Source organism: Solanum lycopersicum, chromosome 5 (genome assembly GCF_036512215.1).
Source record: "Solanum lycopersicum chromosome 5, SLM_r2.1".
NCBI lineage: Eukaryota > Viridiplantae > Streptophyta > Magnoliopsida > Solanales > Solanaceae > Solanum > Solanum lycopersicum.
Window position 1 is genome coordinate 45,506,236 of NC_090804.1, and position 72,089 is coordinate 45,578,324.

The 72,089-nt window shown below is 37.8% G+C and overlaps 2 protein-coding genes and 1 long non-coding RNA gene across 4 annotated transcripts in view; 1 reads left to right on the plus strand and 2 right to left on the minus strand.

The window, feature by feature from the left end:
* The window catches only part of LOC138348837 (uncharacterized), a 3,756-nt gene extending 2,108 nt beyond the window's left edge, over positions 1-1,648 (minus strand). Inside the window, exons 1-5 of the mRNA XM_069298420.1 lie at positions 1,475-1,648; positions 1,079-1,315; positions 912-1,000; positions 721-755; positions 467-639 (exon numbers count right to left, since the gene is read on the minus strand). Coding sequence (XP_069154521.1) covers positions 467-639; positions 721-755; positions 912-1,000; positions 1,079-1,315; positions 1,475-1,648 — 708 coding nt within the window. The remainder of the gene's footprint in view (positions 1-466; positions 640-720; positions 756-911; positions 1,001-1,078; positions 1,316-1,474) is intronic.
* A 20,425-nt stretch (positions 1,649-22,073) lies between these two features.
* LOC138348838 (uncharacterized) lies at positions 22,074-23,105 on the plus strand. The gene is made up of 2 exons (XM_069298421.1): positions 22,074-22,345; positions 22,511-23,105. Exons 1-2 carry the CDS (start codon positions 22,074-22,076, stop codon positions 23,103-23,105), a joined length of 867 nt encoding a protein of 288 aa, XP_069154522.1.
* A 23,132-nt stretch (positions 23,106-46,237) lies between these two features.
* Positions 46,238-55,576, minus strand: LOC112941500 (uncharacterized). Of its 2 annotated transcripts, XR_011221340.1 has the most exons (4): positions 48,177-55,576; positions 47,825-47,906; positions 47,203-47,563; positions 46,238-47,023 (listed from the first exon to the last, which is right to left on the minus strand). It is a non-coding gene; the product is annotated as an uncharacterized lncRNA (long non-coding RNA). The 2 variants fall into 2 exon arrangements; XR_011221339.1 differs by lacking the exon at positions 47,825-47,906 and having other exon boundaries at positions 46,239-47,023.
* Positions 55,577-72,089: the final 16,513 nt, after the last annotated feature.

Sequence of the window (72,089 nt, forward strand, 5' to 3'; positions counted from 1 at the left end):
CAATCCTGGGGATGGAATACTTATTTTTGATTGTGACCTTGTTCAACTGTCTATAGTCAATGCACATTCTAAGAGAACCATCTTTCTTTTTTACGAAAAATACTGGTGCACCCAATGGTGAAATACTAGGTCTGATGAAACCCTTAGATGTCATATTTCTGGCCTTAAGGTAGAAAATAAATCGACCCATAGAAGCTAGGCTACTACCATTCCATTCTAAGATTGGTTCGTCTAAAAACTGAAAACGAACAATCCTAGTTCTACAATAGACTGAGGCATAACATGACTGTAACAAATCCATTCCTAGAATGACATCGAAGTCTATAATTTCCAACTCTACTAAATCTGCTGAGGTGACTTTCTGAGAGACTATGATAGGGCAATTTTTGTATACACGTCTAGCTATAACTGGGTCACCGACTGGAGTAGAGATTGAGAAGGGTTATGAGAGAGTTTCCGGACTTACACTGAATTGGAATGCTATATAAGGAGTTATAAAAGAAAGATTATCCCCTGGATCTAACAATGCATAAACATCAAGATCAAATACTCGTAACGTACCAGTGACTACATCAGGAGAACCTTCCTGATCCTGGAGAGTCTGAAGAGCATAAAGTCTGTTCTGGCACTGACCGCCACCTGTACCAGATGAGTTACCCTGTTGAGTTGGGAGACTTGCTGGTGCTACTTAATTTGTAGACCGAGCTCTACCATTACAACCTCCTTGAACCTGTCTAGAAGGACTGTCCCTCAACCTGTGACAAGAGTAACCACATCCAAAACATCCTTCTTTTCCTGAAAGACACACACCCAGATGGTTCTTACCACACTTAGGGCAAGTGGGGTAAGTGTTGGTGCCTGAAACACTTCCCTTAGACTTAGAGTCTAGTGCTCTACCCTTCTACTCATACCTATTCTTGGAGGATGGAACAATAGCTGATGAAGGGGCTGGAGCTGAAAACTTCTGCTGACCCTGTGAGCGATTTCCACTACCCGATTTCTGCTAAGAATAGTCATAGTTCCAAGTCCTAGCCTTCTTGTTTTCCTTAGCCTGTTCCCTAAGCTTATCACCCTCAACCTGGTGAGCATGAGTCGTAAGCCTAGAGATGTTCATATCTCCCAACAACATAGCATTTCTGCACTCTGTCTTCACCAAATCTGATACTCCATACAAGAACTTATTCATCTGAGCCCTGGAGTCAGCAACCATGTGAGGAGCATACCTGGAGAGTTGGTTAAACTTCAGCCCATACTCTTGGACTGTCATGTTTCCCCGCCTCAAGTTCATGAATTCTTGGGCCTTTGCTTCTCTCAACTATATTGGTAAAAACCTGTCGAGAAAAGTATCACTGAAGCACTCCCAAGTAATAGGAGCTGCATTTGCACCCCTATTCTCCTTCCACTAAGTGTACCAAATATGAGCCACCTATTTCAGTTGGTATGATGCCAACTCAACCCGATAATTCCCAGTAACCTGCATCTGCTCAAAGATCTTCTTGATTTTGTCCAAGAAATTCTGAGGATCTTTATTAGTCTGCAATCCTAATAACTCAGGCGGATTCATCCTAACAAAGTCATGGACCCTTGCTGCTGCTGATCTACCATTTTCTTTCATAAGATCATGAACCCAATTGTTCTGGTGGGTCATACTCTAAGCCAACATCTGTATGGCATTACTGAACTCAGCATTGGAGACTTCTTGATCAGAGATTAGAGGAGCTGCGTTCTCATTCCTGGCATTCGCATTCCTAGCATTAGCTCTACGAGGAGGCATGATCTGAAACATAGAAGGTCAAGTTAGAATGTAATAATATCATACCTTACGCACGAAGAGTAACAAGAAAGTGAAGTTTTTCCTAAAACACTTTATAGACTCCCTAAGATTAGATGTGGTGCACTTCGCACCCATGACAAGGGCTCTACTTAGTGCGGCTTTTTTATACATCTTAGGAATCTTGAACCTATTGCTCTAATACCAAGTTTTTTCATGCCTCGAGCTACCCCCGAGACACGGACATGGAATCTAGGACCACAAGTGATCCCAAGCTAACTTGTTGGCATGATCATGATAATACTAAAGATAATAAACTGTTGCGAAAGCTAAATCATACTTAAAATGAAAAGATGGGGAATACCCATATTCTATAACTGAGATATTTGAGAAAAATGAGTTTAATATGAAAGAAATATTAACTCAACACTAAGCTGATTCTAGCTATGTCCTAAAATAGCCTCTAAACTAGACTAGAAATACAGGGACAAGCCCCAGCTAAATCTAGCAAAAACTGAAACTAAATTACAAAAGATTGAAATGAAACTCATGACTGTTGTCCTCGGAGAATGAGGACTCACCACTGAATCTACTGAACCGGAGATCGGGAAGTCGATCTATGCGTGACCTGGATGCTGAGAACCTAAACCTACATCACGAAGATGTAGCGCACGTATGCGTCAGTACTTGAAAGGTACTGAGCATGTAGGAAAGAGTAAAGCTGAAATAAAACATAATTGAACAAGCACAAAACACAAGTATAATAATCTGAACATGATGTGCTGATTTCTGAGCTAACTGGATGCAATGACCAATTTATAAATATTGAAACTTAATATTGAATATACTGAATATTTAATATACTGAGAAATGGTCAATGTAGAGAGTCTGACTGAACTGTACTAATGATAGATAAAAAAATCACATGAGCTAAATGTGGAGTCCAATGTATACGCCCCATCGAGAGGACCCAATATACCCTGCCAAAGCTATAAAGGCATTCTGGCGTGATCACTAAATTGATTGCCCACAGAGGGGACTTATAACCTACTTGTCTAGTAGTTCTGGGACTATTGGGTACGCTAAACACTAGTCCAACTCGGTATTATGGTACTCCCATTGAATTCTGTAAATTAACTGATTATATATGAATTTTTGTAGATACTATATAGGACAAAACTGATCATGCAAACTGAGAATGCAACAATTAATCTGGTAGTTATGCATTTATAACTGAGGCATGTATATATGAAGGTCTTAAATATATGATCTAGCATGTGTAATTCAAGAACTAAAGAAATGAAAATCTAGGGTTCTGAAATTCATGCGATAATCTGAGTAATAACATGATAATATGATTTGTAACATATATTTAATAAATTCAACAAATTATATCAAAGTTCTAGAAGCCCTAGGTTTAATCATGATAAGTGAATCAAGAAATGACTGTAACTTAGGACCCAATGGGCGAAAGGAACCCACTAGTGAAATCCCACATACCTGGTGATGAAATCCACGGAAAAATACTTAAGTTTTGGGGCTGGAACTGCTGGAGCTTGTGGTGTTCTTGAACTAGGGTTCTTAAGCTTTTTTCTCCTCTCTTGCGTCTAATTTTCTAAGTTTTGATTTAATGATTTGACTTGGATATGTTTTAATTATGTTTATAGGCTTAAACTGACTAAAGTCTGCTGATTTAGAGTCAAAACGACGTAATTACGGTTTAAATGGGGTGGGAAAGGTCAAAAAGACCCCTGGGAAGGTTGTTGTTGGGCCTCACGACGGCCAGGGCTGACGGTCCGTTGTGCGCCCGACGCCCCGTCGTTGGGTCCATCATGAGGTCCTGTTCGACATGCCTTTACTAAAATGGGCATAACTATTTACTTGGAGGTCTGATTTTAGAAAGGTCGATGTCTATGTAAATATAATTCAATTATGTATATGTGGGTAGGTCAAATGAGACCTAATTCATTTTGTGCTAAGAGTTATGATCATTTTAAGTTGTCCCAACTGTATTTATCCTTAACTGGCTGCAAGTTTTCCACCTACGGACCCTAGATCCACCTACGAACCATGCTGGTCATCCATAGCTCTTGTCAGAGAGTGGTTTAAGGGAGTCTTGATCGAAAGTCATATACTACGGACCGTCGTTTGACCTACGGACCATGAGTTCGTCCGTCGTCCAAGACTTAACCAATTTTTCTAGGCTAAAATTTTTGGAGTTTCTGATCCCATAGATGGTTGTGCAGGACGGGCCGTGGTTCAAGCTACGATCCTTCGATGCCACCGTTGGTAGCACTTGCAGATTTTTCTGAAAAACTAATTCTTTGGTCTATTTTTGCTATGGGGTGTTACATGAACCACCCCATCTATCCATTACCCGTCATTCGAACCCTTTTGTCTTTCCACTATACCCCCTATTCACTCAACACAACCAAACATAAACCATCATAACATATAACCACTAAGTTCAACATATATTATTCAACACAACCATAATGTTAAATGCAGAAATAGGCATATACAATAACCTCGATATGAAGAGAAATAACGTATTTTCACAATTCTCAATTATCAAAATTATGTCAAGAAGTTGGTTCTCTCATGGAACCTAAACCCACACTGTTAGTGCACCAAAAAGTGGTACCCGATCCAATAGTTATGCCAAAATGTGGCAATCAATCTCATCTTTTATGCTAGAACATGGCAATACAATCCCGGTTGGTTATGCCAAAACGTGGAAATCCGATCTAAGTTAGTTAGGCAAGAACGTCGCAATCCAATCCATTCAACACACTACACACACAATTACAATGTATATTTCACAATCATACTACAAGGGGTGATTTATGACATATAGTTATTCGTTTATACTTATTTACAATTACTGTTATCAATAATGCAATATTCGCATAGATATATGCATCATAATAAGCCAAAACAAAAATATATCACAAATATGAAACAACCATCACCTACAATAGGTTCATCGTCTAAGGATTCTTTATAGGATTTATATCATAAATCGTTTGGTGCATGAAGGTCTACACATAAATCCTACCATTGATAGACATAAATTATGAAATGAGCACAAATTTAAACTACTCAATTCATAAACCTAGTCTACCAGGGCGCCAAGTAGCGCACAGAGTTTTTGGCTTCATTTCTGGTTTTCCGAGCTGTTGACGGTGAATTTAGCCAAAAATCCGTAAGACTTCGTCATCCCCTTGCTAGAAATCTCCTTATCTTTCATTCCCAAGCTTAAAGCAGTTTTTGTATGATTTATAGGGTGTTTTATGACCTAATTAGGTATTTTAGAAAGATGGAGAAGATAGGATTTCTCGTAATTTATGATTTGTCTCGATTATCCGCTATGACGTCAAGTTATCCCGCTCTAGCGTCACCTCTCCAGCGGCATCTTGGCCCGCTATGGCTGGACAGTGGCCCAGAATTTCCCAAAATTTTTGTTTCTACTAATTAACGACGGTTCGGGTCGTTACAATAGATACTAATTTACCCCTTATTTCACACGTACCGATCTTAGGAATATTTATATGCCTAAGTAGCAAATAAGTGCCTATGAATTGATTATGTTTGAGGATGATCTTGAGTTATTAGCTTGATTTTTTGATATAATTGTGATGATGTTGCACTTACACACATGATTAGTGGTTTCAGGAACTCTCGGAGAAATCTGCATTGGAACAAAGAAAGAAGGATCAAAGATAATCTTGAAAATGGCCAAGTATGGAAGCACCTAGGCGAGGCGCGCGACTCCAAGGCCTGCCGAACAGACTGTTAGTCGCGCCATGCCAAGGCCTGACACTCAGAGACACTCTTGAGGCGTGATTGAGGCGCATTGCACTATGAAGTACTTTAGTGTTAGGCGTTGCTAGGCGCACCGACCTAACCCAATTTCAAATTTTCCAAGTTTTAAACATTGACTATGAGTTATAACTTGAGTAGGATTTGTTCTTAACTTTATCTACTATTATAAATAAATCTTATGGACACCATTTTTAGGTTCGACATTTGATAGTGTGAAAGTGCAAGAATCAAGTTTATAATCCTTTTAACTCTTCTATTCTTCGGGTTTTTGCATGAATAATTATCCTTTCTTGATTTCTAAAAGCATGAGTACCTGAATGCCCTAGTTTTGGAGTTGTAGCTACAAATTGATTGTTGAATATGTGAGGCATTATGAATTAATCTTCGGCTGTCAATTCAAATTACTTTTATATTCTTTTTTTGAGTATTTCTTGACTGGCCATCTAGAGATAAATATAGTGATTAATCGTAAAATCAACCTACGGAGAGATTAGATAGACTAGGAAATATAGAGAGATCGGTCCACCCATTAAATTGAGTTGATTAGTGTTCAGGGGTGATGCCCAGACGAACACCTTTCTTGGTTACAAAATAGGATGAAGTATAAATGGTCGCCAGTTGGTCTATTTAATCCCGCTCAATGATGTAATTAGATAACTAACTGGGGTAGGTGACGAAAGATGTGTAACCCGGATCATACTATCAACCCTATTATCTTGTAAATTGATAATTGAAGTTAGTTCTAAGCCAAAAATATGATGCATGATATTCAGTATGTGTTGCAGCCCTTGAATTGCTTTTAAACTTGCTAGGAACATTATATCAAGGTCGTTCACCATTTATGTTTACTTTTATTTAGTGCATAGTAAGTCGTAGTAAACCGTAAACCTTAAAATCTTGAAATAGTTACTTTTAACTTTAGTTGCACAATTAAGTGTTGAATATAAGTTGATCATAAGTCCTTTGGGAACGATAACTCGCTTATTAAAGAATCTTTATTATTTTTGCGACCATGTACACTTACGTGTATACTGGGGAGAAACAGGTTTTTGGCGCCATTATCGGGGACTTTGAAATTGATTTATATTCAATCTTTCTAAAGTCTACAATTAGAATATTTAGGAATTAATTTACTTGATTTTAGCTTTTTTACTGTAACATTTGAATTTTAGTTCTGGCTTGGACCTTGTCGAACCTTACAAAGAACCGGAAAGAGGAAAATGGCTAACCAGGAATGACATGGAGAACTAGGGTTAGACCCTTTGGCATATCATCACAATGATAATCAGGAAAACATATATAATCTAAAAAATTTGAATAACCCAAGAAACCCAAATAATGGAGAACTTGAATAAAAAATGAGTACCCCCTTCAAGTTCCTCTCACCCCAGCAAGACTAGTGCGAGATATGGCAGTCCCACTCTCTGCCAATTTGACATCTACTATCAGGAAACCTCATCAAGAGGTATATTTAAAGTAAAGCGGAATATGGTAAAAATCCTCCATTCTAATGGATAAGTTACAGGTCTCCCCCATGAAGATACTTAAATTCATCTTAGGACTTTCATAGATATCACTGATACATACATTCCAATTGGAGTATTACCGCACTATGTGAGACTAACATTGTTTCCACACTTGTTACTAGGGGTTGCAAGGCGATGGTTAGATTGTGAACCACCAAACTCCATCACTACTTGGGATTGTCTAACAAAGAAATTCTAGAGTCGATTCTTCCCATCCAATAAAACCAACAAGATGAGGGGTGAGATAATAAACTTTGCTTAAAAGCATGAGGAAGACATGTACCAAACATGGGCGTGCTTTAAACAAATGTTGAATGCTTACCCACCACATGCAAACTAATGAGGTACTATCTCACACTTTCTTCGAGGGTTTAAATTATAGTGCGCGTGTTCTTCTAATAGTGCATCAGGTGGAAAGATCCTATGCATAACATGTGAAGCATTTTTCCATTTATTTGATAAACTTTTGGAAGGAATCAAGGTTATGAGGAAGAAATGTCTAGAACCACAACTCAAAAGGTTGCAGGGGTCTTATATGTAGACCAAACTGCTACCATAAATACCAAAATAGATGCAATGCAACATAGCATGAACTTACATTTTAAGTAGTTGGCTCTAAGTCAAGCACCGGAAAATGTGGTACAATAGACAGCAAATTGGTATGGGGTGTGTGGTAGTGGAACCCATGACACTAAGAAACGTAAGGTGAATCCGTATTTTGTGAATTATGTGGGCAATGCGCAAAGGGACCAGGCCAATAAAATTATGCTAATAGTTACAACCCTAGTTGGAGGAACCATCCTAACTTTTCATGGGATGGGAACCAAAACCAAAATCAAGCACAAAGGGAAAATCAATACCATGCCCAAGGGGCTGGGTAATAAAACCAAAATCCAAACCAAAGTTGAAATCCTAGTGTACCAGGGGGGGGGTTGATGACCGATGAAGAGCTTTTCCAAAAGCTCATGACTGAAATGGGGACCAAGTTAAGATCTATAATAGATTAGTGGGATGAGAACATTCGAAACATCCAAATGTCCCTAATGAGTTTATAGAAACAAGTTGTACAAGTGGAAAATTCGTTGGAATTGAGTCCCCAAGGTGGACTGCCAGGTGATACTGAGCGCAACCCAATTACATGCGGTAAGTACTAGAAGTGAGTCACAATTAGAGGAATTACCCAAAGAAGAGAGATGTTAAGGTAAGTACCAAAGAAAAGAAAGTGGAAGAGGTAGTAAAGAGATCCAATGTAGAGGTACCCACTGCTCAGAAGAAGTAACAACCTCCGTTTCCACAAAGTCTAAAGAGGTAGAATGAAGATAAATGCTTCAGTAAGTTTCTCTCTCTACTTAAGCATGTTCCCGTTAATCTATCTTTGGTTGACATTTTTAAAGTATTCCGAAGTATGCTAAATACGTGAAGGACATTGTGGTGAGAAAGTGGAGGCTCACGGATTATGAAACTATAACACTAACTGAGGAGTGAAGCCCATGGATCTAAAATAGACTGCCTAAAAAGTGAAAAGATTCAGGTAGTTTTATTGTGCAAATTACTATTAGGCAAAGTGTTCATGCCCGAGGGTTATGTGATTTGGGGGGCAAGTATAAATTTGATCCGTTTATCTTTGTATCAAAACCTTGAGTTGCATAGTCCAAAAAGAACCATTATTATTCTCTAACTCGTGGAAAAATCAATTACTACGCCAGAGGGGGTGATAGAAGATGTTTTAGTGCAAGTAGGTTTATTGATTTTCCTATATTTTTTGTGGTCTTAGAATTTGCACCCGATTCTGAAATTCTATTTATTTTTGGATGACATTTATTGGCCACGAGTAAGGCATTGATTGATATCGTAGCCGGTAAAATAACCATGAGGGCACATGATAAGGCTGAATTGTTTGATGTTTACCGCTTTTTAAAATTGCCTTCAATGTATGAAAAAATTTATGTTATTACTATGGTTGATCACATAGTAGAATCACATGTAGTTGTTCCTGAAGATATGTTAGAGAAAGTGTTCGTGTTAGGAGGGAGATATTAAAGCTCAAGAGATTAAATCATGCTTAAATCTATCTCTAGCAAACACTTGTAGGATTCAAGTAGAGTCATTAGATCGCGAGTTGGGCCCCTCATAAAAACCATCGACAAAAGAAGCCCCTAAGTTAAAACTAAAAGTTCTAACGGGTCACCTAAGGTATGCTTATTTTGCTAGTAATGAAACGTCGCATATTATATTTTTCACAGAATTCTCTGATTTACAGGTTGATGCGGCATCGAGGACATTGAACCGGAGGATTAAAGCTATTGGATGGTAGATGGCTGATATTCATGGGATTAGTCCAGCATTCTGCATGCAGAAAATTTACATGAAAGAGGAACATAAACTCAAAGCACAACATTAACGCCTTCTAAATTTTGTGATGAAAGAAGTGGTAAGAAAGTAAGTTATGAAGTGGTTAGATACTGGGATTGTGTACCCAATATCGAATAGTAAGTGGGAGAGTCTGTTACTATGTCTTCCCAAGAAACGAGGTGTGATTTTGGTAAGGAACGAAAGAATGAGCTGATTCCCACTAAAGTAGTGATCGGGTGGTGAATTTGTATGGATTACTGGAAACTAAATGATGCTACCCGAAAAGATTAATATCCTGTTCCATTCATTGATCTGATGCTTGAACAAACTGCAGGGCAGGAGTACTCTTGCTTCCTATCTAGGTATTTTGGTTACAACCAGATCTTGATTGCACCCAAGGATCAGGAAAAGACAACATTCATTTGTCCTTATGGCTTATATGCTTTCAGACGCATGCCATTTAGCCTATGCAATGCGCTGGTCACTTTTTAAAGGTTTTTGATGGCCATATTTCATGACATGGTGGAAACTTTGTAGAAGTTTTCATGGATGATTTTTCAATCTTTGAGAAGTTCTTTGAGGTAGGTCTCCGGAATCTCGATAAGGTACTAGCTAGATGTAAAGACACCAACTTAATGCTAAACTTGAGAACTATCACTTTTTGGTTCGATAAAGGATAGTGTTGGGACACAAGGTATCTAAATTTTGTTTGGATGTTGATAAGGCTAAAGTAGAAGTCATTGAGAAACTGCCCCCTCCCATTTCTGTAAAAGGGGTGCATAGTATTCTTGGCCATGCAGGTCTTTACCGGCGATTCATCAAGGATTTTTCCAAGATTGCAAGAAAAATGTGAAGTATTTTGGAGAAGGAGTTGAAGTTTGACTTTAATGCATTGTGTTTGAGAGCTTTTGAGATGTTGAAGAGGAACTTGATTGAGGCTCCCATCTTAATTGCTCCTGATTGGGGATTACCATTTGAACTAATGTGTAATGCAAGCGATGTAGCGGTGGGTTCAGTATTGGGACAGATAAATAACAAAGTGTTCCACTCAATCTATTATGAAAGCAACACCTTGACTCTACATAATCTAATTACACAGTGACTGAGAAGGAGATGCTATCTTTAGTATTCACCTTTGACAAGTTCTGATCATATTTGGTAAGTACAAAAGTGTTTTTTTTACTGACCATGCAATTATTAGGTATCTATTTAATAAGTATGCTAAAACAAGGTTTATTCGATGTATATTTCTTCTCCAAGAATTTGATCTTGAGATTAAAGATAGGAAAGGAACTGAGAATCAAATCACCGATCACTTATCCACTATGGAGGATTTTACACATTTGAATGAGGGTGAGAAAATCTGGGAAGATTTTTTCGATGAACAATTAATGGCATTAAACGTCTCTAGAGTGTCATGGTATGCATACATTGTTAACTTGCTTGTAAGTAGTGATTATCCTTCGGATGCAACCACCCAACAAAAGAATAAGCTTAATCATGATGTCAAGTTCTATATCTAGAATGAACCATTCATGTTCAAGCATGTTGTAGACCGGTTAGTGAGCAGGTGCATTACAGGGGCTGAGGTTCACAAAGTTCTTAAGATTTGTCATGCTAGACAATATGGAGTTCACCATGGAGGGGAGCGCACTGCTCATAAGTCATAAGGTACTACAATCTTGTTTCATTTTGCCCTCATTGTTTAAAGATTCTATAGCTTTTGTGAAGGGCTGTGATAGGTGCCATAGATTTGGTACCATTTCAAGAAGGCATGAGATGCCCCTAAATAATATTTTGGAGGTGGAAATCTTTGATATATGGGGTATTGACTTGATGAGTCCATTTCCACCATCTAATGGAAACCTATACATACTTATGGAAGTAGATTATGTGAGAAAATGCGTCGAGGCGGTCGCTCTTCCATCTAAAACCTATACATACTTATGGAAGTAGATTATGTGAGAAAATGCATCGATGCGGTCGCTCTTCCATCTAAAGACTCAAGGGTGGTGATAAAGTTCATCAAGAAGCACATCTTCACTTATTTTGGCACTTAAAGGGCAATTAAAAGTGTTGGAGGTAAGAATTTCATTAACCATCTTGTTAAGAACCTTATTATTAATAATGATATTCGCCATAAGGTTGCTACAACTTATCACCCTTAAATGAATGACCAAGTGGAGGTGTAAAATAAAGAGGTTAAGTAGATTATGCAGAAAATGGTGAATGCAAAAAAAAAGACTTGTCTGAGAAGTTAGATGATGCAGTGTGGCCTTATAGGACTGCGTACAAGACACTTATTATCCCTACCACATCGTGTTTGGAAAAGAATATCACCTTCCGACATAATTGAGCAGCAAGCTTTATGGGCATTACGAAGTTAAACTTCGACCTGAAGCTAGACGGTGAAAATAGAGTGAATCGGCTGTATGAATTTGAAGAGTTTAGGATCCTATCCTATGATATTGACAAAATATATAAACAAAAGACAAAGAGGTGGCATGACAAACAAATAGTGGCCCGTACCTTCAATTTGGGTGATAAGGTATTACTCTTTAACTCCAGATTAAGGTTATTCCCCGAAAAACTCAAATATAAATGGCATGGTCCATTCGAAGTAGTGAGTATTACATAACATGGTGCAGTTAACTTCAAGGTGAAATTGGCCCTAAATTTATCGCCATGCGCAAAGGGTGAAGCTTTATTTCGTGAAGCGGATCGAGATCAGAAAGCTTTAGATATAAGTAGTGAATGATCTAAGCTACATCTTGCCGTAACATTAAATCAAGCGCTACTTGAGAGGCAATCCATGCATAAAGTGTAATAGATAGGCGGTTTTGCTTTAGTTTTGAATTTCAGTTATTAGCATAGTTTCAATTCTTAAATTATTGGTTAGTTTTAGCTACTTAGAATTTTTCATTATTTGTAACTTAGTGTGTAATCGTAAAAAAAAATTGAACCAGGCGCACTAGCATGCTTGCCGCGCCTGGCCGAAAACCTTTGAGAAAGTTTCAGTTGCGATAAAGGCGTGTTACCCTGCCATCGCGCCTAATGCTTGCAGATTCACACTATGGGGCATGCCATTCCAAGACCTAAAAGACAGAGCACTCTTTTGGATGCGATAGAGGCGCGCCATCTCACCATTTCCCCAACCTCAGATTTTTCTAAATTCCAGATTTCACCCGTGTCTTCCTGACCCATTCCAAATAAACCCCCCCAAATCCCCAATTTTCTCCTATACCCACGTTTTCATTCCCCAATTCTCTCCCTACTCTTCTTCTCCCCTCAAACTCCCACTACCTTCATTAAAATACAATATTAACCTCCAAAAACGTTTATGCTCCCATCACCTGCTATAAATCCACCACTTCACTTTCTTTCATTCTCCATCATCACAACTGTCCAAACCGACCCCTCCTCCAATTATTTTTATTTTTTCTCTAGTTTTGTCTTCTTAAAAGGTTTCAATGGCTCCCAAAGTGAAGAATGTGATGGGTTCAAAGAGAAGTCGAAAGGGTGAAACTTTTGGATCCTCTAGTTGCTGGGAATAGACACAAAAATTTTGCAAACAAATGGTGGAAAGGTATGGTTGGGAATAGTTCAAATGATATGTAGCAAAATACAGGAGTGATGAATTTGTGAATAAGGTATGGTTACATTCCCAGTTTTTTTCTATTTATCGAACTATAAATGCACTAGGATTGGAATTTATGTTTTATAGTATAGGATATTGCAATTTTTGTGCTTGAATTTTATGCTAATTGGTTCACTAAAAAAAAGTATTAGACTGTGCATGTGTGGGGAAAATATGTTAAGTTTTCTGCCTGAATGCTTAATTAGGTATTGATGACCCCTAATTGTGATCCTGATATATTTAATGACTTGAAGGATAAACCTCCTGACAAGGATATCCGACATATTTTGTGTGGGATTGACTCGAATACTTAGTGGGAAAGTAATAAGGATACTGGGAGGCAAATACCCTCCATTTTACTAATTTTAATCAGGTGGCTAGAGTGTAGTTGAAAATAGTATGTATCGTGTTACTTCATGCTAAACATTTGACTGATATAGCTCGGGACAGGGTGGTTATAGTCTATGTTGATGAAAGGGATGCCCATTATGTTAGGGCTGTTTTGAGACAGAATATGATGAAAAGTAGGAATAATATGAGGTGGAGGTTCTATTGTGGGGGACTAATTACCCATTTTCTGAAGGTTCATGAGATTGAGAAGGAAGAGGTGAACATGACTGTTACTAGGCACCTGGATCTGACGGGTAAGTTGGTTGATGTAACTCGCAGGAAGGCTTTAGACACATCTCATCGGCCTGTCTTTTCGACCCCAGACAAGCAAGTTTGCGATGAAAGCGTCATGGCCAGTATGTTTGGTATGGCTGAGTTGCAGTTTCGAATTGAAGGTCGCCATGTCAAAAATGATAAAATATAGACCTTTACAGAGCGTTTTCCTTTGATTGACAATGTTGTATTTCTGTGCAAGACCGACCCTACTTTTTCGGAATGTTTGGATGATGATGAGCCTACCACTAATGAAGCAATGGATGGTGAATAATAAGATGATAGTGTAGATAAGGCGAATGCCTTAATGGTGTTCGACTGTGGTAAAATGAGGTCTAGAGGCCCCAGGGAGTATTCCTACCTCTTACTTTGTTTTACTTGTGCACAGATAACAATGCTTGTCTTTAAAGTGTGGGGTGGGGTATTCTCCATGTATATAGTTTTTTTGCTGTTTTATTGAGGTTATTTGTTAGTTCCTTTTATATTTTTTCTTTTGGGTTCCTCAAAGTTTATTTTTACTGAGGATTGTCCCTTTGAATCGTATAGGATTAGTTTATTACTTTGTTGCGTCTTAGAGTCGTCTTAGGGGTGATAGTTCCCAATGATGGATGGATGATAACCGTCTTAAGGGAAAATTAGTCACATGGAGGAGTAGGATTGCATAACCAACCTTGGTCTTTTGCCCGAGTGAATTAGCCAAACTTCATGGGTAGTTATACTTGCCAGAATGCAATAACTTGTTGACCTTATCATTAATTTGTGTTTTTAAGTTTGACTCAAAACAAAAAAAATAAAAAAAAGAGAAAAAAAATAATGGGCTTAATTGAGTAGTGATACCGCAATGCAACTTGTATGATCATGTCGGTTGAAACCTCCTTATATGTGTCATAATGCCATGTGCGGTGAGAATTTATTGGTTCTTTCTTAAGTTGATGTCTAGAACTTTCCTTGGGTGTGTTGAATGAGTAGCTTGTATAACTAAGAGAATCTGTTTGAGACGTTTTTTCAAATAGCCAATTCTTGACTCTACAATAAAACCTCTATGAATTAATATAGGTCGGACCATGAAATTTTGTTATTTTATAGAGATATTATTTAATCAATAAAATAATATTTTATTAATTTATAGAACAGTTTATGATTTGATGAAGTTTAATTTTGATTATCTCAAATGCATGTATCTTACTAATTTATGTATCATATTTATCGATTTCACATAAAAAAATTATCATACATAAAATATATCGAATACATCAAAATCATTGTATCTTATTAATTTCAACATTGTTATGCTGTGATAATAAAAGCTTTCAAGATGTATTATCGAATATAATTTATTGTAGGATATTAGAAGGCTATGGAGTGGGAGAAAATGATCCAACAAATATCAATGTTTTGGATGTTTTCAATTATGCAATTCCTATTTGAACAACAAATGTTCAACAAGATACAATAATAATTGTTTCGATACTGTAAAAATCATTTCGGAGATGCAATCTCAGAGAATCTGAATGAACCTACTTGTGAAAATTTCATTCATGATCTTGAGGTCATGATTGATGATCTCGATTACCATAGTAAAATGAATGTCAATAACATGTTGAATTATCCAAGTGAAAGTGATACTTGTTCAGAGGTCTACAATTCAGACAAAATTTTAGATACCATCGAAAAAAACAATGCTGATGATAAAGTTGAATATGTATTGTACCTTTGGAACCAGATACACATAAGGAAACACTTATCGCATCTAAAACTCTTCATAATTTTATGGTGCAGTTCGTAAAGACAACACCAAAGCTCTTGAAAGCAATAAGAAAAGTTAGAGATGAGCTTCAACTATATTTAAATTTTAAGAAAAACTATAACACAATATTATCATATTTCACCAAATTGTCTTAGATATATTTGTACTTTAAAGAATTATTAATTTATGATATTAATGAGACCATATATTTATATAGGGGTCTTCTGAAAATATATTATCTTATAAAAAGTGGTGACTTTTTCCATTGGCCCAAGTTGGGACCAGAGAAATATATTATTTTAGAGAGATTATTAATTTATCGAGTACTAATTTATAGAGGTTTTACTGTTTGTATAACTACCATGAAATTTACTCCTCATAAAGCCCCATTGAGACTTTATCCTTGTTCATTTGGTAAATGATATACCGTGGTTTCATTGTATTTTTAATGTTTTTCCCTTATGTTTAGTGTGTGTCCAAAAGCCTTTTTGTATTGATTTTAATTTAAGTTTCTCTTTATTTGTAGGAAATATGTCTAAAGATGAACGCAAAAGATTTTGAGCAAGAAATGCAGAAAAGTTACCACCTACAGGGCTTGTGACGATCCGTCGAGCTTGTGACGGTCTGTAGGTGGCATCGTAGTGAAGCTGTTGAAGGAAGATGGGGAAGTCTGACCTAAGTGTGGGATCACGAAGTTCATGACGGACCGTCATAGCCACGACGGTCCGTCCTACTAGTTCATCATGATGATCAGAGATTAGTCCCACTACCCAAATTCCAAAAAATTTAAGTGTTATGGAACGGAGACCCTCGACGGACTGTCGTTCTTGGAATGGTCCTTCATACTTGTGCGTCGAGGGTAATGAAGAAAGCAGTAGAAGGATTTGTAAAGTATAGATGACGGAGGCCATGACGGAACCATCGTGACCATAGAGGCCCGTCACGAGGTCCGCCGACTCGGACGTGTTTTGACAAATTTTCAGCAATTAGAGTCCTTTTTTATTAGGTTATTATTTTTTTACAAATAGTTGGATAAACCTCGTTTTTGGGGTTAGACTCTTTGTTAGTAGACTCTTTGTTATTAGACTTTGTGATTGTTATAATTTTGGAGAATCTTTAGTCCTTGATTAATTTTAGTAATTGATACACTTTTTCTTGAATTGTTTGTTGGTGCGTTTGTTGATTAATCAAGTGCTTTTCTGGATTTTATTCTTCCTCATTGAAGTAAGTTCATGAATTCTTATATTACATTTATGAATATTGTGATTATGACTATGGGTAACTAAACTCCATAACTAGGGTTGTGGGAACCATGAGTGAATAATGAGGTAAAATCTAACTAAAATAACAATTCTAGAATAGTGTCTTGCATGTATTGATAATTCTTTCTCTTAGAAGTCTTTTTATAGGATGAACAACGTCAGAACTCGCCTTAATGCTGCTTCCCGGACCAAGGAGGTAGATAATAGGAAAAGAATTATCAACGTACATTTAGTGTATAGTATCTAATAGGCTAGTATTGATTGGTACGAGGTAATAACTTAGTCAAATATCGAATACAATGCTTAATATGAGGTAAAGGAAAGGGTTAGTATAGCAACACACGTAGCCGGACCAAGGTGCGGAGTGAAATTTCTAGATGCAAGAGCAAGGATTTAAGAATCCATAACTTATAACTTTGCATGCAAGATACTAGGAAAGAATTGTTATAGTTAGAATTATCAAGTTAGGAACCTGTGGCGAACACTTAAACCCTAGTTACTTTTATTAATTGATTGAACTCCAATATTTAAATCTGTTAGTTATTTACTTTACTTTAGTTAGTTATTTTCATTCATTTAGAATTAAAAACCCCCCTTTTATTGTCTTTTGTATTCTAAGGAAATAATTGACTAAATAATATTAATAATAGATTAAAGTTAAGTCTGAACTATTTTCGTCGTGGGAACGATCCCAACCTCATTTTTGGGTTCTTTACTTGATACATCCACTTTACTTCTTATTTCAGAAGTAAGTTTGAGCGTATAAAATTTGGTACCCCTGTCGGGTAAAGTATCTTTTAGATTAACTTAAACTTATTACTAAGATTTAGTCAATATTTTCTTAATTTTACCTTTTTATTGTTTTTGATTCTTGCAGAACTATCATCCTTGTAAGCCAAATTACATGGAGAGGAAGAGAACCCTTGTTTCCCTACGATCACGAATTAGAGCGTACACTCCGCAATATGAATTGAAACATGGGTATTAATGATGATGATCCAAACCAAAACATCCCAACTCTAGTTGATGTTCATGGTCAGTTATTACCCGATGATCTGGGTGAAAATGAACAAAGCGGAAAACATCCCACCCCACATCCTCAAGAATACTATAGAGGCTATGATAATATAGCAGGATCTGATGGGACACTTGTCTTGTCCCCTAAACCACAAGGCCACACCTTTGTGGTAACTAGTAGTCTGATGCAAATGCTCACTGCTAGAGGTTTGTTTTAAGGTCTACCTTCTAAGGATCCACATGCCCATATAACTAAGGTAAGGACAGTGTGTAAAAACTGTGTAGGGAGTCCTTATTTAGATTTGGATGTAATAGGGCTAAGAGTCTTTCCTCTCTCACTAACGGGAGAGGCTGCTATTTGGTTCACTGAGCTCCCTTATAACTCAATTTTCACTTGGAACCAACTAAGGGACGTTTCTTAGCACTTTACTAACCAGTCTCCAATAAACTTAACCACAAAGACAGAGTGAACAACTTTTTGGCACTACCAGGAGAGTCAGTTAGTAGTTCTTGGGATAGATTCACCTCATTTTTGAGAAGCTTCCCCAATCACAACATAGATGATGAGTTACTAAAGGAATACTTCTATCGGGGACATATTGATAATAATAAGACGGTCTTGGATACTATAGCGGGTGGTTCTTATGGGGAGTGTGCTTATGCCGAGATTGCCAAAAAGATAAGGAAAATATCCCAGAATAATAAAGCTTGGAGTACTAGGAAATCAGATACTGGGAGAAATACCTTCACAGTGCAATCAACTCACAACCTAGCCACAGATGATATTCGTGAAGAGATGGCTCAAATGAGAAATGAGTTTGGGTTAGTATTAAAACATGTCACTAGGGGTGCCGAAAAGATAAATGTAGTTAACTACTTGTCTAAACCACCACCACCAAATGATGAATGCTATTATCAGAAGTATTCCTATGCAGTAAATGAGCAGACGGGGGGTTTCCGACTAAGTGCCGAAGGTTCTAATAAGAAGAATTGGCGCCAAGGTCAAGGGAACCAAGGGTTGATCTATGGTAACTATAACTGTGAGGGTCATTATGTTAGAGATGGAAAATACAACTCCGACAACAAGTTCAACAGGGCTAACTATGGTAATAGAAATGATAGGAATGTGCCCTATGTTCCTCCTCAAAATTGTGAAGTTACTCCTAGGGATGGTGGAGATAGTATGGCGCGAGTTGAGGATATGTTGCACAAAATGATGAGGAGTTTCGATGCTAGTGATGATCACACTAAAGAGTTGAGGAGTGATTTAGCGGGTATTGGGCAGATTGTCGATACACATGCAATATCGATTAAGCAGCTTGAGTTACAATTGGACCAATTATCTGCAACTGTGAACATACGACGACCGGGAACTCTTCCTAGCAACACTGTCCAAAATCCAAAACATGATGGACATTGTATGGCAATCACTACTCGGGGTGGTAAGCAAACCATTGACCCATCTATGCCGTCTAATGAGAAAAAGATGAAAAAAGATAATGATAAAGTGGTAGAGGGTAGTGGGGAAGCAGAAGATAGCACTGGAAAAGATGCTGAAGTGCCTAAAAAGGTAACTCCCATGCCTAGACCCCCCCTCCCATTTCTTCAAAGATCAGTGAAAAAAACCAAGGATGGTAAATATTTGTGTTCTATAACAATGTTGAAGCAACTTTCTATCAATGTCCCTTTGGTATATGCTTTAGAACAAATGCCCGGTAATGCCATTTTTATGAAAGATCTGGTTACAAAGAAAAAATTGGTCACCTTTGAGGATGATGATAGAATACAACATTGTAGTGCTATTGCTACAAGATCACTGGTACAAAAGAAAGAAGATCCGGGTGCGTTCAGTCTTCCTTGTATAATCGGGTTATTACATTTTGCAAAAGCATTATATGATCTGGGGGAAAGCATAAATCTCATGCCCCTCTCGATTTAGAAAAAGTTGGGTTTGGGTGATCCAAAGCCCATTGTGATGCGGCTACTGATGGCCGATCGAACAGTAAAAAAGCCTATAGGGATACTCCATGTGCTAGTAAAATGGAGTCGTTCATATTTCCAACAGATTTTGATATTCTTGATTGAAAAGTCGATTTTGAAGTACCTATTATTATTGGGAGGCCATTCCTTGCTACGAGTAAAGCCTTAGTTGATATGGAAAAGGGGCAGATGAAATTTTGGTTGAACAATGAAGAAGTGACCTTCAACATTTGTTGGTCCATGAGCCAGAGTGGTGAGTTACAATCGGTATCTGCTATATCTTAAAAAGTTAGTGAGTCATCTAAGACACGATTAGAAGAACGTCAGGTGTAGAAGCATTAGCGACAGTGATAATGAATTTTGTTAACGATTGCATTTAAGAATATGAGTCATTAGTCGCGGCTCTTGATCGAGGTGATGTTCAGTTTAAACCAAAGAAATATGAGTTATACATGAAGAATCACGAGTCTCCACCCGCGAAACCATTTATAGAGAAGGCTCCAAAGTTAGAACTAAAATCTCTCCCACTACATCTCAGGTATGAATTCTTAGGAAATGGTGACACTTTTCCTCTAATCATTGCATTAGATCTGAATGAAAAACTAGTTGAGAGTTTGGTGAAAGTGCTAAAAAGGTTCAAAAGACCTATTGGGTGGAATATTGCGGACATTATTGGGATCCCATCTGGTATTTGTTCTCATAAAATCAAACCCATGCCTGATCATAAGCCAAGTATTGAGCACCAGAGACGCTTAAATCCACCTATGCAAGAGGTCGTGAAGAAGGAAATCAATAAGTGGTTTGATGTCGGATTAATTTATCTGATCGCCGATAGTAGTTGGGTATGCCCTGTTCAGTGTGTACTTAAGAAAGGGGGAATGACAGTGGTCCCCAATGAGAAAAATGAAATTGTTCCAATGAGACCGGTTACTGGATGGAGGGTGTGTATGGATTACCATAAATTAAATGCATGGACTGAAAAAGACCATTTTCATATGCCCTTCATGGATCAGATGTTGGATAGACTTGTCGAAAAAGGGTGGTACTGTTTTCTTGATGGATATTCGGGGTATAATCAGATTTCTATTGCACTAGAAAATCAAGAGAAAACCACCTTTACTTGTCCATATGGGACCTTTGCGTTCAAGAGAATGTCGTTTGGATTGTGGAATGCACCCACCACATTTCAGAGATGTATGATGTCGATATTCTCCAACATGGTGGAAGATACTAGTGAAGTTTTTATGGATGATTTTTCTGTGGTTGGTGAATCATTCGAGCAGTGTTTGAACAATTTATCTGAGGTCCTTAAGAGACGTGAAGACTGCAATTTATTGGGAAAAATGCCACTTCATGGTTAAAGAAGGTATTGTTTTGGGTCATCGCATTTAAAAAAAAGGCCATAGAGGTTGATCGAGCTAAAGTCAAGGTAATTTAGAGACTTCCCCCACCTATCTCTGTAAAAGGTGTGAGAAGCTTTCTTGGGCATGCAAATTTTTACCGAAGATTCATCAAAGATTTTTCAAAAATTGAACATCCGTTGTGCAAACTGCTGGAGAAAGATTGTAAATTTAATTTTCATGAATCCTGTCTTAAAATATTTGGCGAGCTGAAAGAAAAATTGGTGTCTGCACCTATCATTATTTCTCCGGATAGGAATAGTCCATTTGAGGTGATGTGCATTGCTAGTGAGGTTGCTCTTGGAGTAGTATTGGGATAAAGAAAGAACAAAATCCTTCACCCCATTTACTATGCTAGTAAATCCCTAAATGAAGCTCAGAAGAAGTACACAGTGACTAAGCAAGAACTCATTGTAGTAGTCTTTGCTTTTGAAAAATTTTATTCTTATTTGCTAGGTACTAGTGTTATAGTGCATACTAACAATTTAGTATTGAGATATTTGATGGCAAAGAAGGATGCAAAACTGAGGTTGTATCGTTGAGTATTACTGCTACACGAATTTGACTTTGAAGTGAGGGATAGAAAAGGGACCAAAAATCAAGTTGCCGATCACTTGTCCCATCTAGAAGATGAAGCTATGAGAGAGTTAGGGAATAAGACTGATATTGATGATACTTTCCCCGATGAGCATGTATTTGCTGCCTGAGAAGACTTAATTCCATGGTATGCAGATTTCGCAAAGTATCTGGCTAGTGATATTATTCCATCGGACTTTTCCTTTCATTAAAGAAAAAAGTTCATGTACAATGTGAACAAATTCTTTTGGGATGAACCATACTTATATAGGAGTTGTGCCCATGGGCTTATTCGGAGTTGTGTGCCAGAATGTGAGATGTTGAGTGTTTTAGAGCCATACTGTTCCTCACCCGTTGGTGGACATCATAGTTGTATCCGAACCACTCATAAGATATTACAATGTGGTTACTATTGGCCAACTCTTCATCAAGATGCTCATGAGTTCGCTAAAGCATTTGATAGATTCCAAAAAGATGGCGACATTTTAATAAAGCAAGAGCTCCTTCTAAACCCCATTCTTGTGATTGAGTTATTTGATGTTTGGGGTATTGACTTTATGGGTCCTTTTGTGAGTTCTCATGAAATGAGGTATATTTTAGTAGCGGTTGATTATGTATCTAAATAGGTGGAAGCTATCGCCCTCACAAACAATGAAGGGAAGAGTGTCACTGCGTTCTTAAAAAATAATATATTCTATCGTTTTGGCACCCCAAGGGCAATTATTTGTGATGGGGGCTCCCACTTTTGCAACAGATTGTTCAAGGGATTATTGGAGAAATATGGGGTTCTCCATAATGTCGCCACTCCTTACCATCCTCAAACCAGTGGGCAAGTTAAAGTGTCAAATAGGGAGATCAAACATATATTGTCAAAAACAGTGAACGTTAGTACAAAGGATTGGTCAAGGAGGCTGGATGATGCTCTTTGGGCCTACCGGACAGCGTATAAAACTCTCATAGGTATGTACCCATACCAACTTGTATATGGGAAAGCTTGTCATATTTCGGTTGAATTAGAGCATAAAGCCATGTGGGCTATGAAGAAGTTGAAAATGGATTGGAACGAAGTTGCAGAACAACGATCAACTATGTTGAATGAACTCGATGAATTTCGCCTGAAAGCTTATCTAAGCTCAGCCCTCTACAAAGAAAAGATGAAGAAGTACCATGACCTAAAAATTGAAAAACGAGAGTTTATGGTTGGGTATTTGGTGCTTTATTCAATGCTAGGTTGCGCTTGTTTCCTGGCTAGCTCAAGTCCAAATGGACTGGCCCTTACTTTGTTACCCAACTATTCTCTCATGGAGGAGTTGAGTTGGAAACCACGAACGGTGTACGGTTCAAGGTGAATGGACAACGAATAAAATCTATTTTGGGAATGCTCAATCGGCGAATGAAGTGATTGAGGCATATCATCTTGATGAAGTCTGAGTAATCAAGTGTCTTTTGTCGTGCCGCGACGTTAAATCAGGCGATGGTTGGGAGGCAACCCAATACCTATTGTTTTCTTTCTAGTATTGGTTTCTACTAATGAGTTTTAAATTTGCAGGTAGCACATCACCAGGAAATTCAGCAGAAAATCACTCTACAACAGTCACTGACAAATACATCGACGGACCGTCACGCATGCGACGGAACGTTGCATGAACTCGTCGTGCTAGGTACATCTTTCATTTATTTTCAAAACTAGGGCACATGCGACGGAACAAATGATGGACCATCGCATCCTCAGCGGACCGTCATCGGGGACTCGTTGGGTCATTAATGAGCATATCCAACCCGACCCGGTTGGGGGTATTTTAAAAAATTTTAACATTTAAAAACCCCACCCCTTCATTTCACCCATTTCCTTAACTCTTTCTCACATTTCCCTTCCTTTTAAACTTCGAACGTCCTACATCTCTTTTCTATCTAATCACTTCCCCAAATACCCAAATTCCTAAAATATACTCTCTACTGGTTGGAGCTGCTGCTGTGGTTCTGTTCTTGCTAACCAAGTTTCTCACTTGCTTGTCTTTCTCCTTTTCTCAGGTATGTGTCTCTTATTTCTACCCATTTACATATTATTTTTGTTTTTAATTCGTATAAGCCTATTTATTTTTGGTGGGTCTTCATTCTTTGATCCAATTTTGTCTGACCTAGGTTGAGAATCCTCAAATTGCATTGTTAAAACTCTAGAAATCGGTGCTTTAACATTGCTAGTTTGCTAGGTATTTGGATTAGAAACATGTATGTTGACACTAAGAATTCAATTTGAGTCATAAGGGGTGATTGTGGCATCCCCAGCTCTATAACTGAATGACAGAACGAGACCCCAATGACGGACCGTCGTACCCACGATGGACCGTCATAGGGTCTGTTCCAACATCCTACTATTCATTTTCTCTAAGTGTCAACCAACAGATAACTGCGACGGAGCGTCTTTCCCACGACGGACCATCATAGGGTCTTTTCAAAAACCCTGCTGTTCATTTTCTCTAAGTTTCGACCAGCGAATACATGCGATGGACCGCCGTTCCCACGACGATCCGTCCTGCACAACTGTTTTGGTTATTAGAGACCCTTTTCTTAAGGGTCTCCAACATTTTCTGAGTGTCCTCTGATGGACATCTAAGACGGACCATCATACCCTCGACGGTCCATCCTGCACAACCGTCATGGCGGCCAGAGACCCATCTCTTGAGGGTCTCCATAATTGTTCTAAGTGTCCTCTGACGGACATCTACGATGGATTGTCTTACCCTCGACGGTCCGTCCTGCACAACCTTCATAACGGTCAGAGACCCATTTCCTGAGGGTCTCTATATTTTTTCAAAGTGACCTCTGACGGACATCTACAACGGATCATCGTTTCCATGACGGTCCGTCCTACACAACCGTCATGGTTGTCAAAGACCCTTGTCCTAAGGGTCTCCCACTTTTTCTAAGTTTCCTCTGACGGACATCTACGCCGGACCGTTATACCCACGACGATCCATCCTGCACAACGGTAATGGTTATCAGAGACCCTTGTCCTAAGGGTCTCCCATTTTTTCTAAGTTTCCTCTGACGGACATCTACGCCGGACCGTTATACCCACGACGGTCCATCCTGCAGAACGGTAATGGTTGTTAGAGACCCTTGTACTAAGGGTCTCCCATTTTTTCTAAGTTTGTACTGACAGACATCTAAGATGGAGCATCATAACCTCGATGGTCCGTCCTGCACAACCGTCGTGACGGTCAGAAACCCCTCTCCTAAGGGTTTCCATACTTTTTTCTAAGTACCCCACGACGGACATAGACGACTGACTGTCATTGTCACGACGATCCGTTCTACTTAGCTGTCATACTTGTCAGAGACATTCCTTTAGGGGTATCCACATAAACATAGTTGAAGTAAGAAATGATGGACCCCATTACGGTCCGTCATACTCACGACGAGTCGTCACCAGGTCCATCGTGTTTCACTATTACTGTAGAAAATTCATTACACCTTAGCTCTTATATCTGATTTGTGTCATTTTTGCTCGTCTTGTTTGATCCTTCTCGTACTAATATTGATTCTTTACAAGTACTATCTCTAATGGCACCAAAAAGAGATCAAGTTTACGCACATAGGCGTTCAAAGTCTGTCGCCCTGTCTTCTCGACTGGTGATAGGCTCTGATGATGAGAATGACCCTGAGTACATGCCCCTCGGCACTGACACTCCATCACGAGCTGCATGAGCTACCATAGCTACGCCCAAAAAGGTGGCATCCGGCGTAGTCACTACCTCTTAGTCTGATGAGGAGCGCACACTGACCAGCACACCTTCAGGGTCAGCTACACATGAAGAAGGAGTGTATGGCTCCTTAGGAGTTTCGTGGTCAGAGGAAGCCTCTGGGTCCGCCTAAGTTCCTACCCCCGCCACATCTGCACAGTTTGCCTCGTCTGATGAGACTGACAGTTTTGATTCCACTCCAGGCTCACCGACTGTTGCTCTCACCCCAGTTGCCGACCAGCCCAACTGATAATGTGTCTATGGGCAATATCAAGTGTATTCCGAAGCCAAGTTTCTAAATGATAAAGGTTTCATGACACGGACCCTTACACTGGACAGGCGGGTCCTTACGGGAAGTCTTCCCACCATGCCAGATATCCACAATCTCTTCACTAGACACCGGCTGGAGTGGACAGCTGGTTCTTTAGACAGTTATAGTAAGGAGTTGCTCCGAGAGTTCTACGCCTCTTACGTGGCTACTATCAGATCACAGATAGATAGGCGGGCTGCCCCCGCCAAACAGGCCCCACTTGAGCATGTCCAAGTACGTGGCATTCAGGTCTATATCTCCCTGTTGTCCATCCGCCGGTATCTATACGGCGAGGATGTTTATTCCAACAAGATCCCTCTCACTGCCGAGTTCGACTGTTGGTGGAAAATTGCAAAAGATGGACAATTCTTGCATGAGCCATCGCTGAGACTGACCACCAAGAGGTGGATGGCCCTGCACTTGTTTGTTAATGGAGAGGGTACCGACTGGGTAACGGAGCCAAATGGAGCCATCAAGAAGGCTAACTTGACCTTCACGACTAAGTTTTTATGGTTGATTGTTCTCCACTGCCTTTACCCACAACCGCTGATAATATAGTCACATGGGATCATGCAAATCTGATGGCAGCGATGATATCCGGGTTTGAGGTGGACTTCACTTGGCTTCTACAGGAGGTCATACACGAGAGGGCTTTCAAGGTCACAACTACTTACCCTTTCGTGCATGATATTTTCCTTATGCAGGTCTGCAAGTGTGCCCATATGGCACATTGATCAGCTCAAGACTCCGCTGGGCACTGTTGATATCGGCCTCATCAGGGATAAGGACAATGAGTTGGCTCCACGCAGAAGGCCCCGTCCAGAGTTTCCTCTACTTGGTGAAAATCTGGCTGATACAGTAGCACATGCTCGCACGGCTACGTAGGCTGCTGCTGAAACCACTGACACTACCCTGGTCGAGTCTATCCCGGGTAGTAGCACTGCCCGAGCTCCTCTCGTCCAGCCCCTTTCCCCACTGTTGTCCCACTTTCTAGGGTCCAGAAACTAGAGGCACAGATTGCTACAATTCTGCATCACATCCATCCTTGGATACAGAGGTCTATTGCTAAGGCAGAAGAGAGCTTGGAGCATAAAATGGTCCAGGACACAGAGCGTAAGATCACTGAGGTTCATTAGCACTTGGACGCTTTAGAGTTGTGGGTGCTAGCCCTGCCAGCCCCTCAGGTGGACGTGTCGTCCCTTTAGGCTGCGGTCGAAAGTCTGCGAGCGGACATTGATATGATACTAGAGGCTAGGGTGCTTTGGTCTGAGTCCCCTTCTGCAGAGCCTGCTGAGGACATAGTGATGGCGGCCTTATTTGCCACTTCTGAGATTCAACCACCTCCCCTTCGAGAGCATGCCAAGAGGCGTAAGGGTCAAGAGGAGGATGAGGCTAGAGCACGGAAGGAGGAGAGCCGTGAGATGGAGGCTGCGAGAAGGGCCTCGCTTGCTGATGAGGAGGAGAGTCGGATCAGGCTGTAGAGTCAACTGCTGGAGCATCTAGTTCCAGAGATGTGGTGATAGCAAGAGGCACTGCTGATAGTTCTATTGCTGATGAGGACACTACCGAGGGTGTCCAGACTACAGCGGTAGTGGATTCCGAGAAATCGGACCCACTAGTTTGATGATCATCGGCGCTGGTTTGCTTCACCTACCACTCTGGTATTTCAATTTTTTATGCATTGGGGACAATTGCATATCTTTTTGTTGCGGTTGGGGTAAATGGAAAGTGAGTGCTAGGGTGAAGTCTGAGTAGCCCAATTCACTATCCTCTTTTGGGGTTTTCTTGCCTGTGTTCTTTTTCCCAAGAGACTGATTATTTTTACTATTGAACCGGCATTTCTATATCTTGTGAACATAGCTTATCTCTGAAGCATGATGGCTAAAATGATATCCTGATGCAATGAAAATGATGCATGACTAGGCATAGTAATTTATTAATGTGTGGCTCTAACCATGACATAGAGATACACCACTGCATGACCCTAAGTCTAAAATTTGAACTATGTGTCTGATAATCTGGTAGAGTAATGAGATGTCAAGTGAGTGTGAGGAAGATTTGAATAGTACACTATTTGTACTGAGCTAGAACTTGCCTGGTTAGTCCTGCTAAAAGTAAGCTGTAATAAACAATTAGGAAAGGATCATAGGGCCTTGTTCAATATAGCCAATTTTTAGCCTATATAAACACCGAATGAAATTAATCCCTCTATGATCCAAATGATTTGATCTTAATACAAACCTTTCTTTTTCATCCCAACTGATCTTTTCTGGGAATAATGTGTTGGCCCTTGTCCCTCCTTGCACATGTGCACCTCAGTTTATGTGAAAAGCATAAGTTCAGGGTGGCTAATCCACTAAACAACCTTTTCGTGTCCCTGACCCAATGTTGGGTATTGTGTACTTTGACTCATGGTAAAGCCATGAGTTGAGGGTGGCTCTTATGAGTAATGCTCTTGAAAGTGGGGTTTAAAGAACAAAGAAAGAGAAAGAACTAAAGTTAAATGACTCAAGAACCAGTTAAAAGAAAAGTGAAATAAAAAAAATAAAAAAATATTAAATACAAGCAAGAAAAGAAGAGAGTCACTTACACAAATGAAGAAAGAAGGGAAAATAGCAAGGTGAAAGCATATGAGAAATTGGGCGAAATAAAATGATTAAAAGTGGTCTGTTTAGAAGATATGTCAAGGAGGGAAAAAAGTCACTAAAGTATACCTTAATATACCCTACCTCACCCTGAGCCTATGTTTCAAGCTAAGAAAGTCCTATCGTGATCCTAAGAGTTGTATGGCGAACTTAAAGCAGTGAGAATAAGGTCAAGCTTATGGAAATATGTATGAATGAGTTGCGAATTTGTTCTGAGAGTGAGTGTTGTAATGTAATCCTTATACTCAAATTGAAATTATTGTGTGAAAAATGAGCATGTTGTTTTGAAGTAAGGACATTAGTTGTAATACAGGAACTATTAGCACCTCGGTGAGAAATTGAAGAGGATAGGTGTCAGTGTGTGGTGAGTCTGTGTCATGGTCTGATTCCACATAATTCAAGCCTAATAGTGATAACATTCATAAACATGATTAGACTTATCGGGATTGACAGCCAAATGATTGTGAAAGCTAAAACATGGATACTATTGTACAAAGATTTTGTACTGAGTCATAGTGCATCGCTTGAGGACAAACAACAAATTTAAGTTAAGGGTATTGATATACCGTGAATTCACAGTATTTTTAATGCTTTTCCCTAAAGTTTAGTGTGTGTCCACAAGCCTTTTTGTATTGATTTTTATGTAAGTTTCTCTTTATTTGTAGGAAATCTATCTAAAGATGAACGCGGAAGTTTTTGAGCAAGAAATGCAGAAAAGTTACCACCTACGAGGCTTTTGACGGTCGGTCGAGCTTATGACGGTACGTAGGTGGCATCTTCGTGAAGCTTCTGAAGGAAGATGGGGAAGTCTGACCTAAGTGTGGGATTACGAAGTTCGTGACAGACCGTCATAGCCACATTGGTCCGTCCTGCTGGTTTGTCGTGATGAGCACAGATTAGTCCCAGTACCCAAATTCCAAGAAGTTTAAGTGTTATGGAACGGAGACCCTCGACGGACCGTCGTGCTTGTAATGGTCCGTCATACCTGTTCATCGAGGGTAATGAAGAAAGCAACAGAAGGATTTGTAAGCATAGGATGACGTAGGCCATGACGGCCCGTCACGAGGTCTGTCGACTCGGACGCGTTTTGACAGATTATCGGCAATTAGAGTCCTTCTTTTATTAGGTTTTTGTTTTTTTATAAATAGTTGAAAAAACCTCATTTTTAGGGTTAGACTCTTTGTTAGTAGACTTTGTGATTGTTATAATTTTGGAGAATCTTCAGTCCTCGATTAATTTCAGTAATTGATACACTTTTTCTGGAATTGATTGTTGGTGCCTATGTTGATTAATCAAGTGAACTTCTGGATTTTATTATTCCTCATTGAAGTCAGTGCATGAATTCTTATATTACATTTATGAATATTGTGATTATGACTATGGGTAACTAAACTCCATAACTATGGTTGTGGGAAGCATGGGTGAATAACGATGTACAATCTAACTAAAATAACAATTCTAGAATATTGTCTTGCATGTATTGATATTTCTTTCATTTATAAGTCTTTTTAACGGATGGCCAACGTTAGAACTCACCTTAATGCTACTTGCTAGACTAAGGAGGTAGATAATAGGAAAAGAATTATCAACATAGATTTAGTGTATACTATCTAATATGCTAGTATTGATTAGTATGAGGTAATAACTTAGTCAAATATCGAATACAATGCTTAATATGAGGTAAAGGAAAAGGTTTGTATAGCAACACACGTAGCCGGACCAAGGTGCAGAGTGAAATTTTCTAGATGTTGGACCAAGGATTTAGAAATACATAACTTATCACTTTTCATGCAAGATACTAGGAAAGAATTGTTATAGTTAGAATTATAAAGTTAGTAACATGTGGGGAACACTTAAACCCTAGTTACTTTTAATAATTGATTAAACTCCAATATTTGAATCTGTAAGTTGTTTACTTTACTTTAGTTAGTTATTTTCATTCATTTAGAAATAAAAACCCCCCTTTTATTGTCTTTTGTTTTCTAAGGAAATAATTTACTAAATAATAGTAATAATAGATTAAAGTAAAGTCTGAACTATTTTCGTCGTGGGAATGATCCCAACCTCATAAGTTGGGTTCTTTACTTGATACGACCGCTTTACTTCTTATTTGAGAAGTAAGTTTAAGTGTATCAATAAGCCGCATGATAATCCTAAACCCATTGTTTGATACCAAGTCTTTTGATAATTTAAAAGTCTTTAATGCACTATGTTATTTAGAAGGGTTGGGAAATGAGGGTTGAATGAGATAAGGGGGAATTTCTACATTGTGTGGAAAATAAATTCTAATTTGGCTCCGGTCCTTAGTGAAAATGTACACCTAGACTAAATTTGAGGGTGTCTAATTTAGAACTATGCTCAGAACATTGGACCTTATCCAATAAAGGATAGTGTGCACCTTACTCAGATGCAAAAATGTAGAGTTTGGGTTGCAAGTTCAAAAACATTTTAAAAAAATAGAAAGAAATAAAAGGTCAAATATGGATCAACAAAGGGGGTATATCGTCATGAAGTGTGTACTAAGATAAAAATAGTTATAAAGGAAGTTGTTATCTAAATGATGTCATGTGCATTAGGGAGGAGTAGTCACTAAAATGATGTCCAAATATTTCCCTCCCTTACCTCAAGCCGACATTACAACCAATGAATGTCCTTTCGATACCTTGAGAAGTACAATATGAAAGCTAAATTACATTATGGTCAAGCATATGGTATATTGAGGAGAGCAAAAACTTTGTTTATGAGAGTAAATGATTGTTGAAAATAAATAGGCCTTGCGATTTTAACATTGCTTGAGTGAAAGGTTGTATTAAAAACATAAACAAGTGAAGGAATCCATGATATATGTGGGAGTGTCTAATTGATGTTTTGGTATGAGCTGAATTAGCCCGGAAATATAAGAAAAGAGTCATTGTTTGGGCATGTGTTGCACTTGGCATATATGTTGAAAATTGTTACATCCAATGTAAACTACAAGATCATGATTAAAAAGGTTTGTTTGATTTTAAGGTGAATTTATAAAGCCAGGGGTTATAAAAGAAAGAGTTGACAATTCAATGAAGTTTTAGGACAAACAAAAGTCTAAGTGTGGGGTGGTGATATTAGGCATATTTATATGCCTAAGTACAAAAAAAATGTTCATGAATTGATTATGTTTAAGGATGATCCTGAGTTATTAACTTAATTTTTTGATATACTTTTGATTATGTTGCACTTAGACACATGATTAGTGATTTCAGGACCTCTCAGAGAAATTGGAGTTGGAACGAAGAAAGAAAGAACAAAGACAGGCTTGAAAATGGCTAAGTATGGAAGAACCTAGGCAAGGCACACTGCTCGGCGCGCCGCGCCAAAGCCTGCCAGACAGAGTTGTTTTTGAGGCGCACTGCTAGCCGCGTCGCACCAAGGTCTGATGCTCAGATCCACTCTTGAAGAGCGCTGTCCACGAAGTACTTTAGTTCCAGGCGTTTCTAGGCGCGATGGAGGCGCCCCGACCCAACCCAATTCTGACTTTTCCAAGTTGTAAACATTGAATAGCAATTCTAGTTTGAGTATTATTTGTTCTTAACTTTATCTACTATTATATATATCCTCAGGCCGCAGTTGTTAGGGTTCGATATTTGATTGTATAAAAAAGCAAGAATCAAGTTTGTTATCCTTTTAACTCTTCTATTCTTCGGATATTTGCATGAACGATTATCTATTCTTTATTTCTAAAAAAATGAGTAGCTAGACACCCTAGTTATGGGTTGTAGCTACAAATTGATTGTTGAATATGTGATACTTTATGAATTAATTTTCGGTTGTCAATTAAAATTACTTTTATATTCTTGCTTGAGTATTTCTTGACTGGCCATCTGGAGATAAATATAGTGTTTAATCTTAAAATTGACCTGAGGAGAGATTAGACAGACCAGGAAATATAGAGAGCTCGGTCCACCCATTAAATTGAGGAGATTAGTGTGCAGGAGTATGCCCAAATGAACACCTTGCTTCGTTATGAAATAGGATGAAATATAAATGCTCTCCAATTAGTCTATTTCTCCCTGCTCAACGATGTAGTTAGATAACTAACTGGGGTAGGCGACCAGAGGTGTGTACTCCAAATCATACTATCAACCCTATAAACTAGTAATTTGATAACTAAAGTTAGTTCTATACCAAAAATATGATGTATGATATTCAGTATATGTTGCGGTGCTGGATTTTTTTAAAACTTGCTGGGAACAATATATCAAGGTCGTTCACCATTTTTTTACTTTCATTTAGTGTATAATTAGTCTTAGTTAACCATAAACCTTAAACTCTTGAAATTGTTACTTTTATCTTTAGTTGCAGAATTAAGTGTTGAATATAAGTTGATCACAAGTCCCTTGGGAACGATAAATCATTTCTAAAAGAATCTATATTACTTGCACAACCACGTATATTTGCGTGTCTAGTGGGGAGCAACATGTCCAATCTAGATTCACTTCTAAAATGAATACTTGGTTCATTACGGAATAACGACAAATGGTGACCTTCTAGTTATTTGACATAATGGAATTACAATATCTAATAACTCTGTGAAGAATATGAGAACATATGAAGAAATGAAAACATATTTTAATTTGTATAGTCCATCCCATCAGGGCGGAAACACCCCCCACCCTTAGGTGGGGCTGCTCTTTCGATGCATCTCCTGCAAAAGCGGGAGAACGGAAAAATATAGGGAGGATTTCATTTTCTCCCAATTTCTTTCATATTACCTCAAACTCTCCAAAAACTCTCTCAATTCATCTACTCCAAACATTGCATTTAAGGTATATTTTTGTTTTCCCACGCTCTATACTTCATCACTTGATTAATGATAGTTGCATGATGATTAACTGAATCATAAATAGATAATTTTCAGTAGTTATTTGAATTTTAACTAAATTTCTAGATAGATGAACTAAACATAGCATGGATACTTTCCTTATGTCCCCAACGTCTCAACAATATCCTGTGCGTAAGGATATTTGTTAATATGTACAAATTGGTACAAAGAAAAAGGAAGTTCAAGACTCTTTTGATATAAAACATGAATTTGTGCATTTTCTAAGAGTCTATTTGTTAATATGATTGCATATTTGTAATCTAAGATAGTTATAATACTCTGATCTATTAAAATTTTGTTGAAGACAGGGATTTTAGGACAAAGGGGTATCATTATCGCGCTTGTTGCTCGTCCCAGTTGAAGGCCACCTTGGAGGCCTCCATCCCACTTTGGCAACCTCCATATTCCGCCAAGTCAGGAGTATGGCCGCTCTGGCAGGATTCACAAGGCCTTATCCTTCACCCTTAATGCGAAAATTCTCTCTTTTTATTTATCCTTAGTCTTAAACTAACTATTGATGTACCGTGGTTTCACGGTATTTTTAATGTTTTTTCCTTAAGTTTAGTGTGTGTCCAAAAGCCTTTTTGTATTGATTTTTATGTAATTTTCTCCTTATTTGCAAGAAATCTGTCAAAAGATGAACGCGGAGGTTTTTGAGAGAGAAATGCACAAGAGACCACCTATGGAGCTTATGACGGTCCGTTAAGCATGTGACGGTCTGTAGGTGGCATCGTAGTGATGTTGCTGAAGGAAGATGGAGAAGTCAGACCTAGTGTGGGATTACGAAAGTCCATGAAGGACCATCATAGCCACGATGGTCCGTCCTGCAGGTTCGTCGTGATGATCAGAGAGTAGTCCTAGTACCCAAATTCCAAGAAGTTAAAGTATTATGGAACAGAGAACCTAGACGGACCGTCGTGCTTGGAACGGTCCGTTATACCTATCCATCGAGGGTAATAAAGAAAGCAGCAAACCACGACGGTCCTTCACGAGGTCCGTCGACCCAAACGCATTTTGACAGATTTTCAGTAATTAGAATCCTTCTTTTATTAGGTTTTTATTTTTATTATAAATAGTTCGAAAAAACATGTTTTTGGGGTTAGAATTTTTGATGTTAGACTTTTGGATGTTGGACTTTTTAAAGTTAGACTTTTTGATAATCTTTAGTTCTTTTGTTCAAATATTTAAAGATTAATTTCAACAATTGTTACACTTTTTCTGGAATTGAATGTTGATGCTTTTGTTGATTAATCAACTGAATTTTTGGATTTTATTCTTTCTCAATAAATTAAGTGCATGAATTCTTATATTAAATATATGAAAAGTGTGATTGACTATGGGTAACTAAACTCCATAACTAGGGTTGTGGGGAACACTTAAGCCCTAGTTACTTTTATTAATTGATTAAGCTCCAAGATTTGAATCTGTTAGTTGTTTACTTTAGTTTACTTAATTATTTTCATTTATTTTCAAATAACCCCCCCCCCCCCCTTATTGTATTTTGTTTTCTAGGTAAATGATTGACTAAATAATACGACCGCTTTACTTCTTATTTGAGAAGTAAGTTTGAGCGTATCAAATTTTGGCCCCGCCGTCGGGGAAAGTAGCTTTTAGATTAACTTATACTTATTACTGATTTTTAGTCAATATTTTCTTAATTTACTTTTCTATTGTTTTTTATTCTTGCAGAACTATATTTCTTGTATGCCAAATACACAGAGAGGAAGAGAACTGTTATTTCCCTACGACCACGAATTAGAGCGTAAAATATGCAATATGAATCAAAACTTGGGTATTAAAGATGATGATCCAAACCAGAACATCCCAGCTTTGGTTGATGTTCATTGTCAGTTATTACCCGATGATCCAGGTGAAAATCTACAAAGTAGACAAAATCCCGCCCCACGCCCTCATGAATACTACAGAGGTTATGATAATATTGCAGACTTTAATGGGACACTTGTCTTGCCCCCTCTACCACAAGGCCACACCTTTCTGGTAACTAGTAGTCTGATGCAAATGCTCACTGCTAGAGGTTTATTTTAAGGGATACCTTCTGAGGACCCACATGACCATATAGCTAAGGTAAGGGCAGTGTGTAAAAGCTGTGTAGGGAGGCCTGATTTAGATTTGGATTTAATAGGGATAAGAGTATTTCCTATCTCACCGACGGGAGAGGCTGCTATTTGGTTCACTGAGCTCCCTTATAACTCAATTTTCACTTGGAACCATTTGAGGGACGTTTTCTTAGCACGTTACTACCCGGTCTCCAAGAAACTAAATAAAAAAGACAGAGTGAACAACTTTGTGGCACTACCAGGAGAGTCAGTTAGCAGCTCTTGGGATAGATTCACTTTATTTTTTAGAAGTTTCCCCAATCACCGCATTGATGATGAGTCACTGAAGGAATACTTCTATTGGGACAGGATGATAATAATAAAGCGGTCTTGGATACTATAGCGGGTGTTTCTTATGGGGAGTGTCCTTATGCCGAGATTGCCGAAAAGTTAGAGAAAATCTCCTGAAATAATAAAGCTTGGAGCACTAGGAAGTCAGATAGTGGAAGGAATACCTTCGCAGTGCAATCCACACACAACCCAGCCACAGATGAGATTCGTGAAGAAATGGCTCATATGAGAACTGAGCTTGGGTTGGTATTAAAACATGTCATTGGGGGTGAAAAAAAGATAAATGCAGTTAACTAATTGTATAAACCACCACCACCAAATAATGAATGTTATTATGAGGAGGATTCTTATGCTGTAAATAAGCAGATGGCGGGTTTTCGACCGAGTGCCCAAGGCTCAAATCGGGAAAATCGGTGCAAAGATCAAGGATACCAAGGTCAGATCTATGGTAACTATAACCATGAGGATAATTATGTCCGAGATGGAAATTACAACTGTGACAACAACTTTAACAGGGGTAACTATGGTAAAAGAAATTATAGGAATGGGCCCGATGTTCCTCCTCAAAATTGTGAAGTTACTCCTAGGGATGGTTGAGGTAATATAGCGCGAGTTGAGGATATGTTGCACAAAATATGAGGAGTTTCGATGCTAGTGATGAGAACATTAAAGAGTTAAGGAGTGATTTAGCGAGTATTGGGCAGAAAGTCCATACACATGCAATATTGATTAAGTAGCTTGAGTTGCAAATGGCCCAATAATCTGTGAATGTGAACACACGGCAACCGGTCATTCTTTCTAGCAACACTGTCCAAAATCTAAAAAAATAATGGAAATTGTATGGCAATCACTACTCGAGGTGGTAAGCAAACCATTGACCCACCTATGTCGTCTAATGAGGAAAAGGTGAGAAAAGATAATGATAAAGTGGTAGAGGTTATGGGTGACGTAGAAGATAACACTGGAAAAGATGCTGAAATTCATAACAAGGTAACTCCCATGCCTAGACTCCCCCTTTTCCTTAAGGATTAGTGAAAAAGACCGAGGATGTTGAGTATCGGCGTTTTATAACAATGTTAAAGCAGCTTTCTATCAATGTCCCTTTGGTAGAAGCTCTAGAACAAATATCCGGTTATGCCAAATTTATGAAAGATCTGGTTACAAAGAAAAGATCAGTCACTTTTGAAGATTATGATTGAATGCAACATTGTAGTGCTATTGCTACAAGATCTCTAGTACAAAAGAAAGAAGATCCAGGTGTGTTCACTATTGCTTGTACAGTCGGGTTATTACATTTTGCGAAAGCATTGTGTGATCTAGGGGCAAGCATAAATATCATGCCTTTCTCGATTTACAAGAAGTTGGATTTCAGAGGCCATTCCTTGCTACGGGTAGAGCCTTAGTTGATATGAAAAATGGGCAGATGGAATTTTGGTTGAACAATGAAGAAGTGACGTTCAACATTTGTATGTCCATCAGGCAGAGTTGTGAGCTCCAATCGGTATCTGCTATATCCTACAAAGAAAAGATGAAGAAGTACCATGACCTAAAAATTGAAAAATAAGAGTTTATGGTTGGGGATTTTGTGCTTTTATACATTTCTAGGTTTCTCTTGTTTTCGGGAAAGCTCAAGTACAAATGGACTGGACCTTACTTGGTTACCCAACTATTCCCTCATGGATCAATTAAGTTGGAAACCAAGGAGGGTGTGCGGTTTAAGGTGAGTGGACAACGATTAAAAATCTATTTCGGGCATGCTTAATGAGCGAATGAAGTGATCGAGGCATACCATCTTGATGAAGTCTGAGTAATCAAGTGTATTAAGTCGTGCCGTGACGTTAAATCAGGCGCTGGTTAGGAGGCAACCCAATACTTATAGTTTTTTTTCTAGTAATGGTAGTATTTTCTACTAATGGGTTTTAAATTTGCAGGAACATCACCATGAAATTCTGCAGAAAATCACTCTGCAACATCCACTGATGTATACAACGATGGACCGTCACGCTTGCGACGAACCGTCGCATAAATTCGTCATGTCAGGTATGTTTTTCATTTATTTTCAAAATAAGGGCATCTGCGATAGAATCCATGAAGGACCGTTGCATCCGAGACGGACCATCGTCGGGGACTCGTTGCCTTACTAACCGGCAACCCGACCCGACCCGGCTGGGGAATTTTAAAAAATTTCAACCTTTAAAAATCCCCACTCCTTCATTTGAACGATTTCTTTCCCTCTTTCTCCCATTCCCTTCCTTTCTAACTTCCTGCCTTTCTCATCTTCTTCTCTATCAACTGCTCCACATAAATACCCCAAATCCTCAATTCCCAAAATTTCCTCTCTACTGGTCGGAGTCTACTGCTGTAGTTCTGTTCTTGATATCCAAGTGCCTCACTTGCTTTTTTTCCCGCTTCTCTGGTATGTGTCTCTATTCTATACTCATTTACATTGCATTTTTGTTTTGCAATTACTATTATCCTATTTCTTTTTGGTGGGTCTTTGCTCTTTGATCAAATTTTGTCTGACCTAGGTTCAGTTTCCTCGAATAGCCTTGATTAAAACTCTAGAAATTGGTGCTTTAGCATTTCTAGTTTTCTAGGTTCTTGGGTTCGAAACATGTAAGTTCACATTCAGTATTCCATTTGAGTCACAAGAGACGATTGTGGCATCCTCAGTTCTGTCACTGAATGACAGAATGAGACCCCGATGATGGACATTCGTACCCACGACGGACCGTAACAGGGTCTGTTCCTACACCCCACTATTCGTTTTCTCTAAGTGTCCACAAACGGACACATGCGACGGACCGTCGTTCCCACGACTGTCCGTCCTCCACAACCATCATGGTTGTCAGAGACCCTTGTCCTAAGGGTCTCCAACTTTTTGTAAGTGTCCTTTAACAGACATCTAAGACGGACCGTCATTATCCCGATGGTCTGTCCTGCACAACCGTCATTGTTGTCAGAGACTCTTGTCCTAAGGGTCTCCATTTTTTTCCAAGTGTCCACTGACGGACATCTACGATAGAGTGTCCTACCCTCGACGGTCCGTCCTGCACAACCATCAGAGAACCTAGTCCTAAGGGTCTCCAACTTTTTCTAAGTGTCCTCTTATGGACATCTACGACGGACCGTCCTGCAAAACCATCATGACGGTCAGAGACCCCTCTCTTAAGGGTCTCTATTTTTTTAGTGCCCCACGATGGACATCAACGACGGACCATCATTATCACGACGGTCTGTCCTTCTTACCCGTCATAACTGTCAGAGACTTTCCTTCAGGGGTCTCCACATAAACATAGTTGAAGTAAGACATGACGGACCCCATGACGGTCCATCATACTCACGACGATCCGTCACCTGGTCCGTCGTGCTTTATTGTTACTACAGAGATGTCATTACAACTTTTCTCTTATGAGTATTTTTCCTCGTTTTTGGTTGTCTTGTTTGCTCCTTCTAGTACTAATAATGATTCTTTAAAGTTACTATCTCTAATAGCACCGAAACAAGATCGAGTTTACGCATGTGGGCGTTCAAAGTATGTCGCTCCGTCTGTCCGACTGGTTATAGGCTCTAATGATGAGCATGATACCGAGTATGTGCCCCCCGGCACTACCACTCCAGCTCGAGCTGCACGTGCAACCAGAGCTACCCCCAAAAAGGTTGCGTTAGGTGTAGTCACTGCCTCCCAGTCTAATGAGGAGCGCACACTACCAACACACCTTTTGGGTAAGCTACACAAGAAGAAGGAACGTATGTTCCTTAGGAGTTTTGTGATCGGAGGAAGCCTCCGGGTCTGCAAAAGTCCCTGCACCCGCCACGGCTGCACAGTCTGCCTCGACTAATGAGGCTGACAATCCTGATTCCACTCCACACTCACCGATTGGTGCTCTCGCCCCGGTTGCCGACCAGCCAAACCGGTGGTGTGTCGACGGGCAATACCAAGTGTATTCAGACGCCAAGTTTCTATATGATAAAGGTGTCATGACACGGACCCTTACACAAGAGAGGGGGGTCCTCACGGGAAGTTTCCCCACCATGCAAGATATCCACAATCTCTTCACCAGACACCGGCTAGAGTGGACAGATCGTTCTTAAGGCCGCTATAGTGAGGAGTAGGTCCGAGAGTTTTACGCCTCTTATGTGGGAAATCTCCAATCACAGATCGATAGATGGGCTTCCCTCGCCAAACAGGCGCCCCTTGAGCACGTTACAGTACGCTGCATACAGGTTGACATCTCCCTCCAAGCCATCCACCGGTATCTATACGGTAAGGATGTTGATGCCACTAGGACCCCTCTCATTGCCGAGTTCGACTACCGGTGGACAATTGTAAAATATGGCTAATTCTTGTGTGAGCCATCGCTGAGAGAGACTACCAAGAGGTGAATGTCTTTGCACTTATCTATTGATTGAAAGGGTGCCGACTGGGTCATGGAGCCTAAGGGAGCCATCAGGAAGGCTAATTTGACCTTCACGGCTAAGTTTTTATGGTTGATTGTCCGCCACTGTCTCTCCCACACGGCTGCTAATAATATAGTTACATGGGATCGTGCAGCGATGATAGCCCAGTTTGAGGTTCACTTTGCTTGGCTTCTATAGGCGGTCATGCACGAGAGGGCTTTCAAGGTCACCACTACTAACCCTTTTCCGTGCATGATATTTTCCTTATGCAGGTCCACAGGTGTGCCCATCTGGCACATTGATCAGCTCAAGACTTCGCTGGGCACTGTTGATATTGACCTCATCAGGAATGAGGCCAATGAGTTGGATCCACGTAGAGGACCCTGTCCAGAGGTGCCTCCACTTGGTGAAAATCTAGTTGATACTGTAGAACATGCTCGAATGGCTCCACGGGCTACTTCAGCAACCACTGACACTACCCCGGTCGAGTCTATACTGGGTAGTAGCACCTCCCCTAGCTTCTCTCGCTCAATCCATTTCCCCGCTCTAGTCCCTCTTGCTAGGGTCAAGAAACTAGAGGCTTAGATGGCCACACTTCAGCATCACATCCAGATTTGGATGCAGAGGTCTATTGCTGAGGCGGAGGAGCGCATGGAGCGTAAAATGGAACAGCACACAGAGCGGAAGATCGCTGAGGTTTATCAATTCTTAGACGCTTTTGAGTTGAGGGTGCTAGCTCGGACAGCCCCTCTGGTGGATGTGTCGACCGTTCAGGCTGCGGTTTAGAGTCTGTGAGCAGATATTTAAATGATCCTAGAGGCTAGGGTGCCTGAGTTCGAGGCCCCTTCTACACAGCCTGCTGAGGACACAGTGTTGACGGTTTTATGCTCCATTTTTGAGATTCCACCACCTCTCCCTTGAGATAATGACAAGAGGCGTAGGGGTCGAGAGGAGGATGAGGCTAGAGAAAGGAAGAAGGAGCGCCGTCACATGGAGGCTACGAGTAGAGCCTCGATTGCAGATGAGAATGCACGTCAGATAAGGGCTGTAAAGTCAGCTGCGGGGGATTCTAGCTCCAGAGATGTGTACACAGCGGGAGGCACTACTAATAGTGTTGTTGCTGATGAGAACACTATTGAGGGTGTCTAGACTACATAGGTAGTGGGTTTCGGGGAACCAGACCCACAAGCTTGCTGATCGTCGGTGCTTTGTGCCCCAGGTTTGCTTCACCTACCATTATCGTAGTTCAATTTTTGTATGAATTTGGGACAATTGCATATATTTTTTTTGGGTGGGTAAATGGAAAGTGAGTGCTAGGGTGAAGTCTGAGTAGCCCAATTCACGATCCTCTTTTGGGGTTTTCTTGCCTGTGTTCTTTTTCCCCAAAAGGCTATTTTCTTTTATTGTTGAACCGCCATGTCTATATCTTGTGTACATAGTATAACTCTGAAGCATGATGGATAAAACAAAAATGATATCTCGATGTAATGAAAATGATGCATGGCTAGGCACTGTAATTGATAAATGTGTGGCTCTAAGCATGACATAGATATACACCACTGCATGACCCTAAGTCTAAGACTCAAACTAGGTATCTGATAATCTGATAGAGTAATGAGTTGTCAAGTGAGTGTGAGGAATATTTGAATAGTCAACTATTTATACGGAGCTAGAACTTGCCTGGTTAGTCCTGCTAAAAGTAAGTTGTAATAGGCAATTAGGAAAGGATCATAGGCCCTTTATCAATGTAGCCAATTTTTAGCCTAAATAAAATATAAAAAAACGAATGAAATTAATCCCTCTTTAATCCAAATGATTTGAGCTTAAAATAGACCTTTCTTTCTCACCCCAACTGAGCTTTTCTGGAAATAATGTGTTGGCCCTCGTCCCTCCTTAGACATGTGCACCTCAGCTTATGCCAAAAGCATAAGTTGAGGGTGGATAATGCAGTAAACAACCTTTTTGTGTCCCTGACCCAACTTTGGGTATTGTGTACTTTGACTCATGGAAAATCCATGAGTTGAGGGTGGCTATTATGAGGAATGCTCTGGAAAGTGGGGTTGAAAGAACAAAGAGAGAGAAAGAAAAAAAGTAAAATGACTCAAGAACCAGTTGAAGAAAAGTGAAATAAGAAAAATAATTTCATAAATACAAGAAATAAAAGAAAAGAGTCACTTTTACAAATGACGAAAGAAGGTAAAATAGCAAGGTGAAAGAATATGAGAAATTGGGCGAAATAAAATGATAAAAAGTGATACATTTCGCCGATATGTCAAGGAGGGCAAAAAGTAAGTAAAGTATACCTAAAAATACCCTCACTGACTCTGAGCCTATGTTACAATCTAAGAAAGTCCTATCGTGATCCTAAGAGTTGTATGGAGAACTTAAAGCAGTGAAAATAAGAGCAAGATTATGGCAATATGTATGAATGAGTTGTGAATTTGTTCTGAGAGTGAGTGTTGAAAAGTAATCGTTATACTCAAACTCAAATCATTGTGTGAAAAATGAGGATGTTGTTTTGAAGTGAGGACACTAGTTGCAATACCGGAAATATTAGCACCTCGGTGAGAAATTGAAGAGGATAGGTGTCAGTGCCTGGTGAGTCTGTGTCATGGTCTGGTTCCACATAATTAAAGCCTAATAATGATAACATGCATAAACATGATTATACAAATCGGGATTGATAGACAAATGATTGCGAAAGCTAAAATATAGATACTATTGTACAAAGATTTTGTAGTGAGCCTTGTGTTAAAGTAGCATCGAGTTTCGCTTGGAAACCGGCAAGTTTCGAGTTTCCAAATAAGTGGTACCCTTTCTTTAGAGTCCGGTAGGTCAATTAAGTTGCCTACTTTTACAAATGACGAAAGAAGGTAAAATAGCAAGGTGAAAGAATATGAGAAATTAGGCGAAATAAAATGATAAAAAGTGATACATTTTGCCGATATGTCAAGGAGGGCAAAAAGTAAGTAAACTATACCTAAATATACCCTCACTGACTCTGAGCCTATGTTACAATCTAAGAAAGTCCTATCGTGATCCTAAGAGTTGTATGGAGAACTTAAAGCAGTGAAAATAAGGGCAAGATTATGGCAATATGTATGAATGAGTTGTGAATTTGTTCTGAGAGTGAGTGTTGAAAAGTAATCGTTATACTCAAACTGAAATCATTGTGTGAAAAATGAGGATGTTGTTTTGAAGTGAGGACACTAGTTGCAATACCGGAAATATTAGCACCTCGGTGAGAAATTGAAGATGAGAGGTGTCAGTGCCTGGTGAGTCTGTGTCATGGTCTGGTTCCACATAATTAAAGCCTAATAATGATAACATGCATAAACATGATGATACAAATCGGGATTGATAGCAAAATGATTGCGAAAGCTAAAATATAGCTACTATTGTACAAAGATTTTGTAGTGAGTCATGGTGCGTCTCTTTAGGGCAAACAACGAATTTAAGTTGAGGGTGTTAATGTGTCGTGGTTTAATGGTATTTTTAATGCTTTGTCCTTAAGTTTAGCGTGTGTCCAAAAGCCCTTTTGTATTGATTTTTATGTAAGTTTCTCCTTATTTGCAAGCAATTTGTCCAAAGATGAACGCGGAAGTTTTTGAGCGAGAAATGCAGAAGAGACCACCTACGGAGCTTATGACGGTCCGTCGAGCTTGTGACGGTCCGTAGGTGGCATCGTAGTCAAGCTGGTGAAGGAAGATGGGGAAGTCTGACCTAGTGTGGGATTACGGAAATCCATGACGGACCGTCATAGCCACGACGGTCTGTCCTGCTAGTTTGTCGTAATGATCAGAGAGTAGTCCCAGTACCCAAATTCCAAGAAGTGAAAATATTATGGAACGGAGACCCTCGACGGACCGTTGTTCTTGGAACAGACTGTCATACCTGTCCGTCGAGGATAATGAAGAAAGCAGCAGAAGAATTTGTGAAGTATGGGACGAGGAATGCCATGACGGCCTGTCGTGACCACGACAGACCGTCACGACATCCGTCAACCCAGACGTGTTTTGACATATTTTCAATAATTAGAATCCTTCTTTTATTAGGTTTTTGTTTTTATTATAAATAGTTTGAAAAACCTCGTTTTTGGGGTTAGACTTTTTGATGTTAGACTTTCGGATGTTTGACTTTTTGATATTTATACTTTTCGATAATCTTTAGTTCTCTTGTTCAAATATTGAAGGATTAATTTCAGCAATTGTTACACTTTTTCTGGAATTGATTGTTGGTGCTTTTGTTGATTAATCAATTTATTTTTGGATTTTATTTTTTCTCATTAAAGTAAGTGCATGAATTCTTATATTAAATATATGAATAGTGTGATTATGATTATGGGTAACTAAACTCCATAACTAGGGTTGTGGGGTACACTTAAGACCTAGTTACTATTATTAATTGATTAAGTTCCAAGATTTGAATTTGTTCGTTGTTTACTTTTGATTTAGTTAATTATTTTAAGTAATTTAGAAATACCCCCCCCCCCCCATTGTCTTTTGTTTTCTTGGTAAATAATTGACTAAATAATAGTAATAATATAATAAAGTTAAGTCTAAACTATTTTCCTCGTGGGAACGATCCCAACCTCATTATTTGGGTTCTTTACATGATACGACCGCTTTACTTCTTATTTGAGAAGTAAGTTTGAGTGTATCAACTATCCTATATTATTCTAAATTATATTTAATTTATTGCAGGCTATCTAAATGGAAGGTCAAGACAGAGATACTACATCCTACATTTGGTTTCCCTATGTCGCAAGTAGGGCGAGGCACCATGATTATTGCAAGACAAGGTTCTATTTTGAGAAGGGTTTTTTTCTACGGTGACTGGAGGAGAAGGAACCTGCTTTCTATGCTAGTCTTGTAGAGTTTGGGTGGGTTCCACTGACTATGGCTTCCCCGATACACGCTTCATTTTGGTGAGTACGTTTTATTCCATCCTTTCTACTATCCGCTGGGATGACCCTTACCCTTACATCCGGATGTGTGTATTTGACATCCCCTTGAATGTTGCGGCTATTAACGACGTCCTGGAGGTACCATATGTCCCAAACCATGATCTTGAGACTAGGGTGCTTTAGATGGACCTGGAGTGGCTAACTGATACCTTGATGGAGCCTAGACGCAGGAAGAAGGTCTACTGGGCTATTGTGGAGGGCATCTCTAGTACTTATTGGTCACCTGAAGCTCCGAGGTGGATCCACTAGGTTACAGGGAGGATCATTCTATTAGACAACTGCACCAATGAAACCTTCCCTTGGGCTTTGGTGGTGGTGTGCGCCATACGGGGAATCCAGCTGAATATGGGGGCACAGATTGTCTCCGAGGGGAAGATAATCTACCGAACCAACAAGAAGATGTTCTTCCTTCCTGGTCTTATCACTGCCCTATGTAACAGATCGGGAATACCATTATTCGATGCTGATAAGGTACTTTATATGCATCCCCTCTTCACCCTCTTTTGGTCATGTCTATTCTAATTCTAGGAGCAAGAAAAGGAGGACTGGTGGGACAAGCAGCAGCATCGCGAACGCGAGTTCAGATGGCGAGGAACCACTCTCAAGTGCATGGGACGAAGTGGATCTGGAGATGCTCCAAAAGAAAATTGGGAGTGCATATGCCGACTTTACTCCGGTCCCACCCAGCACTACCCTAGAGGTCAAGATGCTTTGTCATCAAGTGCGCCATAAGAGAAAGAAGAACTTAGCAAGGTATCACATGATGATTCGGCTCTGGAAGGTAGTGAAGAATATTTTCACATGTGTCGCTCTTGAGAAGGAGTTTGCCATAGCGGAGCCTAATGATTACGTTCAGTTTCAGGAGCTGAGGTAGGTCGTTACCGGACTGGTTCCTATTCCCTAGAGGAGTTAGATTCCTAGATAGGCAGTTTCCAAACACAGGGTGCCTGATTGGATTGATATTTTACTTCTTTTTCTTGTAAATTTTAGAACAATCTTGTTTTTACCTTTCGATTTCCTTCAGTTTTATAAGCACACGGATGCTCGTTTTTGTATCTAATGCAGTCTTTTATCAAATTTTACAGTGCTTATAGTCGATTATTTTGTTGTTGAACATTGTTAGGCCAGCAGGTGTGAATCGGACACCATGTCACATCCCAAAACAACACCTTAGAAGTTAGGGGCAATCTCGGATTGCAACCGGCGTACTTGACCTCTAGGACACTACAAAAAAACCTTAAATAGAGGGGTTAATTTTAAGGTTTGTGGGTGTTTGAAACCCCCTCAATACAGTATTGCGGCAGTTGTAAAAAAACTCTTAATAAGAGTTGTCGCAAGCAATTTGCTGCAGTTTTTCTTTGACCCCCACAATCAATTAGCGGGGGTTGCTTTGTGGACGTCGACCCATGCTTATTTAAAATTATTTTTTTAAATATTATTTTTCAGTTAGAAATAGAGGGGGTTCAAAACCTCCACAAATTTTGCAATTGCTTCTATTGAATGATCTGGGCAATCGTATAAGCTCTAAAATTCATTTGATATACTTTTATTTATATATAATTTATCGAATCAGTAATTAAGCTATAAATCACAATCAAATCCAAAAAATTTCTCAAGGTCAAGAAATATATATTCTTGAACGACATATTATAAATTCACAAAAAATATTGCATTGTCATTTGTCACTAAAATGATATTGTTAACATCAAATATCTTCATCAAAACCAAAAAAAAAAACCTGAACATAAAATATCTAATCCAACATTTTAACATCTTTCCAATCACACAATCTTGTCATCAAATTAATTAGCTAATAATATAGGTGGAATTGGTTGACTACAATGTAATCAATGGTTTGATGGCTAGGAATACTATCACCATGGCATGATCTTCTTGTGTGCGTAGCCGGAATTGGTTCACTAGCAGCATCACTTGGCTGCATAAAAAATAAAAAATAAAATTAATTAAGTCATATGAAAATATGTAAAATCCTTGACAAATATTATGTTTCAAACTATGCTTATCATTAGTTGATATATGTCAATAAAAATTGCATTAAAAAGGGGAAGCAATATACATATCAAATGAAAATAGGAATGTAAGAACATTACTTACAATTATTGTAGAAGAATTTATCGAAGGAGAATCAAAGAACCCTGCAAATTGTTCTGGTATCATCCCTTCTTTCATTATATGTACGCCTTAAAAGCATTCATCATTTGATTATGAGCGTTCATCATTTGATTGTGGTTCTCTTGGCATTGGGACGAACATGATCCTTCACTACTTGAAGCATTTGCATCACGCATCACCAAAACGCGGTCTTACTTGTTTAAAATTTTTACTGGGGACAACTCCTAATCCCAAACATCTAACCCTTAGAGAGTGATCTTTTCCGAAAACCTTACCAACAAAATCATTTGGCAAAATTTGAGAATCATCCATGGAACTTTCGCTCAAGTTAGCTCAATTTTTCCTATATAAAAAATCAATGCCGCAAATAAATAAGCAGTAACACTGCAATAACCTTACTAAAGACAGAAAGATAAAAACTACTTATATGTATACATAAGAAGATGAGAAGTTAGAGGTATAGGACCACAAGCCATCATAATACAATTAAATCGTAAAGAATTGAGTGTATATATCCTCCATCAATTAATCAACTAGTTCACAACTATTGCCCTATCTTTTTTTTCCTTGTTGAAATACAATTAGAATTCATGAGAAAACTTACACAGATTTCTTGTGCAGCTTCATTAATTTACACTCCATCTTTATTTTTATGAGTTGCAATTTATATTTGTGGTCGTCCAGGTCTTTATCCCGTTTCAGCCATATAAAAATAAAAAAATTCAAGTTACAATAATTTACTACTCAAAAATGAATACATAATAAGTTAATTTACTAATCACTATTTCCTCCATTCTCGTAGCATTCACTTTGGAGCCACCTATGTGTGGAATTTTTTTTATTTTATTTTAAGTATTTCTTCTACGCATTTCCTTATAAAAAATAAATGAAACTTATTAAGAAAATCAAATAGTTACATGATAATAAAGACTAGTGAAAATAAGCAACATAAGTACCTTTGTTGAATCTTTATATTGGTAATCAACAAAAGAAATCCACTGATCTCGTGGAATTCCATCGGGCAGATTATCAATAATCTCAACTTTGCTTTTAAGTGGGTCTTCGACTAACTTCCACAGGTTGTTCTTATCTGCAGCCCACTTCTTTCCAATATATTTATAAATATGTTTCCGTGCATTTGACTTTGTTGTCTTAAAGGAGAACCTGAGCTTAAAGAAAAAAAATATTTATCAGCTTATCTATGGCTTGTAAATATAATATTGAAATTACCAATTATATTTCTCACCAAAAAGTAAAATAGAGTAAGAGTCTAGTTGAAGCTTATACCTTTATAATTTGATCGAAAACATGATTTAAGTATGTCATAGGCATACTCGACCATTTCTCAAAGTTGATTGGAAAGAAAGAGCAATCACATGCTAAAATTCCACAAAAGCCTGAAAGAAGGCTACGACCTCTCCAAATTGTTCATTCAGGTAATCAAAATTAACCACAATAAGTTCATCACCTGATAAATTAAGCACATCCGTTTTTTTTATTTTGAGCTTTTTGACATTATTTTCTGAATCTATAATAAAAACAAATATAAGTTGAATCTATGAGAGAAACAAATAATGGTTATTGAATATTCACTTATACTCACAATCCTTAACATATTGCTTCTACAGTCCAATATTACTGTGATTCGCGCCCAATACACTTTTTGAATGGAGCTTGTGTTATGACTAAAAATAAGCAGGTGTAAATGCGGAAGCTAGCAAAGCAAACCTCGAAATACCACGAGTAAGAAGGCAACGAGAAATATACCAAAAGACACAAAGATTTAACGTGGTTCGATCAATCGACCTACGTCCACAAAGGAGATGAGCAATTCACTATAAATATGAGAGTACAAAATACAGAGAGAAATAACCTCAACCAATTCACTCGAAATACATGGGAGGTTCACACAAGTGATAACGGATCCAACTTGTGACCCATAAATTCTCCCCCTAACCAAACTCTCAAAGCTCTTAAGACTACATTGTGAAAGTTGATTAACTTAGAAGGAACATGTCTCTATTTATAGAGTCCTAAACCTTTTCCTGCCAGAAAAAGGATTAGTCAATCCAAAACCTTTCCCTGAAAGAAAACCTATTCATGGTAAGAAATCAAGGCAAAATAAAACCCAACAAATCTCCCCCTTGGCCTGAATTTCTAACAAAATAAATTTGTCAACTTTCTTTACTTAATCTTCAACAACTTGATTCTCCTCTCTAAAATCTCCTTTGAAAAATTTATGCCTCAACAGAGAGAACCTCTCTGAAACAATTTCTCCAACAAAATTTTCATTACTGTCAAAAAAGATTGCGGCTAGAACTACACCCTTCAAGATGAACACCTCTTTCTAACCTGGTTCAACCATCGATTATCGAACCACTAAACCTGATTCCATCATTGAATCTGGCTCTGATACCACTTGTTAGGACCGAAAATAAGCAGGTGTAAATGCGGAAGCTATCAAAGCAAACCTCAAAAGACCATGAGTAAGAAGACAACGAGAAATATACCAAAAGACACAAAGATTTAACGTGGTTCGGTCAATCGACCTACGTCCACAAAAGAGATGAGCAATCCACAATAAATATGAGGGTACAAAATACAGAGAGAAACAACCTCAACCGATTCACTCAGAATACATGGGAGGTTCACACAAGTGATAACGTATCCAACTTGTGACCCATTAATTCTCCCCCTAACCAAACTCTCAAAGCTCTTAAGACTACATTGTGAATGTTGATTAAGTTAGAAGGAACATGTCTTTATTTATAGAGTCCTAAACCTTTTCCTACCAGAAAAATGATTAGTCAATCAAAAACTTTTTCCTAAAAGGAAAAGCTAATTATGGTAAGAAATCAGGGCAAAATAAAACCCAACAGCTTAAATTATTGGAACTTGTTGTGATGAATCTTGTTCTATTGAAGGTGTTTGTGATGTCGAATGAACTAAATGAGCTGGTTGTGATGTAGGAAAGTTGTCGGAGCCAGTTGTGACATAAGTTGATCCATCTTAGCTGAATGTGATTCCTAGTGAACTGATTGAGATGACTGTGATCTAGGATGAAATATTTGAGGCGTCTGCAATGTCGGCTAAAATAATGGGATTGAATGTGTTGTGGCCATAAATGGTATGGTCGTGTCTGATGGCGTAAATGATGTTGATTGGAGAAATGAATGTGTTGATTCCGCACCTTGAGAATCAGATACTAATTGATCTAAGTTTTATTTTTTCTGTAAACGCTAGAACTTTGGCATGCTGGCAATTCAATATTTCAAATCATTTAGCATGAATCAATAACTTTCATAAGAAATTTTAAAAACTTCAGTCAAAAATAACAACTGATAACTTGTAGATACTACATCTTAACCATAAAAAGTAAATACCTCGAACTAAAAAAACAACAACAAAAAATCTGCAGGAAAACAGCTCATAACGCACAAAATCGGCAACTAAAAAATTGAAAAGCCAATACATAAAACAAAGTAGAAACAACAACTTAAAACAAAAAAATATTCGGCACCTAAAAGCAGAAAAATAGTAGCCAAAAACTGCAAAAATAACAGTTTAAAGCACCAAAAAACAGTAACTAATATGCAAAAACAACAACTAACAATAAAAAATAAGCACCTGAAACTAAAAAAAATAGCAACAAAATCTACAGAAACAACAGCTTAAAACTCACAAGATGAGCAACTAAAAATTGAAAAGTAGTAGATAAATTCAGTAGAATAACTTTAAACACAAAAATTTCTCACCTAAAAGCAAAAAATAGTAACCAAAAACTGTAAACACTACAGTTCCAAACACAAAACAACAACCGCTAAAAGCAGAAAAAACAGCTACTAAAATATTGCAAAAATTGCAGCGTCAAACACAAAATACAAGAAACTAAAAATATAAGAGTCAACAACTAAACACTTCTAAAAAAACAGCTCAAATGCAAAATATTTTCCAAATCTTTGCTATTTCATTCGTTCATATTCTCCTCTATTGCAATTTGGATATTCTCATAGTTATCATCAAAAAATTGTCCAAATTCTTGTTGTTGGTATGGCTCATTCTCATACAGATCCTCTTGATCAACCTCTCCCATTTCAAACATATCTATTGGCCTAAGATGTACAGTGACACTCCATTCTTTATCGGTCTCATCATCAACATAGTAGACCGTATTTTCTTGTGATGCTTCAATATATGGATCATGATCCTCGCGATCACCAATGTGAATAAATTTAGAAAAATTAACACAGTTAAACTTCCAAGCATCTGTTTTGTACCCTCTATTTCGAGTAGTATCGGCCCACAGACACTTGAAAAGAATAAATTTGAACCGATCATAATAATTAAGCTCAATAATATCTTCTAACTTTCCTTAATATGGAAGGTCTTCTTTTCCTGCACTCCTATCTACACTAGGCGCAATGCACGAAGTGTCAGAGATGAGAAAAACTCCACTATCTTGAGTTTTTGATCCTTGTTCTTTAGATAAAGTGATAAATTTGAATCCATTAATGTTATAAGCACTAAATCTTCTTGCATCTTGTGCAGGACCTTATGCTAAAAACTTCATATCATCATGGTTTCTGCGATATCTAGGTTCATAATCTTAATAAACATAATATATCTGTCAAAGATACTACATTGACAATAAATATGTTCAAAACAAACATTCTACAATTATTTACTCACTTGCTTAGGAAACCAATCAGGAAAGTCTTTACTAACTCTCTTCTCTACCTCTCTTGTTGAAACTCTTCGACCTCTTGTACTTCTTTTGATGTGATGTCTGAATTCACTACAAAATTGTTATATATGTATATTAAATTTTTCCCTGATTATTCTACACATTTCTTATAAATCAAAATCACTTTAAATTTCATACTCAATGAATGGCTTCACTGCTGTGCAATTAAGGAACGCATATCGATGAGCTTGAGTTTTCTCTAAAGTAGTCAATGGTTCTACTATGTAGCCTCCAAAAGGTTTACCTTGTTGTGGAAACATAGATGTCTTTCCAAAAGCTTCATTATTATTTGGTTCATCATTTACACGTTTAGGTCGATACAACCTTGACTCAATTTCGTTAAAATAATGAGAGTTAAGAGTTAGAAATTCTTCAAACTTATTCACCTTAACTATTGAGTCTTCTGATTGAGATTTGTTCTGTACGAGACACTCAAAATGACCTAACAATCTATGATCAAAATAAGGAAGTGTTAGAAGACTTATTTATATTTAAATTCTATTCCAGATTAGTTCAATAATTTTTAAAATGACATTTCTTACCTTTGAAAAAAATACATCCAGCGATAATGTACAGGTCCACTTTGTTTTACTTCATCAACTAGATGCACAGTTAGATGAATCATTACAGTAAAAAATGAAAGGGGAAACATTATCTCTAGATGACTCAAGGTTTCCACAATTCGGTTTTGTAGCTTTTGTAGGTCAGAGATGGTTAAGCTTTTCATAAAAAGCTGCCTAAAAAAGAGGAAAACTCTACTAGAGTTGCAACAACCTGATTTGGAAGAACATTACAAATTGCTATCGGTAACAACTTTTGCATGAGGATATGACAATCATGACTCTTTCCAAATATTCTTTTTTTATCCAAATCAATGCAACGAGATATATTACTTGCAAACCATCTGGCACTAAGATATTCTTTAAAGTCTTGACGAAGGCCAACTTCTTATTCTTTGGCATTGTAAATGCACCAAGCCGACATTTACCATTCTCATCCGTCCACACCATATAGCCATGTCTTGTAGATCTATTCGATCCTTAATATGATCCTTCGATTTTTCTTTATCATTTAGCTAGGTATATATGATGTGGTCAAACACATTCTTTTCAATATGCATAACATCTAAATTGTGGTGCAACAAATTAGACTCCAAATATGGAAGATCAAATAAGATGTTATTTTTTCTCCATTGTTAATTTCCACCTTCATCATCATTTCTTTTCTTGTTTCATTTTCTTTTACGATTTAACTCTACCGGTCTTCCAAATGTGACATTGATATCTTTCACCTATTGAAAAATATCTGATCCTGGTAACTTCTTTGGAGGGGTTCTTTCTTCCACAGTTCCATCCAAACAAGCCTCATTATTCTAAATTTTTTATTTCTAGATAAAAATCGGTGATGGCCAATAAAACAACACTTTCCACTATAAGTGAGTCGACAAGGTTCTGTGTCAAAATTACAAGAGGGACATGCAAGACCAGTATGTGTATTGCAACCAGATAAGTTATCAAGTCCAGGAAAGTCGCTAATTGTCCACATAGGAGTCGCTCGCATTCTAAACATTTCATTCTTTGATGAGTCAAAAGTATCAAGACCATCACTCCACAACTCTTCAACTCCTTAATAAGGGGTTGGAGGTATACATCTAAGTTATTTCCTGGTGCACATGGACCTAGAATAATCATTGAGAGGATGGAATTTGGTTGTTTCAGACACAACCATGGAGGAAGGTTTTATGGGACCAAAATAACAAGCCAAATGCTATGACTAGTACTCGTTGTCCCAAAAGGATTAAAACCATCACTAGCTAGGCCTAATCGGACATTTCGAGGATCAGAAAAAAATTCGGGAAAATTTGTATCAAAGTTCTTCCACGCCTCACCATATCTAGGATGTCGTAGTGTTCCATCTTGGTTATCATCCTCTGCATGCCATCTCATATGCTTTGCAATGTTAGAACACATGAACAATCTTTGTAATCTTGGTTTTAAGGGAAAGTATCGCAAAATTTTTGCAAGCTTCTGCTTTTGATTCTATTTTTTCTTCTTACTTTTGATCGGAGTATGATCTCCATTGATCTTCTTCTCTGGCTTCCATCTAGAAGTGTGACAATATTTACATATCTCAGCGTTAAAATCATCTTCCCAATATAACATGCAGTCATTTTGACAAGCATCTACTTTGATATAATCAAGACTCAACTTATTTATCGTTTTCTTGGCCTCATAAACAGAATCAGGGATCTTGAAAATTTTAAATGCATCCCTAAGTATATCTAGTATCATAGTAATTCCCTTATCACTTAATACAGACAAACACTTAATGTGATAAAGCTTTAACAAAAATTCCAAATGTGAGTACTTGGAGCCTTCATACAAATCTTGACTTCCATCTTTAAGAAACTCAAATAATTTTTTGCTATTTAAAGCAGGTGTATCATGTGAAGTTTCTTCTTCTTCCACTACCAGTGATGGACCTAAATCAACACCCTCATTCCTTAAGCCCCGAAATGCTTCATTAACCAATAATTCTATTGGATTTTCAATGGGTGGTGTAGCCTGAGTGGTATCTCTATTTCTCGAATTAGGAAACACATTCATTTCTCCATGCATAACCCAAGTGACATAATTCTGTGGGAACGGCTTGATCAAATGGTCAGACACTATATTTCTAGTTTTCCACTTTCCAAAAGCACATTTAGGACATGGACATTTAATTTTATCTCCAATAGCTCCATTGTTGAATGCAAAATCTATAAATTAATTCAGGCCAAGCAAATACTCCGATGTGTTTCTTGGCATTTGAATCCAAGACTTATCCATTGAAAAAATACATTAACGTGCAAGAATATCACCTATGAGATTTCATGAGTAAGAAAATGAGAGTCAATTAGCATCACTTGATGAGAATAAAAATTTGTTAATAGAGAACACACAAACAATCAAAGAATTTATTAAAAAACTCACACTTGATGCCAAATCCTCCCTATTATTGATGAGACATTGTCTTATAAATGTACTAAAAATTTATAAAATCATATTCAAAATAAACTTGTAGTAGGATAAAAGTTTCATTTAAAAAAATCATTAAAATAACAAAAGGAATGAGGAACTTATAGCTTATGCAATAGTTGCAATACAATAAATATGAAACTCATAACTTTAACTACCTAATTGGAAACAAAAACACATCCAAATCTCATTGTGCGGTGGCTATGTACCAACAAAATTTATCGTAATTCCTTTTTTTGCAGCAAACAAATACAACAACCACTCGAGTTGGTTCAAACTTCAAAGTAAAATCAACACAAAAACGTTCCTCCAATAAATTATCAACATATCATATGACTGAGCCTTCAAAACATATTTTGAAACAAAAACTACTTCTAGGTATAGTAAACTACAAACAACCAACACAAAAATGACTATTTATAATTAACATTCAATTCTACAATGTTATCATTCCATCCTATCGCAAACCATACAAAATAACTGAGACAAATCTTATCACTTTCATCTAGATAAATCTTATTAGCTCAATTGGTTGACTATCTAAACATATATAATTTCAATCAGTCATTACCAAAACATAAGAAAAAAAGATAAAAGTTACAACTCATAAAAAGTCTAAGTTAGTATAAGTCAAAACAATTTAAGTTCTAAAACAATCAACATATTAATGTACTGCAAAAATCACATGAAAAAATACAAATGAAAATCTAATCAGTAGATGGGAAACGCATTTGGAAAAGTAACGGAAACAAACATCTTGCACAGATGAGAACCCATCTCTACTGTCTCCTTCACATATTTTAAATCCATCTACAGAAATCTACAAATTCAAACAAGCACTAAATATAAATCTATCAAAATTTGAGATACCAATACCAAAATTTGAGATACCCATACTAAAATATGAGATACCCATATCAAAATTTGAGATATCCATATCAAAATTTGAGATTCTCATATCAAAATAGGATCAAACTCAAAAAATAGCAATTATTTTGTTGAAAGATAAAAATAATATTGTGTACCAAATTGTGTGGAGAAGTTGCAAACAAGAACTCTTTGATTTGTGAACTGCAAAGGAGAAATAATAATAGAAAGCGTCTAAACTTGTGAACTGCAAAGTGAGATAAGCTTTTGACATGTGAAAAATATTTGCTAAGAAAAATTGAGGGAAACCAAAACAAAAGCGGGAATGTTGTTGGGCTTTTTTTTGGATCTGTGAAGGTTTTGAACCGCTGCTAAATATTTATATTTACGTCAATTTAGAAAACCGCCATTATTTAATATAATTTACGGGGGTTGGAACTGACCTCCTTTTTAAACTCCCACTATTCAAGGGTTTTTTTTGTAGTGGGAGGTCTTGTACAAGCTCTTACATATCATTCATTGCATAAACATAATGAAAAGTAGTGCGGAATTAAAACTTTTAACAAAACATATCATAGACTTAAAAAACTCTTTCATATAAAGTCATAGGAAATACTAAGTCTCAATATCATCAAACTTAAGACAAGAGCACACTTGAGACACGACCCATACTTCAAAATATAGAAATACTTACTCTATTACAATACTTCAAATGGAAACATAAAAGACATATATGCCCTCGAATAAAATCAGGACATACTTCAACTTTACTTGAATGATGCTACGATCCAAGTATTTCTTCCCAAATTCTCCTCACCTATCAACAACTATAGAAATAGATAAAAGCATGGATTAGTATAACCATATGTACTAAGTATGGCATTATGCATAAAAATCGTAGAAACGGGCATTTAGTTGGAACTATGCATATTTTCGTTTATAAATCATATTATAATCATAAGAACAACATTTATCAACTTAGAAACACATAAGATATCATTTCGACAAACATCATAATTTTTTAATTCACTTTATAGTAACCTCAACTCACTACTATAGTGAATTCATTCACTGTACAGTGAAGTTGCTTATCTTCAACTTATACATATTCTGGTATGTAATCATCCCACTTGCAGTTATCCTAAGATTCACATAAGCAACACAAAGAGAGACTGTCCATACAACCTCTCTAAGAATGCCTAAATGACCCTCAAGACTACTTATAATGAGTCACATACACACTAACAAGACATCAAAGCATCAACAGATAGATAATATGACATTCTCCTTCCAAAGGCTATAAAAAGACCTACTTAAGTAAATCAAGAAGATAATGTCCATGATTGACCTCTTGAAGATTACCTTAGTAATCCTTCAGACTACCTAAGGCTTAGATCATGACCACATAATCAACCATTTCCCTAACTAGAGTCATGCTCAAGACTCATCTAGGTAAGATACGAAGTGACCATTCTAATGCCCCCTTCAAACCTTAATTAGACAACCCTTAACTACTCTAGATAAGTACTTATTCAATTAACATACTTTCTTAACTGAAATCATTACATTCACTAGTTCATTTAGGAGACATTCAACACATAAAGGACATTCAAGTAATGGTCTTAGACAATACTTAGGAACTCCAAGTAACTCCTTCAAAGACTATTATGCAATATCTAGATAGCGCCACATACCACCACCTAAACTTCATAGAACTTCTCTAGTGCTAATACGTATACCATATGATGAGAATAGGCAATAATCGACATAGACCATGAAAGCAAGACATGGAATCTGAAGTTCTAACCCACTCCGATGAGGGTGTTTTACTTGCCAATGGTAGAACTTAGATACATCCCATGTGCACAAGGTTAAGGAATATGAAGGGCATTCTTTGTAATCTAGTCTCATTCTTTAACTAGAACTACTTCCCTTGCCATACTCACTCGGTGCTAGCATTTTTTTCATAGGTTAATTCACACTTGAGGTTCATATAAAAGGGTTCCATATCAAGTTCATAACCTAATCACATTTACCCTACCAAATAAAGTTCCAATAGGGCTACCTCACAATGGTGACAAGAATCTCATGATGACTTTTAAGAATACCATTACGGCTAACGACTTCAACATTCATAACCTTACCACTAGGTTCAAGGTTTCACATAAAAGACCCTCTTAAATTCAATTAATTTCACATTTAATTCATACATTAAAGACTAAGAGACTTTAGTATCCTAATTCAAGACATCACATACTTCACATTCATACATCAAGCAAGGGACACAGGTCAACCAAGACAACACACCATATACTTCACATAAACTCATAACACATGTTATTCAAGAATCACATAAAAGTAACTATTATCATCTTTATGTCATCCTATACACTATCATAACATCATAAATATGACCATCATAGACTCATATAGTCAAGTGGGAATAACCACGACTCAACCCTAAGACTATACACAAAAGGCCAAAGTCATAGTCTAACATGATCACCTAACTAGCATTAATAGAATAACACATATATGACTTCACATGTAGATAGATATATTTATTCTTCAGATAATCAACTAAACAAATAGTCATATTACTTCAAGTAGTTTGCTGACAAGGCTATGATCATCTTAATACATAAACTAACGTCGACAAGGTCACATCAATTGCAAGTAACACACATAACACCGCTACCATAAGTGGACCATACCAATCACAACATGATTTACGTCTAATTAATCATAAAACAAAGGTAATAGGGCATCTTACCACCACACCATCCTCAACAACTCAATCCAATGTCAAATTACCACATTCAATATGACAAGGCCCTTACCCATGGCCATAACCAACAATTCAACATAATTATGACAATATTCATGAAACTAGGTATAATTACTACATATTCATCAATCCAATACAACATAGATATCAATTCACTACAATCATTACATCATTAGACAGCCCATAGAAATCTACAGCATAATTCATCAACATTAGATTAATATCAAGTAACCCATAACTTAGTCAAAAACTAGGATTCATCCAATTCAGGGTCCATAGGTAATTTAGGTTAAAATCATTAAAAAATAAAAATTTAATCCATGATAAATGTTTAAAAACATTTAATGCAAGAACCCATGGTAGAATGATGAAATTGGACCATTCAACTTTGAAAACTTTAGAAAACTTCTTGAGTGTTGGGCTCCTTGATGAAGAGAGTTTCCAGGATCAAAATCCATACCTTTATGAATCTAATTATTCAATTTGATAAAGAATCTCCACTCAATTCGTCACTCAAAGCCCTTCCGTGAGTTTTGACTCCAATTGAGTTCTAGAGAGAAGAATTCTAACAGATTTGGGCTTATGATTTGGAAGAATGAAATCATCTAAGTGTCAAACACTTATATACACACTTAAAATACCCAAAATACCCCTAATTAACCTCCAATAATCTTATTTGGAAGTCGGATGAAATTACAACTTCACCCCTCACTTAACAGTATATCTGAACGTAAGGCAGTGCCCACCGACGGAAACCAACCTACGGACCTTCCCTTGACCAACGGACCATCATGTTGGTCCGTGGTCTGGGACTGAGTCTTTTACTTGGTCCCTCCTTTCCCCAGGATAAGTCCCAAATGACAATACCCAACCAATTGGGCATCGACTGACCAACAGAGTGTCGATTGCCTCCATGGTTTGAGCTGTCTTTGGCAGCCTTGACACCAACTTTGGGTCCTTCCTCAAGGACCCTTGGATGGTCCTTGTAGATGTTTTCCTGGAAGTTTCCAACTCAAACATGACCGTTTATGATTTTAGGACCTCTCACATGAATTTCACCCAAAACGAAGACGTGAAACTCATCGAAACATGCTTATACACACAAGGTCATTTCAAAACAACACTTTCGAACGTCATGGACATTCTTGAACGTGTGACCTCCAAACTCCACAAAACTCGACACAATCCCTATATATGATTTTAAAACTCATTTAAATACCTTACAATCTCAAGAATCACACATAAAAACATAAAACCACATATGAGGCACATATGTGACTTAGTCGTTGACGTCTTAGTCGTTCCTTGACGTTTGACTTCCAGTACATCTAAACTCTTAGACACTGCCCAGGTATCACATTATAGACCTATTTAGGATCTTAGACCTTCATGAAAACCAGGTTAGGTTCTAGTTCACCTAAATCATTTTTGGGGTCTTACAGACCATTCGGGTTTGGATTTAAAGTTAGTAAAAAAAAATAGAGAGGGAGACAGGATGAGGTTCTACCTCACCTAATAACGCCTTGGTGAAATAATCCCGCCCCACCGGTCAAAACTGAGACATGACCTTTATTACAATTTCTTTTTGAGGTTTTTCGCGTTTTCTAAAAATTTTGATCCCCATCTTAATCAAGCCATCTAAAATGATTCTCCAAGCTGGGAAAATCGTTAACTAGTCCAAAACAAACTTAATGACACGACATATCTTTAGTCCTCATTATCTAGAGTACACCATCACATCATCCCATTTAACAAGTTCAACTCTAATTCATAGCAAATTTAATTAACATAAATCACACAATGCACAGACAAAATTTCAACTTATCAACCACATACAAGTACAAATTCTTAATTAGTACTTCGTTCTATGGATGACCATTACTTATCACCCATGTGTTTATACTGTCCTTAGGACATATACCAATTGGAACCTTCCAATTCCCAATTACCTTGATTGTGGTCATTTCGCCGTGTCCGCGGCGTATTATTTACCTCCATGAGATACTAATTGGACATTGGACTCCACTCATACAACAAGTGACACTTCGGACAAAATAAGGAAAGAAGAGGAACTTTTCCTAGATAGCTTCCTAGCTTCCTGAAGATTAGATGTAGACGTCAACATACCAAACCACATGAGTCTATTCCACATTTTCTCTTGTATGGGGAGACCAATAATCTAGGCTTTGATACCAATTTGTCACGACCCAATCAATTGGGCCGTGCGGGCACCCACTATAACACCTAAATAGGAGAAAATAAAATTGAAAAATATTTTTAATAATAGACGCTAATATATACAAGTCTGGGTGAGCGTGGGTAAAAAAATAAAAAAAATGAAGTTGAAAAATGGGTTTCAAAAATAAGCTTTAAATTTATTTTTTTCAACAAAATATTATAATTTTTAGTTGAGGAAAGTTTTGGAAAATGTTTTCCTTAAGTTTTGAAAGGAAATCATTTTCCCTGAATTCGAGGAAAATGAATTGATTTAAAAAAAAATTGAAAAATATATTCCTTCATACCGAACACACCCTAAGAGTACTTTTGTAGAATTTATGAATATCTAAATGGTATTTTAAATACTCAATTAAACTAATGAAATTTTGCTTTAAAAATTAATAGAACTTGAGAAAGACATAGAAAATTAGTGGAGTGTCATGGTATCTTTTGTAACAAAAAAAAGACACCGAAAATTTAGCATTTGTAATGCTATGACTTAGAATATTGGTAGAATGGAATTTAAAGAAGCAACTATAAATGAGTAGGCATGGACTCTCATTGGGACATGACATTAGGAGGACAATAAAATTGAATATTGTGGGGGATTGGGAACTTATGAATTTGTGCAATGGGTGTGTCCATAGTTGTGTGAGAAATGTGGATAGGTACATATGTGTCTAGGGGGTAAAATAAATAATAAAATAAATAGGAGATAATAATTAATATTGTTTAAAGAAACTTATTTGAATATCTTCCTGTGACTTTATAAATTGATAAGAAAATTCTTTTTATTATTATTATTATTTGCAAGAAAATCCCCAAGTAATTTACCTCCGGAATTTAAATCCCTAGGTAAACTATTTGGGGATTTTTAAATTCGCAGAAAATAATTGTAAGAATTATTGTTACATATTAATAATTATTTTTTACGCATGGACCATGTTTACTGGTGATATAATTAATACCACAAATAATATTCAATAAGGATTATATGGTTACTTGATGAACGTACCAAATTAAGTCATAACCTCTATAAATTGGTCCTCCCTCCACCCATTAGGGTTAGCACATATTATCTACAATAATTTCAACGTTGACGATTGTCGCAACATAAAGTTAAGGCAAGGAGGTAGAAACCATATTACGACCAGCGCTACTGTTTTTCTCTCTATGATGATTTCTTCTGCATCATGTGTTAAAACCCAATTTTGACCCTCCCGGATAAGATTTGGTTAACGAGCTTCTTAATTCAAAACGACTTGAAATAATTAGATTTCATAAAGTTTATATATATATATATATATATATATATAAATATATATATATATATATATATATATATATATATATATATATATATATATGGTTCTCGAAGTATTCTAAGTTAATATTATTACTTTTATAAATTTTTAGATCATATATGATTTGCGCAACTATATATAAAACTAGTATATTTTAGGATTATTCGAAATTCGACTCCAAAAAGATTTTATTGTTTCTTCTAGTCATACGATAGTTTACTTTTTTTTTATTAAGGGAAAATGCACAAGGACCCCCTCAACCTACGCCCAAAATCTCAAAGACACACTTATACTATACTAAGATCCTATTACCCCCTGAACTTATTTTATAAGTAATTTTCTACCCCTTTTTAGCTTACGTGGCACTAATTTGAAAAAAAAAGTCAACCATCATTGGGCCCACAAGATAGTGTCATGTAGGCTAAAAGGGATAAAAATTTATTAATAAATAAGTTTAGGTGGGTAATAGGACCTTAGTATAGTATAAGTGTGTCTCTGAGATTTCGGGCATAGGTTGAGGGGGTACTTGTGCATTATCCCTTTTATTAAATATTTTATAGTTACATCGATTATTTTATTTCGTTGAAATTAAGACGTTTGTTTAATTAATCGATATTATTCCATTTGAACAGTCAATTTGGGCCATTTCTTAATACACAATTTGACCCAATATTCCAGCTTTTCAGCCCAATTCCTCTTCTTTTAAATAAAACTATCAGGCCAAATCATTTTCTTAATAGTTTAAAGCAACAGCCCAATTCCAAACCTGATCTACCCGTTGTTCTCTATTCTTCTTCACGTGTTAACCATCGGAACGACGCAGCAAGAGCAACTATTCCCCCCAAAAAAACTGAATCGCGCGGTGACGCTTCCCCTCATCCCATTTTCTGCCGATTCCAGCTTTTAGCTACACGCCCGTACAACTCATGCAGGAGCGACAGTTTCGAATCGTCCTTGCTCGCGTGGATGGGTGCCAGATCGATAACAAGTATGAATGAAACGAATCAAGGTCGTCCGTCCCCTGGCTCATCCGAGTTTTAGGGGATTTCGGGTTGATTTTTTCGTCCGGACACACCCTGTTTTTGTCCTTGCTGAAATTTTTTTTAATTGGGATGTAGGGGAATTTCGGATTTACCCCAAGTTTTCTTGAAAATTCTCCCTCCTCTCCACCCAATTTTGACCTAATTTCCCATCTATATAAGGTCTCTTTTTACTCTGTATCAAGGGGGAATTATTTTTGGTTATGAAAAAATTATGTTAGTTGAAATTCTTGAAAACTATTGAGTAAAAAAAAATTGGAAAGAAAGCAGTGAGAAAAACACAAAAAGACTAGACCTTAATAAACATAAAGAAGGAAAAAGTGAGTAATATATAGCAAGGACTCCTCGGTTGTCTTCTGAGTTTGGTTTACGTGATTGAAACCTTCTCTCGTGTGGATTGGAAGAGGTCTCATTCTGATCATTTTGTCCTGGTTTGTTGCACTTCAAAAGGTAATATTTCCTTCTCCTTTTTTCCCTAATTCGATTCCAAGCGTCACGTGGTAACTTGCTTCTGTTGAGTTTCTTTTGGTCCTTCTTTGTTTGCTCCTTTGTTTTTGACTTTAACATATTTATATGGGAACTGGTTAATTTTGGAATACAAAGGTTACTTTCTTCTCTATATGGATGCTTAATCGGTTATCGTTTAATCATTTGATTGTCCGGGTTAAATATAGAGGGTCAGTTTTGTGAGTGTTTAAGTTCAACTTCATATCGTTTTGGTCATTCATTTTGTTTTGATGCCTATCTAGCCTTCAAACCTCTTGTATCTCTTCATTTGTCTTTGTTTATGATTTTATTGCTTCTTGTTCAAGTATAGTGGAATATTTGCTTCTATTTTTAAGTTTATTTGGTCCATTTCTTTTTGCTAGCGAAAATAAATAATATATAATACATGTTATATTTTTCTATCAAGTTGTTATTTGATTAGCATAGTCCTTGACCCAAGTTATAATAAAATGTGTCAGCCTAGTTATTTCTTTAAATGCTTCATCCGTTGACTAAGCACGTGGTAGCTTTAGTGGGATAAATTTTATTGAGTTTAATGCTCATGTAGGCCTCGATCGGACCCGATAAGTATTATTTTGTTCCACGCTAATTTAGCACTTGTCGATTACTGCATATTTTGAAATCTAGTTATGTTCTAATCCCTTTTTGTTTGCCTCTGGATGCTACTGGAAAGAGAAAAAGAAACTTTGTACCTGTTTTAATTCACCGCATCAATATTTAGTGTCATGTGCGAGTATGACTTATGTCTCCTCGTCTAGATCTCTTATCTTTTTCCCACTTAGGTATATTTGGAGCATTTAGTAAGTTTATGAATGTCAACTTGATTTATTTAGCGTGCTAGATTTGTTAAATTAAAGTTACGTCTTCCTGTCACTGTTATATACATGACTTCGGACCCCTTGCGCATTGGATATTTAATTTCAGGAAGTGGTATTGATTCTCTGCACACTTAAGCGATATTACAATTCATTGCCCCCACGTGCGTATAAAATATTTAACTGTCATGATCATGTCTTCCATATCATTCTTTCATTTTATGCTTTTAATGATTCACTAGTTTATTGTCATTTAGTTGTTCTCTCATTTTTCTTAATTTATTACCCGCTCTCCCCATAAGAAAGAAATCTAACTCCTTTATTTGTGTGTGTCCAATTTATGTGTCACTTTGGGTTCTCAGTTCATTGTAGATATACGAGCCCTTTTATTCCTACATGTTCATGTGTACGCATGCTTTAATTGTAAATTTGTTAAATTGGTGTTAGCATAATTCTTGGCTCGAAAGTTTCAATGTTTACAGTATGATTATTGTGAGTAGTTACTGCGTAATTCTTATTTGTTTGGTACTCCCCTTGAGAGTTTGTTTAATTACGCTTTTATCAAGCACATCCTTTTGTATCGTTTAAAGTTTTGTTTCAAGATATTATTCCTTAAATACTAATCCTTATTTTCTTGTTGCATGTGAAAATTGTTCGAGTTCCTCCTCTAATCATTAAAATCGATGAACAAGTCCCGAAGTTTAAAGAATTGAAGAAATCAAAAGTTGGATTAGAAGACCCAAAGTCAAAAGTTTGATTAGAAGACCCAAATTATATTGTCATATGTTGTATTTTATTATTTTCAGTCCTAGGCCTTGTATTTTTACTACTAGAATTTTACAGGTACCAAAGTGAAATGGGTCAAACCCAAAAGCAAATATGTTCCAAATACTGGTACAAGCAAACAGTGGTACAAGCAAACAGAAACCCGGATTTGGACCCACCTCTTTCTCTCTTTCTCTCTTTCTCTCTCTCTCTCACTCTCTCGCTTCATCGGTATTTTCTTGTTATTATTTATCGTTAGTTTTAGGGTCAAAAACTCTAGAATTCCCGCAAGATGCCGCTATATTTCATCTATTAAAACTAAATCGATCGACTATAAAAGAGAGATTTAAAAATGACTTAAATAGTTTTGCGAGTCAAATTAATTCACTTATATAGTAGGTTAGTATTTCATTTCTAAATAAATTTTCAGAACAAAAAATCAGTTAGATATTACTTTAGCCAAACAAAGTTAGTTGCCGTAAAATCGCATTAGCGAAGATTTTAGGTGTCGTAAAACCTTCCTAAAATATAAGTAGGAATCCCTGAACCCTCTTTTTAATGTTTTCAATCGATTTTTCTGTTTAAATCTTTTGAAAACAAAGGTTTTCTTAATTTTCTCAATATTAAGTGTCGACTCTCAAAAACTCGAAAATTTTACAAAACAATATCTTTCTGAAAACTTTGTGAAACTGAAATGGCGACTTTGCTGTGGACTTGGAGGATTCTAACCTTAGAACTAAAATTGTTTGGCTATGTGAAATAACTGTGTATGTGTTTCTTTATCATCTTATTCAATTATTCCATTCATGGCATTCATAACTCCGTCAAATGATGACTATTTTTATTTGTCACTTAAAAGCGATTATACGGGTTCGCAGTCGTTTGTTAACTAAATTGTTCTTGGGGAACCCCTATGAATGTAGTTGGCTACTTGATAGTCAACAGTCGTTAACTATCCCAGCCTAAGTGTTCCGCGGGTTACCCTTTCCACAATATATACAACTCACTCCAAGTCAAATTAAGATAGAGCAAAACCAAATCTCAAAAGAGTAGCGCATTGTCCTAAGATGACCCAACACTCAAGGAGTGTTGGGCCAATTAAAAAGACCACCTTGAGTCCAAAGAGCCCATGGCTCGAAAGGACGATCATATTTATGTGTTAATATGAAGGATGTTTGCATGTTTAACTGTTTTTTGTGTCCTAGGGTATGGAAAACTAGCTAGTTGTATGTTTATGTAGATGTTGAGTCAGTTCCTCAGCTTCAATATGGTCACCAAAACACCAGACTTTCTCTGCGTATGGTGGACCAATCTCAAAGTTTGTCAAAAGAGAGAAATCTCGATTCACTTGTGTCACTTATCTTCGATAATGGACTTTAAGGTTTGGCCCATGTTTATCGAGGTAATTACGAGGTTCTGGGGTGACTAAAGGATGGTGTTTCGATTTGGAGACGTCGAAATAACACCGACACTAGAAGAAATAAAGGATGGTCTGGACTCTATCGGAACATGTGGCAAGAGGAAAAAATATCCCGATCATCACACCCTTCTACAAAATAGGCCGACTACTAGACAATTGAAAGACATTTTGTTTTTGGTGAATTCTAACTGGTTGGATGCCCAAAATATACCACTAATGATATTTTCGAAAGATGGGTGAACGATAGATACGTTGCGCTATTTCTAAACGAATTCCATAAAGACAGTACTTGAACATAAACTCAAGCTATCGCATTCTCCGCATACCTTTTAGGAATGATGGTATTCCCTCAGGATAAAGGAAAAGAGATCGACACTTGAGTCGTGATGGTAGTGGATGCCATCTTCAGAGGAGTTGATAAGAAACAAGAATAAAAGAAATAGTGTAGTTTAGCCCCGAGTATTTTGGCCGACATCTATCGATCTTTGAGCTTATGTAAGAATGGGTTCCCATTTTTTCAAGGTAGCAACATTCTACTTCAATGGTGGATAACTGAACATTTGTGCAAAAGGGATGACACCCAGCCACAAGAGTTGGCCGAACCAAGCAAGACGAGTCCCCTTGATAATTACGAATTATACCTAAGCATCCGCAGGTTCCCAATTCATACCACCACAGATGCGTGGGCAAAGGTATTTTATGATCTAAGAGAATGATACATACAGTGGATGTTTCCAAACTTCAAATCCGAGAGGATAGCAATGCAAGGGTCCAAACTTCCATTTTTGGTTCTTTTCGGCAATAGAGGATTGCGACCTTACAACCCAGTTAGGGTGATGCGGCAATTTGACAGAACACAAATCACACCCGTCCAAGGGATACTAGCTCCTTCATCATCGATTACAGGGGATGCTATAAAATACTTTTCTCCAAAATTATCCTCCAGGAATGGGTCGCATGCATCGACGTGAATTGAGATGTGGTTGATAATAGATATGAAGCTGGATTTGTTGAAGAATATAAGATGTGGTTGTAGAATTATTTATGTGGCGTAGTGAACCCAACATCACGCGTGGGTCGAGAAATCAAATACGTACGGATAAGGCTCCAGATCCACGCATACCATTTTCAGCAGAAATTGGACCGAAGGGAGCAAGAGTACCAATCTAGAGGGCTTTAAATGTGATGTCACAAGAGCTAGACCATTCAAGGGCTTGTTTGATGCATCTAGATGCAACCCTAGATGAGAAGATCAATACTCTACAGGTTGTGCAGCAATCTTCCAAAGCTGTGGTCGCTGAGCCATTTGTGGTAACAAGCAAGTGCATTATCCGCGAAGAGGTAGAGAAAGCCAGAGGAGGAGCAGGACCGTCCACTTTCTAATTCCCCTACGCGGGATTATTTTCTATTTATATTCGCAATGTATTCCCCTTCCCTGAAAATGTACCCCAGTTTGATTAAAACTAGGTAACGAATGCTATGATTATTGTGATGTTTATTTTTTGGGAGGTAACAATCTTTTTTAAGTAACGGAATACATCCTTCAGATATTCTAGGCCAACCCTTGGCACAAAAGGTCACATGCATAATTAGGACGCGATATATGTCGTTTAACTGTTTATGTGGTTTAACTGTTTACGTGGTATGTCTCTTTGAATGAGGATATCGTTAACCCACTTCTGTCCAGAAATTTCCAGAAATATATACACAAGTCACTACTATAGAATGTCTAACCAAAACTTTTCCAAGTCTTAAGTTACTTACTCAAAAGACATATCTCATACCCCAAAGCCTAAAACGCTACCCTATCGTCTCCGAAAAAGCAGAATCACATATATGGAAAAGGGTAAGAGTATCAAGAATGAACTTACAGGAGAGGAGTTATAGAGAAAGATAGAAAAAATGACGCGGGAAATTCAAGAGGTCAGAGAAGAGGGACTCATGGTCGAAGTTGCCGCATCTATCTACAAATCCACGACTGCGGCACTCGATGATGATTTGGTGTCAGAAAAGAAGAAGAAGAAAAACATTGAGGTAAAGAAAGATGATTAAAGACAGAAGTTGGATATGCTTTGGCTAAGGATTCAGGAAAAGGAGGCAAGAGAAGTAGAGATAGATTCAGAAACCACAAATATGCTGGCTAGAAATACGACAGTTGACATGGAACTGACAGCGAATATGGAAGAGTTCATCACCGTGAGGGAACAAATGTCCGAATTAAGGAGAAGAACAAGGTGTTCCACCATAACATGATCACCAAACTTCAGAAAATGCACGGGAAATACTCTATCTGCGAGTAAGAGGCTAATAATGGTCCAGATGACACTCACCCTGGAGCAACTGGGGAAGACATCGACAAGGAAATTGCCTACAAAACTCCATTTCTGGGCCATCTGAGAGGAGGACACAAATGGATCACTCTTGCAGCCTACAATCCAACACATCGCATAGGAGTGAGAGTTATGTCGTGCGCTATTTTGTACGAACATCTTGGGTGGAAACCGTATGAGGGAGTGGCTTCAGTCTTTGAACATGAGAACTCTTCAAAAATTATGTGCCTTCCGTCCGAACCAGCGAGGGCATATGATAGAAGAATGTGTGCAGCTTAAGGCGAGAATCTGCTTCCAGCTCGACATTGGGAACATCCCGCACACGTGGTGTAATAATACCATTCTCACGCATGACCAATCGGAGTCGATTGAGCACACTTGGTTTGTTTATAATTATTTTACATTGTTCAAAGGATCAATGTTGCATATCTACATGGATTTAGTTCGGAATGGGGTCTTAACCCCTATCCATGATGATGATAGAGGTCTCAATCCCGTTGGAGGAGAAATTTTTAAACCTTGTGCTTACCACAATGCTTTAGATCACAGCCTTTCAAGATGTCTCGATTTTCGCTACGATGTAGAATCCCTCATCAACTTGGGAAAAATTCGAGTCGAGTTAGTTCCCCGTGGATGAGATGACATAGAGAAGAAGAATTATTGAGATGTAGTCATCGTTTTATCTTTAAAGCTTTGTTGTTGTCTTTCAATTTACATGTAACCGTCCAGAATGAATGAATAAAATTAATATTTTATCTTGTATTCGAACTACGTTGGGCCTAAATTCGCCTTGTGAGATAGGTAGGCAGCCTTTTAAGGCCTGACCCCTATCCTTTAAGAATTTCATTCTCCTTGTTCATGTTACAAGGAGATGCGAAGAATAGATCAACGGACGTCAAAGAGAAACTGCAAGAAGACCTTAGCTAACGTGATTTAGCCTTTCTAAGATAGTGTCAAAATAAAACAAGCAAATTCCTGCTTGTAAAAAAAATTGGTTTTCGTTCTTACTCGTGGGTTAAAGATATACTCAAACAAAGGAACTTGTGTGTTTATCTGCTCTCTATGTGATATTATGCATTTTGTATATAGAATCTAAACTGAAAAATATGCCTTTGAGTTATTTTCCTTCTAAGTTACTTTGAAATTGATCTTTGTAGATTAAGCTGGCAGATCATCCCTATTTCACCATATCCAAAGGTCCCGCAGATTCCTTTCCTAGACAAGAATAAGACAAAGGAAAAACAGCAATGGGAGACAATATTGAGGAAGTAAGTCTCAATGACGTTGTGGTGGCTCAACCCAACATAACGGATCAGAACGAATTGATTATGCAACTGATGCAACAAATTACGAAAATGAGAGTGGAGATGCAAAGTATACAAGATCCGCCTCCCCCTGGTTTATGTTAACGTTGCTGATGGGAGACCTCCTATCTACTTACCTTCTTCAAACATGGATCCGGCTCAGAATCAGCCATCTACACCTGCTAAAAATCCTTCCATTATAGACCTGACTACTCAGAACCCCCAATATGCTTCCTCATCCTACCAGACTCCACCTCCCCTAAAAATAACCACACCCAAATATAACTCCATCCTCAAAATACCCAACATCCAACCACTCCACCACTGCAAAATCAAAGCCAAAATCTAAACCAAAATGCATTCCACCCCCAAACACCCCATCACTACTTCAATCAGAATACCAATCCTTAGAATAACTTTCAAAATGCCCGTCCCGACTGAGCACGATGTGCATGGTTCCGAGCTGGACCACTATGAGGAACAAGAAAGAGAATGGAGACCAAAGGAAGAAGAGAAGGTAGATATAAAGGAAGAAATAAGTAAAGCAATGAAAGAGTTCCAAAACATCCCCGACGCCACTGGTTTAAACTATGAGGATTTGTGCATCCATCTGAATCTGGACCTCCCATAAGGATTCAAGATTCCTAAGTTTGATACTTTCGAAGGAGTAGGGAATCCAATGACCCATCTGAGAGACTACTGCGACCAGCTTGTTGGAGTGGGTAGAGATGAAGCTTTGTTGATGCAACTCTTTAGCCAAAGTCTATGCGGGGATGCTTTGGATTGGTACCCCTCTCACGAGACCAGGCAGTGTCCTAGTTGGAATGCCCTAGCCAAGGAATTTATTGATCGATTTTCTTACAACGTGGAATTCGTTCCCGATTGATACTCCTTGGAAAAGATGAAGCAAAAATCCACTGAAAGCTATAGAGAGTTCGCCTATATGTGGAGAAAGGAAGCAGCTAGGGTAAGGTCGTCTATGTCTGAGAAAGAAATAGTGGAAGTGTTTGTACGAGTGCAAGAGCTAAAATATTATGATAAAATCATGTTGTTCGTGGGAGCAAAATTTGTTGAGATAGTCAACATTGGTGAGACTATGAAAATTATTTGAAAACAGGGAAAAGAGATCATGTTGTCGCGTCGGGATTGTTGAAGAAGAAGAGAGAGGATATTGTTGTTGTATTCTATGAGAAGAATAAGGCCCCCAGAAGATCATCATCTTCCCAAGGTCGTCCTCGACCTTCTCAGAACTCCTACAAGGCTTGGTATACGCAAGTTAGTCGTTCAAACAATCCTCCTCCAATCTACCAAAATACTACCTCCATATATCAAAATGCCCCCCCCTCTGAATTACCAAAAGCCACCTCTTGTTTATCAAAGTCCTCCACTTTACGAAACTCCATCACCGGTATACAAAAATATTGCTCCTAACTATGCCAATGTGGAGTCGAGCTACAGAACACCCCCTCCAATTTTAGTATACCAAAATGCCCCCACAAACTACCAAGATCCATCACAAATTACCAAACAAATCCATATCCCAGAAGCCAAGATCCCCGTCCAAATATCAAAAGTTATTAACAGGTACCCCCTCTCCAACAAGGCAGTTATGATCCACCTCGACCAAGATTCGAGAAGAAGCCTCCCATTAACTTTACTGCGCTCACCGAAAGCCGAACAAAGTTGTACGAGCGACTGGCTACGGCTGGATATATTCACGCGGTAGGGCCCAAGCCGGCGGATACTAGTTC

Excerpts from the sequence above, each read along its gene's own strand:
- LOC138348838 (XM_069298421.1), top strand. The coding sequence starts at position 22,074 with ATGTTGAGTGTTTTAGAGCCATACTGTTCCTCACCCGTTGGTGGACAT. Across the intron at positions 22,346-22,510 it reads GTGAGTTCTCATGAAATGAG|ATTGTTCAAGGGATTATTGG; the intron begins GTATATTTTAGT and ends CTTTTGCAACAG.